This window comes from Papaver somniferum, chromosome 8, assembly GCF_003573695.1.
Source record: "Papaver somniferum cultivar HN1 chromosome 8, ASM357369v1, whole genome shotgun sequence".
NCBI lineage: Eukaryota > Viridiplantae > Streptophyta > Magnoliopsida > Ranunculales > Papaveraceae > Papaver > Papaver somniferum.
In genome coordinates, this window is record NC_039365.1 from 154,539,399 (window position 1) to 154,611,487 (window position 72,089).

At 35.7% G+C, this 72,089-nt stretch overlaps 3 protein-coding genes across 3 annotated transcripts; all 3 read right to left on the bottom strand.

Moving 5' to 3' along the window:
- Nucleotides 1-5,390: 5,390 nt before the first annotated feature.
- LOC113306609 (F-box/kelch-repeat protein At1g15670-like) lies at nucleotides 5,391-6,815 on the bottom strand. Its single transcript, XM_026555533.1, has one exon. The coding sequence runs from the start codon at nucleotides 6,541-6,543 to the stop codon at nucleotides 5,461-5,463; it is 1,083 nt and encodes a 360-aa protein (XP_026411318.1). The 5' UTR covers nucleotides 6,544-6,815; the 3' UTR covers nucleotides 5,391-5,460.
- A 13,106-nt stretch (nucleotides 6,816-19,921) lies between these two features.
- Nucleotides 19,922-20,994, bottom strand: LOC113306255 (LIM domain-containing protein E-like). Its single transcript, XM_026555213.1, has 3 exons — nucleotides 20,873-20,994; nucleotides 20,173-20,273; nucleotides 19,922-20,088 (listed from the first exon to the last, which is right to left on the bottom strand). The coding sequence occupies exons 1-3, from the start codon at nucleotides 20,992-20,994 to the stop codon at nucleotides 19,922-19,924; spliced, it is 390 nt and encodes a 129-aa protein (XP_026410998.1).
- A 33,679-nt stretch (nucleotides 20,995-54,673) lies between these two features.
- Nucleotides 54,674-56,122, bottom strand: LOC113306917 (F-box/kelch-repeat protein At1g15670-like). Its single transcript, XM_026555833.1, has one exon. The coding sequence runs from the start codon at nucleotides 55,875-55,877 to the stop codon at nucleotides 54,795-54,797; it is 1,083 nt and encodes a 360-aa protein (XP_026411618.1). The 5' UTR covers nucleotides 55,878-56,122; the 3' UTR covers nucleotides 54,674-54,794.
- Nucleotides 56,123-72,089: the final 15,967 nt, after the last annotated feature.

Here is a 72,089-nt window from a genome sequence, read left to right on the forward strand (position 1 = left end):
CTCCTCGAAGGCTCCAACCGTAGTCAACAAATGAAACTCGTCAAACTGATAATTAGCAAGGAGCTCGTAAGTGATATCATCGTCAGGAGCATAGAAGCGAACCTCAAAAGCTTGAAGTTCATGTTTTTCCTTGAACATCTCAAGATCAATATGCTTGAAAGTGACCTTCTTCTTACCAACTGAAATGTTGCGTATCACGGGGACAGTTTCTTCTTCGTCTGCGGAATCAGAAGAAGGACCCAATTCCGAAGCTTTCCTTTTAGAAGGAAGATTTGTAGACGGATCAGCTCTCGACATAGTACCCTTGGAGTACTTCCCTTTGAAAGAAACCGCGGGAGGAGGCGGCAAAGATTTCTGCGGAAGCACTGAAGGAGGAGCCATTGAACGAAGGGGCGGAGCATCCATTATTTCAGTACGAGGAGGAGGATCCCGCGTACTCCTAGATTCATCACGAGGAGGAGCCTGCGTACTCTTAGAATCTTCACGAGGACGAGAAGGGAAGCGGTTAACAGCATACCTAGATCCATAAGGACCCTTCGTCATATCCCCTTTCTTAGCATGCACAACCTTCGCACCGGAGGAAGATGAAACCCTATGACCCCGAGGATCCGATTGCGAAGACTTGTAAGGACCTTCCCCAAGTGGAGATCTGTCAGAATATCTACGCGGAGGGGATCTTGGCGAACTAGACAGCGGGGTTTGGTAAGGAGCCCGCGGACGATCAGACATATCTACAGGGAAACACAAAAACAGTTTAGAGAAGAATACGAGGAGATCACTAAAGATCAAAAAACCCATAATTGATGGTTCATCCGGATAAACATTAAAAACCCTAAGAACTAAAAAATACTCCATCCGACTCCAGGGTTAGTACTCAGATACAGACTCACAGACGTTGTAACAAAGAACAGGGGCAAGCATATATGCTTCGACATGTATGATCTTCATCGCAAAACCAAGAATACAACAACAGGAGACAAACGGGTAGATACATAGATAAATCAATGATGAAAAACTAATGAAGAACCCCATACCTGTGTAGAAGAGGACGAAAAGCACCAACCACAATCGAAGAAAGGAGGATCGGAGATATCAAAAGATACAGGGGCAGCAACAATCAAGAGCGAAAGAAACAGAAGAAAGAAACAGAAAATTGAATGTTGTTATCTTCCTCACGAGTGATAATAAATGACTAAAGAACAAGAATAGAAAACAAGAAGAGAATGAACACTGAAAAGAAGAGGATAAAAGTTTTTTTTTTCACATTCTCTTTCCTATTTATGAAGCTAGAGAAGACAATAACTGCTCCTCGTACCAAGGAGCAGTTACGGGGAAAGTTAATGCAAAGTGAGAAACGTGTAGGACTACCTTTCTTCTTCAAAATTTCAAAATACGCCCAAGTTAGAAGAAGAGGGGGAAAATTGTATGTACACCTTTCACCATCCACCACGTGTACAGAAAGAGACATGTGGAAGGCATGCAAAGCGAGACATCAAAACATGATAGCAAGCATCTCATCAGAAGATACCATCGGTCAGCAGATCTGACGGTCAGGGACAGAGGATCACAGAGGTATGATGGCTCAGAGGAGCACCAGATAATACCCCTTGTGTGTTAACACACCCAATCCCGAGGAAGATCCCAGATCAACGGCCGAGAGGAAGTTTGGCTGACACAGATGTGACCAGACAAAGAGACACTTGTCTGACACGAGTAGACATCCAACTACCCGCATTAAATACCAAAGAGATATACACGTGTCAATCAGCTCGTGGAAGAGGCGAGGATAACCCTTCGTATTCAAGCTCAGGCCGCGTCATATGCCGAATACCTCTGCGTAGTAGGCACAAATCACAAGAAGATAAGATTACAACGGCACCTCAGAAATTGGACCCACGTTCCAACCCTATAAATACCCCTCTCCACTAAGATAGAAGGGGTCGACCATTTTGGAGAGCAACTATAGGAGAATATAGGAGAGGAAAATAGGAAGAGTAAGTAATCCCCCTACTTCCGTAGACCTATGTATATTCTAAAGTCATTCGACTATCTTTGTAACCATTCAGTACATAGTGAAACACCAACCCCGTGGATGTAGGCCTTAGTGCCGAACCACGTAAATCTGTCTCATTTACATTTCAACACCTTACACTCAGCGTTAAACTTCATATGCTTTATATTTATACTTGATTCTTGGTTTATTCCTTTATACGAACATTATTTATGATAATATTCGACTAGACAATGACAAACCCGAAGGCTTCGAGTCGATGAATCGATATAATCATCCCCGTTACACATATGACGTACAATTCTAGAATTAGGATGTATGCGAATATTGTTTGTGAACACGTGAATGGCTTCGTGATTTATGTGTTCACAACTATAATATCTCGTAGGCATTATTTTCTTAATAAAACACAATAGGGTGTTGGTTCAAATAATGTCTATGAGATATCGGGCTTCTGCAAGTACAAAAAAAAAAGGGAGAAAATAAAAGGATTTGTGGCAAATTGTTTTGTTTCCTTTTATCTTCTTTAATTTCAAATCCATCATAAGTGGATCATGAAAATTATAAACAAAACCAGCAAAAGTCTACCATTAGGTGCACGTTAGTTAGCTAATTAATGTAGTGTTTGATAGACATTAAATTTTGTCAGGTAGGTAGTCACATATCCATGTTGGGTTGGATCTCATTTTACCAATAATTTGTAACCTTAGTGTAATTGTGTTGTGCAATGGAATTGTAGAAATATATCTTTTGCAAGTCAACAACTACGTTTTTTCCAGATATTCAAGCCGACATATATATAGATTTTTTGTTTGCATAAGACCGGTTTTTATGGGTGTGGTAAACTTGAGAGTTTGTCATTTTTGTACCCACTATGGAGCAGGCCATGTCAATTTTCTGCCAAGCGGTCGAGACTCGACCATCAGCGGCTCTTATAAAACCGGTCGGTCTAGTTTACACCGCCGAGTAGAATCTGATCCAACGGCCATAAATTTTCCCCTTATAAATACCACACTCCTCTACCATTTTAACTCACACCTTCTCTTCTCTACTCTTCACATTTGTTGATCTAAAACAAATTTCATCATCCAACTCTTTCATTCACTCGTATTGTATAATTTCTTTAATATTCCTCAATCTAATACTCAATCTAATAAAACTAAGAAGATTCGGGGTACAAAATTTACCGTAGCCGAAGATGAAAGCATTTGCAGAAATTATGTGTTCTATGCACAAGATAGTGTCGATGATGCCCATACTAGGTAAACCGTTCATCCGTCGTTCTCCACCTCTCTTCGGGTAGTATATTACATAGTTTCTACAAAGAAATAAATCTTCATCTTCAGTGAATCTAGGATCATCCATAAATTAACCCGAAAGTAGAGAACTTTTATAGAAAAGTGAGAAGCTTTTGTGGAGAAGTGAAGGTGTGGTTTTGAAACGGATGAAGCGAAGGTATATTTATAAGGAATGTGGGCGATTTAGTCTAGACCGTTACTTTAAATGACCGTTAAAACATTTAAACTTAAACAGCTTCAAAAAAAAAACTGTGGAATAACAAATGAAACTTAAACAATTAAACAATAATAATAAAAAAAAACTATAAAATAACAAATGAAACAACACTACTCAATTCGTCCTCCATCTCTTCAAAACTCAGGCCACATATTCGCTCTGAGATCTTCCCTTAACCTGTTATACAGAGTTTTGTTCTCAATATGACTGGTCATTTGCGCATAGTTCCTTGCAGGTAGTCCTCTTGCTGGTATAATCTCAGGACTTAAGTCTTCATCTTGATGGTTAGTCCAGTTCTTATTACGACGAGTTTCCTGGATAACCATGTTATGCATAATGATGCAAGTCTGCATAGTCTTATGCATCTTAGACCACGATAAGGCCCACAAATTATTGCGAACTTCTGCTTCAGAATTCCAAAAGCCCGTTCCACATCCTTTCTCATATTCATTTGTCTACCATTGAAATATGAGTATGAACGACCCATTTCATCGGCAGGTGGCTGACGGTAACATTGAACTAAAGTTGACCATTTTGGATAAATTCCATCTGCAAGATAATAACCATGAGTGTACTGATTCTCGTTGATACTAAAATTTACCCGATGAGAAATTCCATACTTTAAATCTTCAAACAAATGCGACTTGTATAAAAAAAATTATATCGTTTTGAGATACCGGGAGACCAAAAAAAGCGTGTCATATCCAACGATCATAAGAAGCAACATCCTCAAGGATAACCGTTGGTTTTGTGTAATGACTCTTATACTGACCGTCCCAATAGGTAGGGCATCCGGTTCATACCCAATGCATGCAGTCAAGCCTACCCAGCATTCCGGGAAATCCCCTTTCCTGATTTTGCTTTAATATTTTTTTAACATCTGCATCAGTTGGTTTTCGTAAATAGGTTGGACCAAAATGATTAATCATTGTTTCGCAATACAATGAAAGATACTTGTATGCGGTTTTTTTTCCAATGCGAAGGTACTCATCATTAGAATCTGGAGGTCTGTCATATCCTAGAATCCTTAAGGCCGAAGTAGCCTTTTGTTCGGGGCTATGACCCCTAATATTCAGTACATCATACTGATAATTAAATTGAGGTTCTACTTGAAAAAACTCACAAATAATTTTTAGCACCAAATGTCGGGGCATGCGGAATCATCCTTGGAAATTTTCATCAGAGAACACACAGTCGGGAAGAAAATAACCGTGCATTAGCTTCTCGTGTCATTCTTCCCGACCCCGGTACATATATCTTCTTGTGAACACTTCTTTTGGCTCTGGATCTCTAGGTATTTGCCCCGATGTATATAGCTGCAACAAGTTGTTGGTTAGATCTTTATCTCCATCTGACTCATCATCAATTTGTTTCAAAGCCTGAACGAATATTCGTTGTTGTTCTTCAAATCGATCCATATGAATGCGCACTTCTTCGTCAGAAGAATCTATTGAGTTGAAAATAAAAATTAAACAGATGATTAAAGGTACAAAAGATTAAGATGATAGAGTTAATGAGGAAATGAGATGTGATTAAATTGAATTGAATGAGGTGAATTTATAGGGAGACGTGGGGAGTAGGGGGAAATAATCGTTACTTCACCATTTCATAAGCGACGATTACTAGACCGACCGATTTTATGAAAACCGCCAACGGTCGAGTACGATTGTATTGTGATTGTTGTGAGTGTGGAAACCCATCGTTGTTGAAGACGCTCATAAGCATTTTCCGTGGGGGTTGGATTATCGATGTTATGTGAGTGTGTGTGCGCGCGTGGGGGGCGTGAAGCATTTTCCATTTCCTCTCTTTTTCTTTGATCTTTTACTATATTTTATATACACCAAACGTTACCAAAGCATTTGCGAAAATACAAACAACACCCACACTTCTTACAAATAAGCCGATTACAAAATCATGGTAGTGAAAATAAAGTCTTAAACTTCGAAACTATATCCGGACTGTAGAATCCTAGTACACTCTTTAGATAACTCTAATTTCGTCCACTTAAGCATTTTCTCATCAATTTCAAACTCTAATGCATAACAATTTTGTATCCCACCCTTAACATCAGAACCAATTGCCAACATCTTCTTCTGCCATGCCACAATATGAGTACCAATACAAACATCCGAAGGAAGCTTGATGAGTTGCCGCCATTTGGAACTATCTAAACTCATCAAATAAGGTGAGCAACATTTATACAGCGTCCCTTTGAAATCAAACATACATGTTCTTGGGGAGATGTTGCTCTCCATTTTGTCCTCTTCAACAAAATCCCACTTCGTCGTATCAACACTAAAAGTTTCTGATGATTTTTGAAATTTCCCTTGCATCTCTGTTTGGTACCCGCCGATAACATGGAACTTACCACCATGGAATAAACCTTTACATTCATCCCTCTGGCTTGCCATATCAGGGAGCGGGTTCCATGAATCATCTAAGACATCATAAGCCAGAGCGGATGTCAAGGCATTCTTATCATCATCATGTCCACCAGCAATATAAACCTGGCAATTCATATCAGATGCACAAGCAAAAAAAGATCTCTTGCCGCCGGGCATATCAACACCGCGTCGCCATGTTCCGGTAACAAGATCATAAATGTAGACAGAACTCATCACTTGCCATGTTTTGGTATCCCAGCCTCCAATGACCACTAATTTCCGACCAACTCCGGCAAACTCGCAAAACAGAGGTAATCCATCGGAGGAGGTACCGGGTATAGGCGGTAACTTAACCCATTCATTCTTCCCCGGTTCGTAAAAGCTAAGCCGGGGAACCGGTGTACATGGATTTAATGGGTTTTGCATTAAATCATCAATGATTGGATCACTTTCAATTAAAGCAATTAGATTCTGAGCGAACCCTCCGAGCTTTCTCTGTAGATGAAATTTATTTGATTGGATTTCTTGCTTCCATTTTTTGGAAACGGATAAAAGTGTCGAGAATTGAGTGTATGGAACTCGAATTAGACATTCTCTTCCAATCTCATTTGGTAAACCTGGAATAATCTCCATTCAATAGAAAGTACTTGGAAATACAAAATCAAAAACCAGTTGTTTTTGTTTTTCTTGGTTTGCAAATGAAATGAAACAACCTCCTTAAATAAGTTTTCTGAAATAAAAGAAAAACAAAAGAGAGGCTTGTGTCTGCGATCTTTGAGAACACTAGAGACGGAAGAGAATGGAATTGTAAAAAAAGTGGAATTGAGAAGAAGAAGAAGACTATGAAGTTTGAAGTTTGTAGAATTATTAGAGAATGTCTGGTTTTGTTTATGTGAAAGAGTGTGAGATGCTTGAGCCTTGAGGCATATATATATATATATATATTTATAGATAGAAGGGAACAACTGTAAACTAATCGGTGCCTCAAAGTGCATGATTTTTGTACATTCTCTTCACCTCATCGTCGTCATCATCAAGACAGTTAAAAAATCTGTATACATAAGGAAATTTATTTTCTATCAATCTATTTACACATGACATAAGAGAGACTGGACTTTGAGTTTGAGAACATCATAAAGATAAATACATGTACGTACACGTTGCAAGTTCTTCTTATGTAAATTTAACTTTCGAATGTTCCAATGGCTAGATTCAAGTTACCCTTTTAATATGTCACTTGCGTATTTGCTGGTTGTAAACCCTCTTTAAAGCAAGTTTCATGGTCGAATCCATTCATCTTCCGTTTTCAGAGCACTTGGAACTGTGGATGGAAGCGCAAGTGTAATGGTGGAATAGTAGAAACGCTATTCTTAATGGAACTAAAAAAATGCAATTAAGAATGGAGCTAAAAAAACGCAATTAAGAATGGAGCTTTTTTTTCAGCCGTTAGATTTCAACAACTCATTTTAAATTTACGGATAAAAAAAAAAGCAATTAAGAATTGCGTTTTTTTAGCTCCATTCTTAATTGCGTTTAACGCTATTTTTATTGGCGTTCAGATGGATTCCACGAGCCCTTCCACGAAACCGTGGAATCTTGCTTGGATTTTCTGTGAAAGACACCAACTTGGAATCCACTAGACTTGACATTCCATGGTTTTTTCACACTTGGAATAGTTTGGATTCCACCATAATACTTTTCTCCTACCATAACGTGACATGATCCAATTGTTAATTAAATTTGTTTGATAACCAATTTAACTATCTTACTCTCATCGTTTGGACTTTGGACTAATAGATGGTTGAAAACTTGAATTGGCATTTCCTCTTTAGTCCACTAAATCTGATCCATCTTAATCCCTAGTCCAGCGGGACAAACAATTTAATCGCTAGTCCAAAAAGGTTTGAAAACAGTAAAATTAATGTGCTAACCCTAATAACACGCGTGTCAGAGTCACAAGCAGATTAGGCAGAGAGAAAAAACACGTGTTATTCAGTTTCTCCTAGTTTTCATCGACCTTTTTTAGTTTTCATTCTTCTTCATCTACAGTTTTTCATTCTTCAGAGAATACAAAAATCAAAACTAGGTCAGTTCATCTTCTTTATTCAAAATCGAGATCTTCTTCTCCTAAATCGAAAAACGAAATCAAAAAACAAACCAGATCTGTTTCATCTTCGTCAAAACCAAATCCAGGCATCTTCTTCATGAGATTCAATTGAAAGTTTCCAATCGAAAAACAAAATCAAAACCAAAAATGGTTACCAATCGAAAAATTAAACAAATAATTACGGAAGTAATTGTGGAAGAAAGTGCTTCACGCTCAAAAAGTAGAAGAAAAATTGTTGATGATTCAAACAACAAAAAGAAAAGTCTGCTTCTAATTCACCAACAGTACATAATATATCCAACAACAGTTTATGTTTTTTTTTATGTATCACATGCTTTTATGCTTTCATGTATTACATAAGGTAAAAGATTTCATACATATTAGTATGTATTACATTGTTTTTTTTTATGTATTACATGCTTTCATTCAGTAAAAATATTGGTATGTAGTGCATGTTGTTTTCATGTTTTTTATGTACTAAATGGTTCCATGCTTTCCTAAATATTGGTATGTATTTGTTGATGTATTCTTGTTACTTTGTTTTCTTATAAAATACCCTTGTTGATTATGCATGTGATATGAGAGAAAAATCCATACGTACTGGTAAAAATTGCAGTACACATTTGGTTCTACTGTGAATAACCGGATAGTTTTTGATAGTGTCAACTGCCAGTACGTATTTGTTTTCGCTAACTCAACTGCAAATTAAATCATACGCATCCTACTGATCATATGTATTGTTGGGTACTAGATTACATATGTGATGTTGACAGTACATATTTATCAGTACATATCTTCATGTACTGATGGATACAAATTACACAGATACTAGGTGCATATCAACGTGTTATTGTTACTTTGGTTTCTGATAAAAAATGACTTCACATATCCAACTTCGAGTATTCATAAAAGAAGAAAAAATGACTTTACAAAGCCAGAATTTTCATGAAGGCAACTCTTTATCGTCATATGTTTTAACACAATGTTAGCATTTTATTCTTTCTGTATTACTTTTATAGCCTCGTCAAAATCATAATCAACACAAATGATATATGCATGCACCGTAGATGGAGGGGAATCTGCGGTATTCTGGGTAGTATTGGCTAGGTGAGGATGTTGATGAGGAGCTTAAGAAAATGAAATTAAAAGATAATGGGGCAAATAAAGTAGTAGGTTCTGCTACTGGGGTGCTACTCCATTGCTGACCCTGAAGCAAAATCTGAAATCTCCTACTCTAACTTAAAATGACATGGGTGCTGAGAATAACTAGTTGAGAAGAGCTCTATTATGATCTGAATGGATGCATTCATTGACAGTTGAAATCCTTTTTATATTCAGTGTTTTTCTTTCTTCTATATTTGTTTTTTGGAACTGAGATTTGCTGGTTGGTCTCAATTTGTTATTTACTGTTTTCTTGTATATATATCTGGAGACTGGAACTGAGAAACTATTGCTTACATTCATCTGTGAAACAGTGTTTATTACTTTGATATTCATTTTTCTGAAAGCTGTGTATTAGAATTTCTGGTTTCTAGTTTTATATAAATGATTAAAATGAAAATTACATATATTACAGGTCATGTCTGAATAAAGTGATGCAAGGTTGAGTGCGGGCTAATTTGGCCATTTCGAAAAAATATACACGTGCAGAAAGATCAAATCATTAAGATATTGGACCTCCGGATAATATTTTTAGTCCAAAATCATGAATTTGGACTAGCGGTTAAAATATTTTTATGGGTGGACTACACAGTAAACAGGTTCCCTAGAAATGGATTAACCAGTAACTCCTAGAAACTTGAATTCTCCCAAGTCGTAATTCACATTTAAAGACTGCTGCGTTTTAGTCCATCAGTGGTTAACTCTCTCATCTGTGCCATCTCGCTTATGTCATGATATAAAAAAAGTCATGTTCAAGACTCTTGCAACAAAATGTTTGATGTTGTGGAAAATTTTAAATGTGAATTTAGTTGTTATCCACACATGACATGTTATGAGAAAATGGCGATGCTTGAGCTTGCTAGTGACAAATATTTATGTTAATCTAGGCATCTAGCTTCACATATGACATTAATAAAATGGTCGACTTTGAGAATATCACCAAGACAATATAATTTACTACTTTCGTTTCAAAATAATAGATAGGTTTGTGTGTAAAATTTTGTTGAAAATTAATTAATTTATTTTTTTCATAAAAGAGGATAAACCTCATCTGATTACATTGATAAAACCGATTCAAGATCGGGAACTGTTACATGAATTTTCTGAATAATACAAGGTTTTTTTGTTAGACAAATAAAAACAGCAACACTGTCATATTTCCAATCCATCAGACTTTTCCATTCCATTAGACTATCCAGTTCTTCAATTCCAACCACACTCATACTATTTGCGATAAACCAAGGATGGGGTAACAGTATTTGTTCAAATGGCCCTGTTAGTTTTGATACGAACAAAACCAAACAAAGTAACATTCCTACACAAAGTATATTTGTTAGGATCTTCAAGAGATCCAACCATTTCTCAAGGTTTTGAATAGTAATAAAACTATCTAATTTAAAGTAACTCATTAAACTAAAATACCATCTGATTTGTGTAACAGTATGAAACGGTCGGAATCGGTCATCGGAATCTGAAAAGGTGTCTTTGTGTCTCTTGTTTCCATTGTTAATGTAGTGCTTGTTGATGTAGTAGCCATTGTTGTTGGAGTGGTTGTTGTTGTTAATGTTGCATCAGAGATTGAAGATGAAATTTTTTTGGAAAGACCCAGCCTCCCCCCCTTAAACACCATCACAGCACAACCCAAAGAACTAGAACACATCCATGAAAAATACCCAAACTGAAAGTGAGATTTAAAACTTAAAATACAGAAAATAAAATTCTTCAAACAAGCAACTTCAAACATCTAAACGAGTATTGGAGAAAGAGCAGGTAAAAGGAAGGATCAAAAGGTTGTTGATCAGGCTTATTTAGGGTTGAAAATTAACTTCACTTTGAAGGTTTGTCCAAATTCAAGTGGAAATGGTCGTTGACTTGTTGAGATTTTACTTCTATCACCGATTAATTCAAATTCACCATTCAACTTTTTTTCCATTTATTTCTTCACATTGCTATGATTGTGTACGAACTGTGGATGACGAACGTATATGTTGTGTCAAACCAAGGCACGCACGTTCTAGTGTAGAACGTGATTACAGTCTTTGCGTTTCCATGATTACTGGATTCGACATAAACCCTTAATTTAAGGATTTGATCCCAAGGCCGCCAACTTCCGATAAAGTCAAGTCCAGGGCCATTTGATGATCCTTTAACATATCGGCTTGTTGAAACGAAGAGTTCACAACCAATATGAGCATAAACAATATCGTAGGAATCTTCTCTTACCAAAGTCACAGTGAATGAAGTGGCATGTACAAGTTTTTCTTTATTGTTAATGTGTGTCTTGTGTCATTCTTGCACATCTATTTGCAATTTGCAACTTGTTTTAGCATTAATCCAAATATTTATCAAAGAAGTTTTCGTTGAATTTGACAGAGAGTCTTTTTTTTTTAAAAAAGGAACAAACTTATATTAAACATTCAAATATGTTTCATCACGATTTACATGAGAAACTAACATTTCAGGTGGATGAAACCACCATTCCCCACATAAATTATGTTCACGAGCTGCCTTAGCTGAAGCATCTGCAGCTTTATTACAGTCTCTATATACAAACACACAAAACCACATTGGATTAACATTACAAATATTCATACACTTTCTAAGTAAAGGCATACTTTGCCAAGGAGGAAGAACAGATTGTTGCTGTAAATAAGAACTTATAGTAAGATTATTTGTTTCATATATAACACGAGACCAACCATTAACTGTTGTTATTTCCATAGATTCCAACAAAGCCCAAGCTTCAGCCTGATGTATATTGATTGCTCTTTTTACTGTTGCCCTTCCCAGAAAATAGGCTCCTGCATGATTTCGAATTATAATTCCAATACCATCTAACAAGGAATTAGTATTATAAGAAACATCAATATTTATCTTCAAAAAATTCATAGGAGGGGGTTTCCAGCGAAGATTTAACTTAGAATTTGTTCTTAGAGAATGATTATGAATCACAACAGAAATGCCTAAATGATAATGTGCAATATAAGACTTTATATGATGAATGACTGTGCTGGGGTTGGGAGTAATACTGTCAAACACAATTCTACACGTATGCTTCCAAATGAAATGCATTATGCAAACAATAAGGTGGATAGAATCAACTGACTGGTGGATACTAATAGGAGAATCCTTGCACTGCCAATTCTGAATCCAGGCCTAGAAAAGAAGATTGCTGCAGTAAAGAAGTATACATCCGAGGAAAGAATTAATTCCATATTGCTTGAGCAAATGGACAATGCAGCAACATATGATCCAAGTCTTCAACCTAACTAGTATTGCAAAGCACACATTGTTGGTGACAAATATCCATATGTTTAAACAACCTTGTTTTGACAGGGAGAGCATTGGAAATACCTTTCCATAAAAAGAGTTGAAACTTATAAGGTATTTTCATCTTCCAAAATTTCAACCAAAATTGTGGAGTTAGTCCCATAGAAGCATCATAATACATATCTTTTTCACAAAGCAACTTATAAGTTGAAGCAGTGGTAAAAACCCCAGTAGCAGTAAACGGACAAACTATAGTATCTTGTTGATCTAATAGAATGGGAATGGTAAGGATTGCATTCACCTGATCTGGTTGAAATAGTTGTCGAAGAAGAAAAGTATTCCATTGTGCAGTATGAGAATCAATGAGTTGAAAAACCCATTGATAAGTATGAATATTCAGATCACCCCATTCTTTGGTAGAAGATTGCATATTAGGGATCCAATTAGACTTCCATATGTTGATACTAGTGCCATTCCCTACTTGCCATTTAGCATACTTCAAAACAATATTGAGACCAAGACAGATACTTTGCTAAATCCAGCTAGAATTAGTATTTGTTGGAGGTGCAAAAAACTGTAAATCACTAAAAAGAAAATATTTACCTTTCAAGATTTTATCCCAGAACTCCTCTTGATTGTGAATTAACTTCCAAGCTAACTTTGTAAGAAAAGCTATATTATAATTGCTCAATCTTTTAAGACCTAAACCACCAAGCCTTTTAGACAAATAAGCTATCTCCCAAGAAAACAGTTGTTGAGATTTGTGATTACCAAAGTTGTTTCTCCAATAAGATCTCTGAATTTTGTCCATTGCATGAATAGTAGTTTCCGGCAACTTAATGACCTGCATCTGATACATTCCCATAGTACTTAGAACAACATTTACTTGAGTAGTTCTGCCTAGAGGTGTAAATTGGGTTATGCCAGCACGAGCATAACCCAGCACAGCACGCTAAAACTTGAGCACAACCCAGTACAGCACGTAACTTAGCCCAGCATGTCACATCACATTAGTTAAATGGGACGTGCTAGGTTTGAACAATCGGCACAGTAGCCTAGCACAGCACGTGGCACGGATTAGCACGTGGCACGACACAACACAATACGTTAAGAAAGCACATCATAATGTGTATAAAATACTACAAAACATGACAATATACATCAAGTTTTGTGTATATTTCACCTATTCTAGCCAATTAATGACATTTTATTATCGTTATGTTGACTTATTTTTATAATAACACATATAATACCTAAGTATTTGGAAAAAACTTATGTTGGAAAATATAAAATAAATGTGCGCGACACAGCACAACACGGCACAACACGTTTATTTTTCTGGCACAGCCAAGCACAACACGCCTTCTAGCACGGCACAACACGACACGTCATAATTTCCGGCACAGCACAGCACGACACATAGCACGCTAAGCACGTGATTTCATGAGTTGTATTGTGCTGGGCCGACACGTTTAACACCTCTAGTTCTGCCTGCTTGATTGAAAATTTTACTGTGCCAGACTTGTAATCTATTATACATATTATCTTAAATACCTTGACAATTTTTATTCCTTGATCCATGGGAGAGAGTCTGATATGATTACGAATTTGGGATGTTATCCGATTCCAGTGAGTACAAGCAAAAAAGAAAAAAAAAAGTATTACATGCTTTTTCCTCTCTCAAGAAAAGCGATGGAGAAAAATACATATCTGACCCAACAACGATTATGTTATTGTAATATTCCTTGTTGTTTCCGTATCATGGGTCTTAATTCTTGTCATCTTCTTCTTCGTATTGCCTAGTATGGACAAATAATACGAGTCAGAGACTACCAAGTGAGTAAAAGCTTAGCTGCTTAAAGCGTGGTGTCAAGTTTTCATTACTTCGGAAAGACATCACTGCATGTGAGTCTTTTACTCTTATCTGGTCCACAACTGCATTTGATTATGTGAAAGATTCCACAACTTTAAGAACTAGTGTATCCATGTGAAACTGCGATTATGATAAATCATTTTAGCCGGGATTAACAAAGAAAAACAAAAGAGAGGCTTGTGTCTGCACCCTAGAGTTTTTTTGATTTTGATAAGCTAGTGGGTTCCTTATAGGGCGTTTGGATACAATTCTGCTTATGATTTCTGTTTCTCCAGAAGTAGAAGTCAGAAGCAGAAGTCAAAAATCTAGATATTTTGTTTCACAAAAAATCAAATTTTTTGTTTCTAGAAGTCGCTTGGAAATTTCACATCCAAACTGATTTTTTGCTTTTTGATTTCTATAAGTCAAAAAGCTACTTCTAAATGTGCATCCAAACGCGCTATTAAAATGCAACGATTCTAGCACATTCTCCTCATCACATCGTCAAAGTATAAATCGTTGAGAAAAAGAATCTTTGTTTACAAAGATAAAAAGTAAAATAATAACAATCCTGTTATAGGGGCGGCAAGTTCCATGGCGGCATGTGAATAGGACAGAAAGGGTCATTACATGGTAATTCCAAGTGCCCCTTATAAAACAAAAACTGAAGATGACTAATTGACCCTTACATAGTTTAGTGTTGATAAACTAGTTTAGTGTTGATAATCTAGTTTAGTTTTGATAATCAAATTTGACTTATATTTACTCTAAAACAAATCAAAATCAGATTTTTAGAGTAAAGAAAAAAAAGTTTAAAGCTGAAGAAAAAAAAAACTTTTGTGATATTTGTGAAACCCTAAATTTTGATTCACTCAACCACAATGAGTGATTCCAGTGGCAAATTTGAGATGGGTGAATCTCTATACGATAGAGAAAACAAATACTACATACCCCTTGATGGGGATCCTGATATGGAGTATTTGTTAGATGGTAGAGATGTTTTAACCCATACTGAAGGTCAATCTCAACCAATTGAAGAAATGAGCCAACAAAGTGAAGAACCAGCAACTGAAAATGACCAGGTATACTTCTAAATTAGTTCCCATTAGCTCTTTGTCGCTCAAAATTCTCTAAAGTACGTAAAAAAATTGAAACTTTTTAAAATTTCAGAAGAACTTACGGTTGGAATTAAGCTAGTTACTAACCGTAACTCATATTTAGGGTTCGAAAGGTGTCAAATACCAACCGTAACTGGTTCAATTTGAGGAAAAACCCAATCGTAATACCAGTTACGGTGTCTAGCAAAATTTCAACACGAACCGCAACGTAGTTACCAACCGTAACTCATCATGTGCATGTCAGTATTTACTGTACTATTTACGGTTGGTAATATATGAATCGATACCAACCGTAACTCATGTTACGGTTTATTATTTACTTTTTTTACCAACCGTAAATAGCTCTATAAGTTTTTAATTTTATTTTCATGTCTTTACGGTTGGTTATCAGCGGGCCATTACCAACCGTAGTTGTGTTATTGTTCATATATGTTTGTAGTTACAAACTGTAACTAGTTTACGATTTGTTTATCTCTGTCATTACCAACTGTACCTTTATATATATTTTCGTTTTGTTATCTCGTTTAGACTAACGTGGCTATATTTTTGTCTCGATCGGGGATTTACCTCCCATAATGGATGAACAACCTTTAGCAAATGGAGTTCTCACCAAAGATTTTAGCTTTCACTATTTAATCGAGGAGACATGGAAGGAGAAAGACGATGCAAAGAAGTGGGCTAGAGAACGAGGAAAGTTGATCATGTGTATCATAGTTTGTAATGGTACCACTAGTGATAGTGCCTTTCAAATGGTTTGCGAGTGTAGTGGAAAACATAGAAGTCACGCAAAAAAAGGTATCGTGCAAGTAGCAAAGACAAAGAGGAAGGATACTACTTTCACTAAGAAGACCCGATGCCCCTTCAAGCTTCAGTTTAAAAGGAATGCGGCAAAAAGGTGGTTTTTGGAGAAAGTTTTATGTGGTAGTCATAACCATACATTTTCACCAACAAGAATATCATTTGACGAAGATTTTTCAATAACAAAAACAGTTGTCATGGGGCACGTGGAAGGAAATCATTACATCGGCCTCCGATTGCATGAAGGCAGCCCATTACCTCCATTGTGGAGGGAATTTGTTTGTGACGGTGAACTCCCCAAGACTTGGTGCAATCGATTGAGAAAATGATTGAATTATGGAAGTCCATAATGTTGTCTATGCCGAAGCAATTCATAGTTATGACCGATGATGAAGAGGATGCTTAAATGTTTTCAAGTCTTGGTGAAATACATTTTATATTTTGTATTTTGGTATTTTGACTAAATGTGATATGATTAAAAGTGACAATATCATATCTATTTGATTCGATATCAATAGGAGGCAAGGTTTCAATTAATATATATCAAATCCAAGACTTTAAAATACATAAATCTTCTTCCAAAGTGAATTCAGGGTTTTTCGCCATAATCTAGTTTAAGGTAAGAGATGATTCATGTGGAGGTGTAACTTCTAGCAAGGAGGATAAGCATATATATATAACAAAAAAGAAAAATTCTTCAATAACGGGTCTATTTTTTGAAAATGAATTTGTTGAAGGTCTCAACGGCTATATTTTCAAATTGCACAAGGACATGTCAGTGCAAAAAAAAATGTGGGAAAAGTAGAGTTACAGATGGTAACTATAATCAACATACGAACCATAACTCTAAAGAATTTTGAATTCCAGAGTTACGGTTGATTACCCACAGAGGTTACAAACCGTAACTCTGCCAAAAATAAAAAATATATAATTACGGTTGGTAACATAAATATTTACGAACCGTAATTGGTGAGATCCCAAAACTATAAGTTACAGGGTTTTTTACGGTTGGTTAAGGTGAAAGAGTTACGAACCGTAACCAAAGTTAGTCAAAGAATTGGGTTCCAGTGTATTTTACGGTACGAAACAAGACTTTAGTGACGAACCGTAACTGAAAATACGGTTGGTCTCGATAATTGGTTACCAACCGTAATTGGCTCTGTAACTTAAAATTTTCAAACAAAAACTGTCACAAACAAACATATATCCATAACTTCAAATTCATAGATAATATCCATAAGCTAATATCTATAACTAACACACAACTATTAGTTTGTCATAATATCCATAAGTCGAAATTCATAACTAATCACACACAACTAAGATAAATCCATAACTAAGCATGGCGGCCACCACGACCCCTTTTGTTGGTGCTACCACTACCACGAGTTTTAGGACCATCACGACGACCACCACGACTACCGCGACCACGACCACCTCTAGTGCCCACACCGTGCACCTCCTATTCATCATTTGTCTCTTCGCTGCTAGGTGAAGGTTGAAGACGGCTACTAATCGCACCTCCAAGAGAGTTTCTACTCCTCTTTAAGAATCTTTATTCTGTGACCAACCCCTTATACAATTCTGCCATGTTTGGATTATGCATGTTCCTTATTTGCTCTTGCAAGATCTTTTGTTGATGAGCTTTAATCACACCATTACGACGGATGCATGAAGTCATGCTATTTGGAAAAGCTTGTCCTCTCTCTTTCTATTCACATATCAAAAAGATTGTTAAGAGATTATTTCATAATAATCATTAATCTTAAAATCCAAAGTCATGAGGATAAAAAAATTACGTACCGATATGAAATATAGCTTCTTCCAAGTCAAACCAAATAGACTTTTTTTCTCTATAGTCTCGTCGACCGCCTTCCTTTGATCAATAGAATCTTGAATATATGGATGGGCCTCCGGATCATTATTGATCACATATGGATGACCAAAATGATAATACCAAGCCATGTAATCAGCAGCGTCTTCTTTCGTGTTGTTACAAGGAATTGCCTCTCCCGCTGCGAGTTGGCATGTTTCTTGATGGCGGTTGTTCCAAACATCAACCGTTGGAGTTGGGCTATAGTTGAGTACAATGGTGGGGCATTTTATCTCGGATCCTTGCTTGGATAATTTGAAGTTTTCCTTGATAACCTATGTTTAATATGACCAATTTGGCGTAGAGTTCGACGAGAATTGGTCATAACGTAACCTGTGGGATGATACAATGGTCCGTTGTAGCCTGCGATCTCTGTGAACCTAGGAACATCAAATCCATTTTCAATCCTCAAATAAGGGTCAAAGATAACATTTTCATCAGTGAAAGCATCTATTTGCTCCCTCATGTTAATGAGATTCTCCTCTTTGTTCCTTAGTTGTCTGCCGGTGAACATGAACTTCTTTCTCGTAGGGCAATAATCATGCTCTTCCCATTTAGTAGGAGGTCTCGGGCTCGGAAAGTAGTCATAAACCCATGCCTAAAAAATAAATTAAGTATAAACAATTGGCACATTACTAAAAATATAACAAAGTAAGAAAAATGTAACCAAACTTACCATTAGAAGCGTAACATTCCCGATAATTTCAGTAGATCCAACCCTAGAAGCCTTTCTTAGGCTGTCAATTAAATATGCAAGGGTTGCAGTGGCCCACGAATACTTTTTGATGTTGTCCAAATTCTTCAACATTTGTAGGTAATGAACATTCACCCTATTTCCCGAGTTATTAGGAAAGAATACGGTCCCAAGAGAATACAACAAATATGTTGTGTCTGTACGCCTAACTCTTGTTTCATCCATCACCTCACCTTCCCTTTCCTTTGCTGTTGTTCCTTCAAACTTGGTCCTCAAATTCTTCAACAATAGCTTTTTGATGATTTTTGGTTTATGTGGTTCAACAGGGTCATAACCACCAGCCAACTGAAACTCCATCTCAGTTTCATCTTTCTCCCACCCAAGCGTTTCTTGAACAAGGATGTAAAGGCCAGTCCAAGACATGTTGTTGTCGAAACCTTCAAACACAGATTGTCCTTCAACTTCAGGTCAGTAATTTGCTTCACATTGTCCGGTGTTATTGCCATCTCTTCAAATGGAAGATGAAACGTATCGGTTTCAAAGCCAATATCGTTCCATGAAGGCAGAGACCACAACACTATCATACTCCGATTGGCAATGAAGAATTCGAGGCCCTAGTCCTGTACTAGCCACTAGATTGCGAATCGAAGCACATTCTTGACTTAATGACCAATGTTTAGCCCTTTGAGGCTTCAGCAATTTTATGCATCTTGCGTGGTCCTAAGAAAACAAATATACAAAAATATATAAGCATATTATGGTGAACTGAAATAAACAAACAAAATGTATCAAAATAATGAATGTTTTAAGAAAAGTAACAAAAAGCATACCCTTGTCTGACAGACTTTACGGACCAGGAACCGGTATAACCAAATAAGATTGGAGACTTATCTGGGGCCTCGCCCCAAGGTCTTTTATTCTTCTTCGATGACAACAACAATTCTTTGCCTTTAGGAATATGCATCCTTTTCGGTGCGGGCTCCTTTCTCGGCTTCTTTTCTTTATTTTGACTTGGAAGTGAAGCTACAACTACCTCTTTTTCCTTGATATTTTATCCCTCTTCATCATTTTCTTCCTCTTCCTTTTCTTCATCATTTTCTTCATCCTCCTCCTCTTCATCATTTGCTTCCTCTTCCTCCTATTCATCATTTGATTCCTCTTCCTCCTCTCCATCATCATCGGTTTCTTTAAATTCTTCTTCATCTTCATTATAATTAGTTTCTTCCTCTACAAAAATTTCATTTTCGTTTCCTTCACGGTTAGTTTCGACTCCGACCTCTTCTTGATCATTATGTTCCATTCCTTCTAACTCAACTCCAGATTCAGCCACAGGTTATTCTCTCAACTTAATTTCAAACTTATTCTTCTTCTTCTCATTCTCGTGGATACCTCTATTATCTACCCCTAAATGCTTGTCACCTCGAGAGGTGGGCGTATGATCAATCGGGGTTAAGTCATTTCCTCTCTTTTTCTTCACCCTATCAGGTTTCCTACACAAGCATTACAATTGATTGATTTACTAACCGTATAACAAATAACCAAAAAAAATTGTGAGTAGGTTTATTTACGGTTCGTAATATGACATAAATTACAAACCGTGACCCATTACAGTTGCTAAGTAATGAATCGAGACCAACCGTAACTAAACTACGGTTGGTAAGTCAACTATACTTTTGAACCGTACATCGCTACTCCAAAAATTCTTAACATACAGGATGATGTACGGTTGGTAACTTTAATTGAGTTACAAACCGCAACACAATTACAGTTCGTAAGTTGCAAATATAAACCATAAAAAAACTTTGAAACATACAAAAGGAATTACGGGTCCTAACTAAGGTTTCGATACCAACCGTAACTGAACCTAATTCTCAAAACTTAGAAATTACGGTTCGTATTTGGGTAGTTACCAACCGTAAGTTCATCAAAATATACAGTTACGGTTGGTGTCTGGGTTATTACCAACCGTATCTCACGTGCAACACACAAAGTTCAGTTTCAATTTCGATCCAAAAACCTATTTTTTATGCAAAACTAACTTAAATCAAACACAATAGACTAAACCCTAATTGGGTTTTTCGAAACATACCTCAAATAAGTCATTGTGCTTGATTTTGATGGTTGAGGAGTTTCAAATTGATGTTCTTGACCTAATGGAGGATTTGGTTCATGAGAACGGCTACAATATTCGTCAACCTTCTTCTTCGGCATCTCTAACATAGTTTTCAATCAACGGTTATCAATTTTTCAAATTGTCGATTAATCGAGGACGATGAAAATTTCAATTTTAATGGAGGAGGAGAAAGGGAAGAGAAGAGAAACTGTTTTGATTTTTCAGATTCAATTGGGTTATAAATGGGGAAGGACAATTTAGTCCTTTCAACCAAAAAAGCAAGGATAAATTAGTCCATTTAAGGTGAAAAGGGTAATCTAATCAATTTACATCCCTTATAAGACACCTCTAACCAATAAGAGGGACATTGCTACCACTCTTGCCGCGTCTCTAATGGAACTTACCGCCCATATAACAGGATTGTATAGTAAATCGTAAGAAAAAAAAAAAAAAAAAGCTGTGCATTTGTTTTGTACGACTTGTTTCTGAATCTGTGTGGCGAGCACTCCCCACCACGAGGTTTTTTCCGTAAAACTAGCGTCGTCATCATCATCGAGACAGTTAAAAGATATGTATATGACGCCTTGTCGAACGTTATGCTGATCTGTTTACACATGACAAGAGAGAAAGTGGACTTTGAATTCGAGAACATCATAAAGACAAGGACATACGTACAAGTTGCGAGTTTTTATTGTGCAACTTCGCAATGTTCCAATGGCTAGATTCAAGTTACCCTTTCGACATGTCACTTGCTTTAAGGAAAAAAAAAAAGTGATAATGACTCTCAACGTTTGGACTTTGAGGTGTGAACCGACTAATAAGATGGTTGAAAAATTGAATCCTCGTAATTAACCAATAGAGTTGCTTCATTTAGTCCATCCTATGTTCATCTATCATGCTTTCATCTTTGCCATCTGGCCTATGTATGTCACATTCGAAAAATCATGTTCAAGAAGCATATAAGAAAATGGTGACGCTATGACAAATTTTAAATGTGGGAATAGCTAGTCACACATGACATGTTATGAGAAAAATGTAAGGCTGCTGATGGGGTACCAATTTGTTTGGGGTGCACAAAGGCAAATGTTATTTTGTGTTATTTGTATTGTGGTACACCCCCAAGCAAACCTATCCCCTATTAGCAATCCTGAGAAAATGGTGATGCTTGAGCTAGTGACAAATATTTATGTTAATCTAGCTAATCACACATGGCATGAGTAAAACGGTTGACTGTGTGTATGAGTATGAGAAGCACACACAAGACCTTGAATTAACTCTTGTTTCATACAGCTGTAATAAAGTTTAGTAATTGGAATATTGGCCACGGTTGACATGCTAAGATTTCACTTCTATCAACTTTTATACAGGTTAATTCTTGTTATACTGGTATTTAGTTCTTCACCTAGATATGATATGCTATTAACTAATTGATTGCATGGGGATGCATGATATTGCCTCGTTAGTTCCAGGTCAGAAGGCCACTGAGTTTAAGGCTCGAAAATGCCAAAGCTGGGACAATTAATATGGACTGATTCCCTGGGCAATCAATTCGGACCTTTAACCATTTCTTTCTCCATCCCCTACCAATCCAATTCTAGAGCCATTCCCGTCCTACCATTCAGATTGTGTCACGTCTTGTCTTAAATTTGCACCCCAGCCATCGTTTTCCCAGCTGGAGCAAGGTCAGTTGAGGTTATTGAAGAATGTTGATTGGGATGTCAGTTAGCCGGCTTAGTAACAACATCTTTTCATTCTCATCAAACAATAAATTAACAAGATATAATCTAGTGGAAATTTGTACGGCTTCTGTCATCTAGGAGTATGTAATATGAATAGTCAAGTCAAGGTTATTTGACTTGACTTAGTTTGAGTTAGTTAAGTTGTCTGAATAGCTGAGTCAGATGTCTCAATCAGAAAACTCAATCATATTGTAATAAATATGTCTGAGAACTATTGTTTGTGTAACTTTGTTTTTCCTAAAAACTAAATACAATCTTTATCTTTCTTCATCTTTATTAATGTTCAATAATTCTTGATAATCATAAGTATAAGATTTCTCATGGTATCAGTTTAGGTTCGATTCTTAATCATCTTTCATCAAGCTCAACAATTTTTTACAACAATTTTTAGCTTTCCACTTTTGGGTAACATCAAGTCAAGAAAGTTCTTCCCCAAAGTTCAAATTTCTAGGGTTCTTCAAGAATTTTATGGTAACAACTCGAAGATCTACATATAATAACAACAATATTAACACCAACAACATCAATAGTCGCAGTCATATCAATCGAAATAGCAGCAACAATATTTCAGTTTCAGATCTGGAAACTTTTCAATCTCAACACATTTCAATTACAATGTCTTCCGTTGGTAATTCTAATACTATACCTTTTACAAATATTTCAAACTTCGTCTCCATGAAACTTGATTCAATAAATTTTCTACTTTGGCGAGACCAGTTTGAGGGTGTTCTATTTTCATGTGATCTTTATGGATATGTTAACGGTGACATAGTTGAACCACCACAACAAGTTATGGTATATGGAGCTCAAACAGTTAATCCAGAATGGGTTTCTTGGAGAATATTATATAGGTTTGTTTCAACCTGTCTTAGAGCAACTTTTACACCGACTTTTAGTGGTGATATTCTTGGTTTTTCTACAGCCAACGAAATTTGGGATTATCTTGAATTAAGCTTTAGGACACAATTTCTTGCTAGGAAAAGTATGCTAAGAACTCAATTAAATGGAATTAAGAAAGGCAATCTGTCTATTGTTCAATATCTTCAAAAGATTAAGACTATTGCAGATTCTTTAGCAGCAATTGGTGAAAAAGTAAGTGATGAGGATTTAATGATGTTTGTGCTGAATAGGTTAGGCAGTGATTATGATATTTTTGTTATCTCATCACAGAGTAGGGAGAAACCTTATTCTTTTGGTGAAGTTAAGGCTAAATTGCTATCTCATGAACAGTTCTTTGCTGAGAGATAACAACATAATGCAACGGTGTATGATGAGCAGAATTCGGTAGGTTTTTATGCTAGAAATGGTTCTAATTCTTATCATAACAATAATAGAAGTAATGGTGGTAATGGTAAACCTGGAAATGGTGGTGTTTATAATACTAGTCAGTATCAACATGGTTCTAGTTCAAATCAGCAAAATGGATCAGCTTCAACTGGAAATGGTGATAGGAGATCCTATATTGACTATTCAAAGGTTTTTTGTCAGATATGTAAGAAGAATGGTCATGTTGCTACAAGGTGTTTCTTTAGATATCATCCACCAACTACTGGGTCTTCTAATAGTCATACACAAGATAATTTTGTTAATGCTAATGTTCAAGCTCAGTATTCTACTCCCACAACACTTTCTACTCGTACTTCTCAACAGGATTTTACTGGTTTCAATGTGAATAATTCAACAATTAATGATGATCCTTCTTCTAGTATGTGTGGATATCAGACAGTGGAGCATCAACACATATGACTGGTGATAGTTCAATTCTTCAAAATACTTCTAGCTATAAGGGCAAGGAGAAAGTTATCATTGGCAATGGTAAGCCTCTGTCTATTTCTCTTACTGGTAATTCAACTATTCAAACACCAATATCTAGTTTTACTTTAGCTGAAGTATTACATGTGCCTGCTATGAAGCATAACCTATTGTCAGTGGCTAAATTTACTAAAGATAATGTTTTTTACATCACTTTTTATCCTTTTGGTTATGAGATTAGGGATTTACATAATCGTGTCTTATTGGATAAGGGTAGAATTATTCATAAATTGTATCCAATTTCTACACCTAGAATGCAATTTGCTTTCTCATCTCTTGCTGCTTCCTCTGATGTTTGGCAAAGTAGATTAAGACATCCATATTCTAAAATAGTTCAGCAACTTTATTCTAATAAGAATATATTTTTAGAATCTGCTACTTCAAACACTTTATGTCATCCTTGACAGATTGCCAAGAGCAAGAGACTTCCTTTTACTGCTTCTACTTCCTATACATCTGCTCCTCTTGCATCGATTCACTGTGATGAATGGGGTCCTTCTCCTGTTTCTTCATTATTAGGGAATAGATATTATATCTTATTTATTGATGAATATAGTAGATTTCATTGGATTTATCCAATGCAAGTTAGGTCTGAAGCTTTACAATGTTTTAAACATTTCAAAACAAAAAATTTAGCCTTTCAAACTGATGGTGCTAGTGAGTTGGTCAAAGGAATTTTTAAATCTTTTATAGAATCATGTGGTATTCAACTAAGAATTTATTGTCAAAAAACCCCAGAGCAAAATGGTCTTGCTGAATGTAAGCATCGACACATTACTGAAATGGGGAATACTCTTCTTTTTAATGCATCTTGTCCAAAAGAGTATTGGTATGATGCTTTTCTGGCTGTTACATTTCTTATTAACAGAACTCCAACTCCAGTTCTTCAAAATAAATCAGCTTTTCAAGTTTTGTACAATGATCATCCAGATTATTCCTTGTTACGTGTTTTTGGTTATATTTGTTGTCCTTTTTTGGGACATTCAAGGACTGATAAGTTGTCTCCCAAATCTGTAAAATGTGTGTTCATTGGATATAGTTCCTTACACAAAGGTTATAAATGTTATAATCCAATTTCAAAAAGAACTTACATTTCAATACATGCCATTTTCTCAGAATCAGAGTTTTATTTTTCATCTCCTTCTTCTTCTGATTTTCCAACTGTTGTTGAAGATCTTTCTGAAACATCTTCTGTTCCTTCCACTACAATTGTGACAAGATTTAAGTCCGGTATTTCAAAACCAAAAGTATTTTCTGAACATGTTTTGCATCACTCTGTTAAACATCCACTTCCATCTGCTTTTACTTCTTTATTATCAATTCCTACTGAACCAAAGTCTTTCAAAACTGCTATCAAACATCCTAAGTGGAAAGTTTCAATGGGAGATGAGAATAGTGTATTATTAGAAATTGAACATGGGAGTTGGTTGACCCTGAACCACATATGAACATTTTAGGATGTAAATGGGTCTACAGGGTAAAGTTAAAGTCAGATGGCACTGTGGACAAACTCAAGTCAAGGTTAGTGGCTCAAGGATATAATCAACAGGATGAGATTGATTATGGTGAAACTTTTAATACTGTGATAAAGGAAACCACAGTTAGAGTAGTGTTAACTATAGTTGTTACTCGAGAATTGTCAATCATATAATTGGATGTGTCAAATGCATTTTTGCATGGTGACTTAACAGAAGATGTTTATATGAAACAGCCACCTGTTTTTGAGAGTGTTGAATTTCCAATTAAAGTTTTTCATTTGAAGAAGAGTCTTTACGGTTTAAAACAAGCCCCAAGGGCTTGGTTTGAGAAATTTAGTACTTCTTTACTTTCTTATGGTTTTGTGAAGACAATTTCTGATTATTCAATGTTTGTTTATATTACTGGTGCTGACATGATGATTCTGTTACTCTATGTTGATGATATAATTATTACTGGGTCTTCTACAAGTTTGCTTTCTTATTTGATTACATACTTAGGTGCTACTTTTGCAGTGAAAGACTTGGGTGACTTACACTTTTTCTTGGGTATTGAGGCAACTAGAGATACTGATAGTATTATGCTTACACAAAAGAAATACACTATGGAATTGTTGGACAAAGAAAAGATGTTAGAATATAAACCTTGTAATACTCCAGTTGCTAAGGGTCCAAGAGTGTCAATAAATTATGGTGCTCTGTTATCCAATGCTTATGAATATAGAACTATTGTGGGAATGCTTCAGTATTTATGTTTAACAAGACCAGATATATTCTTTGGAGTGAATTATGTAAGTCAATATATGCATGCCCCTACAGATGTACATTTTTTGTTAGTCAAAAGAATATTACGTTATTTGAAGGGTTCAATTGGTCTTGGTATCACAATGAGAAAAGGAGATATTTCAACTCTAACTGCTTACACAGATTCTGATTGGGTAATTGTCCAGAGATGGCAAGGTCTATATGTGGATATGCAATTTTTGTGGGGTCTTCTTTAGTTTCTTGGTCTAGTAAAAAGAATCCTATTGTTTCTAGGTCTACAGCTGAGGCAGAGTATAAATGTTTGTCAGTAGCTACTGCTAAATTAGAATGGCTTTCTTCAATTTTCTCCGAGTTGCATATTTCCTTGGTTCAGCCAATTACTTTATATTGTGACAATACCAGTGCCATTTACTTGTCAACTAATCAAGTTTCTCATTCCAGGGCCAAACATATAAAGATCCATTATCATGTAGTAAGGGAACTGATTGCAAGTGGATTTCTAACAGTACAACATATAGCTTCAGAGAATCAGTTGGCTGATCTTTTCACTAAGGGTCTTTGTGCTCCAGTTTTTTATTCTTTGCTGCATCAACTATTGGGGACTTATACTTTACAACATACTTCTGATGATTCTACTTTGGCTACTACTGATGAACTTGCATTTGCTGCTCTTACTGCAACATCTTCTGTTTCTTTAGATTTGGTTCCTTATTATACTAGAAAAACATGTCTTTAGTTTGTTGTTTCTTATTGTTGAGCTTTAATTCTCTTGTTCTGTGTTCTGTAGCAAACTGATTTGAGATAGCTTCTATCAGTTTGAGGGCGGCTAATAGGAAAAGTCAAGTCAAGGTTATTTGACTTGACTTAGTTTGAGTTAGTTAAGTTGTCTGAATAGCTGAGTCAGTTGTCTCAATCAGACAACTCAATCATATTGTAATAAATATGTCTGAGAACTACTGTTTATGTAACTTTGTTTTTCATAAAAACTAAATATAATCTTTATGTTTCTTCATCTCTATCAATGTTCGATAATTCTTGATAATCACAAGTATAAGATTTCTCAGTATGTTTGTGTTGCCAACAACAAAGCTTCTTCTGATTTATGCGAAAGTTAGTTGCTGGTATTATTTTTAAAATAAATTCAAGTGGCTTTTTCTTTATTTGGTTGCCGACAAGAGAACAACATCCCACTTTAAAGTTTAAACAAAACCAGCAGAAGCCAATAATTAGGTGATGCATGTGCATGTTAGTTAGCTTGGGAATACACTACAATATCTCGTAAGCATTATTTTCTTAATCAGGTATTATAATCAAGTGCTAATAATAATAAAACACATAGAGGAGTTGGTTCAAATCATAGTTTTTAAAAGCGTATGCTTCACGCTTCGAAGCGCAACTATGAAGCGGAACACCCAAGAAGCGGATTTTTGACTTTTTCTTGAAGCGTTGACTAAGTCAACCACTTGAAAATCAAAAATTTAAACTAAGAAAAATATAAAGAGGATGCTAAGGATTGATCCCATGAGCTCCTGCTCCCCAAAGAATACCCTATACCACTGTACCATACTAGTTTTTGGTGTTAAAAGTGAACATAGTTTTTATTTGTAACAATAATCATACATTAAAAATGAATTCCTGGTACAGTTCAATGATATTTATAGGTGTATATTTTAAAATATAATGCTTCAGTAACAAATCATGATGCGTCGCTTCACGCTTGAACAACGATTCTCTTCTTAAAAATTAAAAACGCTTCACGCTCCGCTTCACGCTTTAAAAACCTTGGTTCAAATAATGTCTATGAGATATTGTAGTGCTACTAAATACCCCTAGCTTTTTCGGGCTTCTGCAAGTACAAAAAAGAAAAAGGAAACAAAAAATTATAGCAAATTGTTTTGTTTCCTTTATCTTCTTTAACCTGGCTAAATTGGGGCCTATTCTATTTAATTGGGGCTTGTTACTACAGGACAAAAAAGATTATTAAGAGATGAAAGTACCAATTTACCCTCTATCAAATACTAATACTACAAATGTATCCCTATTAAATCCTAATAACAAAACTAAAAACTAAAATCAAAAATCATATAACTAAAAACTAAAAACATAAATCAAAATCAAATTCAAATTCGAATTCATTTCCATCTCCATATCCACTTCAAACCAAATTCTTCTTCTCCCCTAAAATGGCACGAATCAAGTACTTTTCTAGCAAACCGATCCTCTAAATGAGGTTATAGCAACATGCAATCACTCAAAATACGTTTTTTTTTAAATAAAAATTTTCTAGGTTTACCAGAATCGGTTTACGTTAGTGTACTTGTGAACGATTGCATATAGAAACGGTTTATGTTCATTCCCACAAAGACCGATTATCTTGGATGTGTTTTCTGTTTTGAGAAAATTGAACCAGAAATCGGCCTACGTTAGTGCCCACAATGCCTGATTCTATTATGGAAGAGATAACCGTTTTTTCTGTATGTTTTTTTTTTTGTTAGAATCGGATTATATGTATGTCCATATAACCCGATTGTACAACCTTTGATTCCTTAACCGTTGTGCCCATAATCAGATTATTTAAGAGTCCACATAAACCGATTGTCATTGATGTTCTCCAAAATCGGTAGATATGGTACACCTATATAAACCGCTTCCAGGGTTGATGTGGTGAACATCAAGCACAATCGGTTTATGCTAATGCACACATCAACCGATTCATAAACTATGTTTGAATTTTTGCACAAATCTTGAAATTTTTAACTTTATATTATAGAGCATGAAAATATGAATTAAACGTAAAAAGAATGAGATCACTCCGACATCGGACGAAGAAGTTGTGAGCAAAACAGTTTCATGAAATGCCCAGATTTACAATCGGTTTATGTGGGCATTAACATAAACCGATGATGGCGGAAAAAAATCACAGAAAAACTTTTAAATTTTACAATCGGTTTATGTTCTAGGCCTTATAAACCGATTCTTAGAATCGGACTAAGAGGGCATGAACATAAACCGATTCTGGTTTGATTTTTTTCACAAAAAAAAAAATCAATTTTTTTTTCATGTTTTGATAATGAATCAAGATTAGTTTATTTCTAGTTTAATTTGACTAAATATAAATTAATCATCCGATTAACACTAATTAATCAAAGGTGAATTAGTCATTATGTAAAATAGTTGGATAAGAGGTCACCTTTTTTACTTTTTAGTGACCTTTTCGTCATGTAGTATCAGGGTCAAATTAAATGGGATAGGCCCCAATGTATCCAGGTTCTTTAATTTCAAATCCGTCATAAGCGGATCGTGAAAATTATAAACAAAACCAGCAAAAGTCTACAATTAGGTGAACTTTAGTTAGCTAATTAATCTAGTGTTTGATAAATATTAAATTTTGTCAGTTAGGTAGTCACATATCCAGGTTGGGTTGGATCTCATTTTACCAATAATTTGTTACCTTAATGTAATTGGGTTTTGCAGGATAAATATTTCCCTGGCACTCATATACTTCATGCTAATTTTAAGATAAACTATTCTTGGGCATGGAGAGGTTTTCAAAAGTAAATTACATTCATAAAACTTCATAGCAGATGGAGATTAGGAAATGGAAAGAAGATAAAGATCTGGATTGATGTTTGGATCACTGGATTAGACGGTCCTACGATACCACGACAAGGTATAACAGATAGCGAGCAATATATTTGGGTTCACGAATTATTCACTCCAAGCAGCAGACAATGGAATGTATCTTTATTATATCATTTGTTTGATCAAGATACAACTAATTTAATAATAAACATGAGAATACACAATGTGGTGGAAGATAAGCTCATTTGGAAACTTACAAGAAATGGGAATTTCACATTGAAGTCTGCATACAACAAACTCCATGAAGACAGTTTGGGTAATCTACAGATTTCTCAGAAAATTGGTAACTCAAACATTTGCTGGAAGCAGTTCTGGAGAATTGAAACTTGGACTAGAGTAAAACACTTTTGCTTATGCCCCCTCTGCAAGCAATTTGATGAAACTCTTCTGCATATCTTGTTCTTCTGCCCTTTCTCAAGAGCTGTCTAGATGCAGATACCTGGAGGTGCAGCAGTTTTAGCAACAATCCAGAATGATGTTGTAATGGCTTTCGAAAACTGGATGGGACAAGCTTCTCAATCCTCTGCTCATGGATTCAACTTGAACAAGATTATGATAGTCGCCTGGACTATATGGAACGAGAGATGTGAAGTAAATTTTCAAAATAATAAGGCAGATCCCATTGCAACAGCTAAAAAAACGCTAAGCTTTACCAGTTATATTAGTAATCTCAATAACAGGCATATAGTGAACCATAATAGCATATCCCAAACCACCAATGCCACAATTGCTTGGAAGCCACCAAATAGTCCTTTTTATACTATTAACCATGATGCTTCATTTGATCCTAATACAAGACTAACTGGAATTGCCCTTATTCTCCGTGATTCCACAGGAAAATGGTGTGGAGGAAAATCAAAATGCTATGCAGGGGTGAAAGACTCAGAGAGCGCAAAATGTCTTGCTTTTTTTGATGCAGTTACTTGGAGTAATGTTTTAGAGAAGACGCACGTTGTTTTTTAAACTGATCTCAAGAATAAAGATCTACATCAACAAAACAACTTCAGGAATTGCTTGGGAGAACGAAGACATATTGTTAGATGCTATTGATAAGTTAAAAAATATCCCTCAACGGGATTGTAATTTTGTTCCTAGATTGTGTAATAAACCTGCTGATAAGTTAGCCAAATACAACAGGAAAAATGGTGTGTATCAAACCTGGTTTGATCATCCACCTAGAGTCATTAAGCGTCAATTATTGTTAGACTTGGGAATTTCTACAGTTTAATCAAAATTTTCTTTGCAACAAAAAAAAAAACACTCCAACTATGTTTTTGCCAGATATTCAAGTCGACATATATATATATATATATTTTGTTTGCATAAAAACCAACTTGTATATTTGTACTTAATGACGGAACAACTTGTAATCTTACCATGTCAGTGTTAACCCTTGAGCAGGATGAAAAAGGTTAAATAGATCTGCCACTGTGTCACTATGTTTCGGTTCAGTGCCCACATTAAAATAATGATTACTTCCCCTGTTTGGATTCCTTGGTATCAAAAGATATATTCACTCCGTTCTTAGTGGGAGGTTTAGGTGTTTTTACGTGGATTAAGGTCGTGTTTGCTATCCTAGATATCCTATCCTAGGTTGGGTTATCCAGTAAAAAACGATTAAAATGTGTTTGTCTCACTGTAACTAATTCCAATCTTGGATAAGGATTACAAAACGTTTCTTGATCTTAGGAATCTAAAACAGAGAGGTTATGATATTCCTCCAAATACCTGGGATGTGTATATTCTCACCCGGGTTAGACGGTTATTTTCCTTTAAAGTAAGTAATTGTCTTATAAATAATTATTTATATTAACCTATTTCCGGAGTCAAACAAACACAATTTAACCTAGACCAAGATATGATAGAATTTTAGACAAACAACTTTAAAACCAACCATTAAGAAGGTTATCATGAATTAAATTAAGATAAACTATTCTAGAGTATGTTATCCCGTTTCCAAGCTCCCAAACAGAAATGGAAAGAGAATAATTTTTTTCAGCTTGATAAAGTTTGTAAAAATATTCTCCTACTTTCTTGTTTTTTGTTTCTAGTGGTTGATTTTAATGTAAAGATAAATCAGGAAAACATTGAAAAAAATATAAAACCCGTCATCTATTTTGGGACATAGAGAGTAATAATTTTGTAAATTTCAGTATGTACTGCGGGATTATCCTCGTAATAATCCCGCAAAAGAGAAATAGGACGTGGGCTCCAACCTATAATAGCCCCATGTTTTCTCCTGGTGGGGCTCATTAGTTTTCTCTATTACGTGATACACCTAGAGTTATTATTGAAAATTAGAAAACATCTGACAATACATTTTATCAAAAGTACACTAAATTTGGAATTAAGGCTCAAAGCTTGAGTTTTTGGGGCTTCATGCTATTAAACTATCCTAAATATGGATATAAGGTCCTAATCTAATTTACCCTTATATTAATATTTTTTACACTACTACTCTTCCCTCATAATAACTTAAATCTAATTCAAAGTCTAAAATCATTTCTTTTCTTTTTTTAAAAAACAGAACCTAAAACTAAACTGAAGTTAATTTTCTTCTTCACCGATTCTCCAAACAACTTATGTTGTTTCTGAAGATGACTATGAGATGACAAGATCAGGCCGACCGAACCCTGATCCTGAAACAGGCTAACTTATTGATGCAGTTAATGAAGATTTGGTGGATGAATCTATTAAACATTAGAATCCTCCACAAATGTCTTCTACTAGATAAGAATCGACAAACCCATCATTTATTTTAGATTTTGAGGAATTGATGAAGTTAGGATTTAAAATTTGGTTTTCTGAGACGATTATGGCTGGGAGTTTAATGGATGTAGACTTGCGAAACTTTTTTCGAAGTTGAAAGGAACCAATGGGATTGGTGGTCTGATTCGTATCGGAGATATATAGCATGACCAATCCCTATTGGGGGATCTATAGAAGGACCAATCCCTACCTATTTGGGATCTATAGCAGGACCGATTCCTATTGGGGATATCTAGCAGAACCGATCCCCATAACAAAGTTATATTTCTAGTTTCACGTATTATCCATGGTTTGTGTGATTTTCGGAATATAGGTTTGCTATTTATGAAAGTTCAAGATGTTGACATAGTGAGTAATTTGAAATCTGTAAATTCTTACTCTTTTGTTTTTCAAAGATATTCCTTGATACTCAAGGTGAGATCCCAAACCAAAATGTTTGAGAATCTTTTTGTTAAAATTTTCGAATTTATATGTTTTATTTTTCCAGAAAGTAAAATATATCTCTGGAAGATATATTGGTAAAGTATACTTGTACGTTGTCTAATATTGAGTGGTCATCCATGATAGTGTATTAGTTGGAATTAGACAAAATCGAAAAATCGGTGTTTATTGCATATCTTTAAAATATTTTCGATTATTTTGAAAATTCCTTGGTGCCCAATCTACCTTGGTATATAAATAGTGGAGTATGTTCTTCTTACAAATTTATCCTGAAACAGACACTTCATTTTGTATTCATTATGACATCCGACTAATAATATTACTTGTAATACTATCTTGGAGAGGAGACTAACCTAATTAGCCTAAATCTCTTACGTTGGCTAGTTTAAAGGATTTTGTGAGATGAAGAAGCGTCTAGATAGTACCGTCGATAGGAAACTAGAATTTGAATTGTTTTTAGTTTTTGATTACTGATTTGATCCACTTCCGGTTGTTAAACCTTGATTGTACCTAGTTTGATTATTCTTGGTAGCCTTCTCTTCTGACATAAGGTAACTCAAACTAGATCAAGGATTGACGGTAGTTCAGATCTGTCTTTAGATCTGAAGATAGATTTGTGATCATTTATTGTTAACAGATTCAGTTACGTGCCTGATCGATCATAAGTGGAATCAGGTTTATTTGTGCAGGTACATTGAAGATATTGAAGACAAGAAGATTTCTTATTGGTTTATGATCTTTGTGATTTAGTTCGTGCACGTACTTGATCAGTTGAGATCCGATTAAGCTTTGTTCATATTTTGATACACATATTATTATTAGTCGTATAAATCGAAAAGTTATCCTTTGATGGTCTTCTTCGGGATCTGAATCTGATAGTTTGTCAGCCTAGATTTGATTATCTTGATAATCTAGATCTTGGTTGATCTAACCAAACAAATGAGTTTAGATTAAATGTAAGAACCTTTGTTTGACTCAACTAAATTTCTGATTTACTTCTTGAGATTGGGATATTAGTTACCGAAAACAAGTTTGTCATTTACTGTTTCGGAATACGATCCAAAGAAGTTGAGTGCAAGAAATCTTCATGAACGGTGAAGAAACTTAAGATAGTTGACTCTATCTTAGGAATCATGTATGTTTTCCAGACTTGTTAGAGGCACATGGATACTAAGTAAACTAGGTAATTAGAGGTAGCTTACTTGGTTTCAACTATATAAAGTTGGCAGTAGTCTTTGTATAACAGCTTAATTCTGAGAGTATTCAAAACTAGATTAGCTCATGGGGTTTTTCTGCATTTGTGGTTTCCTCATTAACAAAATATTGTTGTGGGTTTTAACTTTACTTTTTGTAATATAATTATTTTTTTAGTGGTAGGTTAATCAAAACACTTGGGTTGATCCCTATATTAGGTTCGGTTTTGATACCTATTCTATATACTATGTGTATACCTTGTGGTTGCTATCTTCTTGACAGTGTCTGTCTATATTAGATCATGCAAGGTATCTGTCATATAGGTTGATATCGACAAGATTCTGTTGTACTTAGTAAAATCGTCATTTTAAAGAAAAACCACAGTAACTCCATACATCAAAGTATTCCACAACATCATGTGTCTTATTACAAAGGATGTTTTCATTGTGGAATCAAAGGTCATATTCTAAGAGAATGTAAAACAACTAACTAACATTTTTTTTTAGTTTTTCAAATTCTAAGAAATCATATCTGGTCAATGTTGTTATAATAGACCTTTGGTGAGTAAAATCACTCATCACTCTGATCCAGATAGATCTGATATCCCAAACTGGAGAAAATCCACTCTAGTAAGAAATCAAAGGGTTGTTTCTCATAAAAGACAAAAAAATCATCGAGAATCAAAGTCAAAAAAACGTTTGGAAGTGGGTATCGAAGAAATCAGTGGAATCGAACACAAGTGAGTCTTATCGAAATCCTAATTGCTCTCTACACAAGGTACTACCCTTATTCTCGATGACATTCTTTTCTATGATAAGTTTGATATTTCATACAAAAGAAATTTGTATATAGTTCCAAAGAGTATGAACAAGAATCAACGTGCTGCAACTATCAGTGAGACAAACTTATCTCATCTAAATATACCTTAGTTGCTAAGAATAAACTATCTCACTTTGTTCTTAATAATATTTTTGGTGGGATTAGCGTATACATCACAACAAGTAAATTTTGCGAGATAAAAGGAAGATATTCTTAAGAATGCCTAAATATTCACTATTTGGGTTCAGTTTTATTAAGGGTTCATAACTTGATTTTGACCACAGAATATATTCTTCTTCCAAATCATTGACCAAATTTTCCGAAACTATGTTGTCTTGTTTGAAAATTCTTTTTAAGAGTTTCTCCGATCTCCTAGGAATCTTGTTTCCTTCTGAGCAAAGATATGAATAATCCGGATTATCATGCGAGATTTTCTGCAAGAATTTGTGAAACATATACAGAAAATATGTCATTTACCTCCTCTTTATAATTTGATTTTATTAACCTAGTTCAATGGAAACAGAGTTTCGTATTTTAATAATTTTGGCCATCCCTATTATATGGTTATATATGAAAAGGAGTTTCAAAAGATGGCTCCCACAGAAACAAAATTGGAAGTCATGGTATTGACAAATTCTCTCAAGAAATCTCTTCTAGTCCAAGAACACCTTGTCAAACAACAAGAAATTCTTCTGAAAAGATTAAATGAAGGAATACCAAACGTGCTCAAAGTTGAGGAACTATACTTTGATCAAGGATCTATTTGGGGAATTCGTAGAATTGTTCCTATCAAAAGAAGAATATCCCAACACTATGTAAACTGGTGCTTAGACTTCATATCTTTGATAACCTCTTTCCTGACAAGTAACTAGATCGATTCCGATCTTAGTTTGACTTGTCGAAGTGAGGTAATAGTTATTTTTGGTTAATCATTTTTATAATAAAAGACTAATTATTTAACCTAGTTCTACTTATCGAAATAAGGTACTATTATTTCATAATGGGTTCTTGATAAGCAAAACTAAGTCAATAATGATCTTAGTTTAGACTTATCGAAATAAGGTATGATTATTCAAGTCTAATCGGTCCCTGATAAGAAAACTAATTATCTAACCTAGTTTAGACTTATCAAATTTAGGTACATTTATATTTGTATAATTAGATTTCTGGTAAGTAACTAAGTTAATTCTGATCTTAGTTTGACTTATCAAAATAAAGAAAAATTACTTCGAGTAGTTGTTCCTTGCTAAGAGCTAAAATAAAAAAATTAGGTACTTTCAGTTTTAGTGTTTCTTATCAAAAGTGGTATGTTAGACCTTTTTTCTTAATTCTTATAGGTTGTACCGAGTTCTTATGAATTTGAGGATCCTTTCGAAATGCTTGTTGTATTTCTTTATTTCTTTGTCACTTTTGTGATAGAAAGGGGGGGGGAATATATGGAGTATATGTATGGTGACTCATAATCACTGAGAAAGGATATATGCGCTGAAAAATATATATCTAAACGGAAAAGAGTAAAACAATGATTAAGGGGGAGAAACATATCATGTCATGTAGTATTACATACTACAAAAGTGAATAATAAATATGTACGAATTGAATATATACCTATCTTTCCTCTAGGGGGAGTAAATCTTTTTGTTATTCAAATGCTTCAGTGACAACATTTATTTTTGAATATCTACAGGTTATTGTGTTGTTGAAACTTCGAATTGATAGACTTTCATAAATTGTTTTGTACATCGACGATCTATCATTTGATGGTTCTCTTCAGGATCTGAATCTGATAGGCCATGAACTAAGATTTCTTTATCTCGATACTCTTGATCTTAGTTGATCTGATCTGGTAGGAAGGAATTATATTAATTAAACGGAATAGCCTTTGTATGACTCAACAATATCTCTGATTTAATTCTTGAGATTGGTAGAGCATTTACCGAATACATATTAGTCATTTACTGTTTCAGAATACGATCCACATGAGTTGATTGTTAGAAGTCTTCACGTCGGGTGAAACAACTTAAGATAATGGACTATATCTTAGGATTCACGTGACTAGACCAGATTGGTAGTAGGCACAGGGATACTGAAGTAACTGAGTAACTTGGAGTTAGTTTACTTGGTCTCAACTATACTAAGTTGGTAGTAGTCTTTGTATACCGGCTTAATTCAAAACTGAACTAGGTGTTGGGATTTTTATGCATTTGCAGTTTCCTCGTTAACAAATTTTGTGTCGTGTTATTTACTTTACTTCCGCATTATTTACCTTGTCTTTATATTTAAATTAGATACACTAATATGTTAATTAACACTTGGTTTAATCCCATACTTGGTTCGGTTCCAGAATTTGTCTACATAAAAAGTGCACATCTGTGGTTGCTATTTTCTTAACAATCTCTGTCTATATTAGATCACGCAAGATGTGTCTTGAATAGGTTGATATCGAAAATATTGTGGTGTACTTGGTACCCTTGTCATTACAAAAACATTCATATAAAATGTTTTGTATCCTTTTCATAGGGTTGTGATTCTTCTAAGTATCACCGTGTTAATAAGTTTTTCTTGATATACAATTATTTATTATTATTCACAATAGAAATTATGTACCATAGGTTATAATTTTTTGGATTAAGAAATTTATTTTACTTGGCATGTTTTATGGTAATTACACTACATAAAGTTTCATTAAAACCTTATTGAGATTCTTAGAGTCAAATTATTGTGATAAAGATTTAACTGAATAAGTTATTCGAGAAACCTCGTGATAAAGATCAACTGCTTACATAAATTTATGCAGAAATCCCGAACGTCTTAAAAAATGTGATATAGTAATGACTCACAAGTTATCTTTATATCATATTTTTGTGTCTCAGGAAATCCCTCAAATACTGGCTTGTAAGGGTAAGGTTGTTTAAGGCTTATTAATTTCACAAACAAATATAGGGGATCTTGGTGATGTTAGAGTATTTCTAACACCCTTTCTCAAACTCGAGATTGGTTTATTACAAGGATAGGGTTTCTTAAGGTTTATTAACTTCACATACAAATACAGAGGATTTTGGTGATGTGAGACTATTTCTAACACCCTCCTTAAACTCGAGATTGGTCGACTATATATGACTTACTAAGATGTAATATTAACGTTGGACATTGCACGCAGATTGTAGATCATAATACATAGTCCACACACCAACCAAAATGAATTATAACACACGAATTATGGCCCATACACATGGAAATAAACACTGAAACACGGAGTTCGCACACCAACCAAAATTAAAAACCTTAGCTTTCGTACCACCTTAGAAACTCATGGTCCTAACTATTCCCGTAAACTGTCGTGCAAAGATAAGGTTGTCTAAGACTTATTAACTTCATAAACACAAAGGATCTAGATGATGTGAGACTATTTCTAACAGTGTGCAATTCGGGATTGGGAATTGTTCCAACAATGCTTTCATATTTGGATTATATTTATTGTATAAAACTTGTGGATGACGAATATATCTGATGTATGCACGATGTACTCGATCAAGGAACGCATGTTAAAATATAGAACATAAATCCAACACTGACTAGCAACCAATTTTTGTGTGATCATGATTATTAGATTCAACATAGACGCTCATTTTAAGGATTTGATCCCAAGGTCGCCAACTCCATATGAAGTCAAATCTAGTGTCGTTTAACGATTGTTCAGTATGTTGTCTTGTTAAAACGAAGAATAACAACCAATATAAACATTAACTATACCGTGAAAATCTTCTATTACAGAAATCACAGTGAACCTAATATTTATACACAACCCATACATATTTTTATTAAATATTTGGCTTGTGTCATTTTTGCACGTCTAATACAGTTTACAACTTGTTTTAGCGTTATCCAAAAACTAATGGTGTGACGAATGGATGTTTGAGAAATTTGGGATAATTAATCTAAACCTAGATCTAAAAGCGGACGCATAAAATTCATTGACCCGTCTTGTAACTCAGCCTGCAACCTATCCAAATGCTAGAGTCAGGCCCTTCTCAATCAATTACGTTGTGCCACATCATGTCAAATATTTATTCCACCTCTAGTAAGGTCGATCCAAAAATTTATCAAAAAAACTTAGGATGTTATCCGATTCTACTGAATAGAGGCACAAAAGAAAGTGTTACATGCTTTTTCCTTTTCCAAGAAATGTGTTGGAGACTTTATCTTTTAAAGAACACATACATACTAGATTTGTGCATGTGTTACGCACCAAGCATTTTTTTTCTTCTTTATTCATATTTTTGATTTGGTGTGCGCGGGACTTCTCCACGTCCCGTGGCGATGCATTTTTGATTTAGTGTTGCCCTATCACGTCTCAATGCACTTAATAGGTGGAGAAAAGATAAGAAATATATTGGGAATTTATTTATTTTTTAATTTTACTTTTATCTTTATTTTCGCAGAAAATATGTGTGAAATATGTGAGGTTTTTTTCTTCTTCTTCCCTTTCATGTTTTAATTTGGAAAGAAAAGAGTTTTAGTATGGTAGGTACTCGACTTCCGAATTGAATTTGTCCTTCTATAAAATTCCAAACACGGTAAGCTAACATGGGGTTAGTCGTGAAAGAGTTTGAGTGATTTTAATGTATTTAAATCCCTGGGTATTTGGAGCAAGTGTATGAGAGTCTAGACAATTTGGGGGAGTTTAACCCTAGCTCCCCATAAATCTCTTGTTTTTTGAAAGATTTTGTTCTAGCACAAAAACATCATCATAAAACTCCCCCAAAATCCCCAAAATTGTAAACTCCGCATACTTCTAGTGTTTTATGACTAACAAGGAGTTTAGGAGATTCTAATCAAAATCTCTCACCACCAATAGGGATTTTGAGGTATTTTTAGAAACTCTCTAGAAATCTCTCACCACTAACATACATTTTAAAATATTTTGATAAATTCCCCCACGACTAACAGGGGATTTGCCAACTCCCTTGAAATACATCAAAATATCCCACGAATAACCCCCTGTAAGTTTTCTTTTTGAGTTTGTAATTTTTAAACCAATCACACGTTGCCAGGTATCTTCACCAAAACTCTTGTTTCACAAACGCCACAAAAGGCTTATTTCGTCCAATAGGAAGCGAAGGTTTCCTCACCGTTCAACATGAGAACTTTATTTGTCTAGGCCTTTAAGTCTTTAGACATGCCTAACAATAATTAAGTTGTAGTGCTGTTCATGTCGTTTCTATATCATGGGAATGAATTCTCTTCTCCGTTGTTGTATTACCTGATAGGTGTTGTAAACACCTACTTTTATATCTAGTATTTATGCTTTCTTTGCGAGTTTTCTTGTAAATTATGTATCTTATGATTGTTTTTGAGTTTATTAGTTGCAATGGAGTCTTTGAGAACAAAAGAAGGTGAAACCATCCATTTGGAGCGTAAAGCGCAAAAAGATCAAACCAGATGCGAGTTATAGCAGGCTATGTGGAGTGCAAGGAGTGAAGAATGAACTGTCAGTTCTCTGGAACCGAAAAGCCTTATATGAAGAGGTTAACCCTTATCCAGAAGTGCAGGGTACCAATATCGGTTCCAGGGTATTAGACCTCATTCAGGTCGACTCATATTCATAGCAGCACAATTTTGTTTCTGCTCTTACAACACAGACGGCAACGAGAGGTTCACGCCGACAGGTTCGACGGAACTAAGGCTCATGAGAGATTCCAAATTCAGACTAATCAATAACTCAATTGAAGAACACAATAGGATTCGAGAGGTTTTTAAAGGGTTTGGCTATGAATTGAAGTCAAGAAAGAAACACAGATGGGGTTTGAAATTGGAATTTGCAGCTAGTGGTTATTTCGACATCAATAGGAAAGAACAGATGGTTGACGATGAATCTGAGAAGATGGGTTGGAGTTCAATTGATTATTAATTCAAGAATGGAGCTGGAATATAAGGTCAGAGGAGATTCAAGGGTTTCTGAAGATGCAATTAGGGTATGTGGTGAATGTTTTCTGCTGATTTCAGTTGAAATTGAGGAGGAGAAAATTGAAGTGCTGATATTGATTGTGTTCATTGAGAGATGGGTTTGATCTGTAAGAATGAATCCGACAGTGGCAGTGTAATGAAGCTGTTTATGTTAACGAATTTGAGATTGAATCTGAGATAGATGATGAGTATATTTACTGGATTGGATCGAGAAGAATCATAAGTTGTTGCTACTAATGAATCTGAGATGGAAATGGGTTTGAGGTTGAAGTTGCAGAAGTTGATTCAAGAGTTTAGGTGGAGCTGGCTTTTGGTTAGGGATTGCACTGAAACAAGAGAGAATGATCTGCTTCTGGTGATTAATTGCAGTTTAGTATAGGGAATGGTTGGCCTTGAGTCATGCTGGTAGATTGTGAACAAGAATGTTTCCATGAGCTGCAGGCTGAGTAACTGGTGCAGAAAGAAGAAGAAGATGAGATTGGTGATAAGGCAATGGCTAAGCAATGCTACTGAGATACAGTAATTTGGAGGATGAGGTTGTTGCGGAATTGAGAAAATGTAAGGAACTTGAGCTGAAAGTTATGAACTACAATATAATGATGTTGATGTGTGTGTGGAGATGAAATGGGAGAATACCTGAAGGATAAGAAGAACTGGTGGTGTTGGCTTTTGTCTGAGTATTGCATAAGAAGAATAAGGAGATGAGTTGATTGCAGTCAAGCCGAGCTGAAATAGGACCAAGAATGAAAGTCAGTAGGAAACTGTTGTGGATAATGAGCTGAAATGCCATGGGTCATGCTGGTTAGTACAGGGAAGATGAGAGTTTGGTGCTGCTGCTGAAGCTGGATTTGGTGATGTTGGTTTGAGAGACTGGAGTTTTGAAGACTTGCAACTTTGTGAAACTGTTAGAATTGGAGTTGATGGAGTTACATGAAGTTGCAATGTGGTGATAACTTGGTGTTGTAGCTGAGAGAGATCAAGGAAAAATAATGAACTGAGCAAGGAATTGCAGTTCTGGTGATATTGCTATACAGAGTTAAGCTGGTATAAGCAATTGAAATAAGAGAAGGAGATGTGGAATTACAAGATGGTGGTTGGAAAGAAGAGTGCAGGTCAAGGGAAGTGGAATGAACTTCCAAGAGGTAGCAGATAGAATTATGTTGCTGTCGTGTTCGGCTGAGTTGCAGAATATAGTGATAATGGCTTGAGGCGGTTGCAGGTGATGCAGGGTTACAGGGCAATGCTCTGAAGGGTGAAGGTGAATCAATATGGTTTGTTTTTCACAGAACTTCAATGAGAAGGGATGTTGGAAGCTGCAGCATTGGTGGTACTGGATTGTGAATAGTCTGGCCTGAAGTAGAGATTGTGATTGGCTGAGGAAGGAATGGGAAGTTTAGATGTATGTTAGGATGAAACTGCTGGGAAGAAGGATTGTAATGTCCTGGAATCGGCCAGATTTAATCAACTACAGATATAACTCGTCCGGAGTAGGAGCCTGGCGAGTTAACTCAGTGATTTCCGATTCGACTCAGATGGACCTAGACCTAAATGGATATTCGACTCAGATGGACCTAGACCAGGCTTTTAATGAACACAATCAATATCAGTTAATGGTTCCATCCATTTAGATGGTTCCATCCATTAACTACAAAAGACAGAATTATTCAAGTGTTATAAATAATATGAAAGTTATTACCATATCTCGGAATATCGCCATATCACTTTCTGTTTTTATTTTTGCAAACTTTATGTTATATCTATGTGATTTGGTGGGTCACTAACATCGAATTGTTATTGCTGCTAGGATGAAATAGTGTGATTGAGTTACTAAAAAAAAAAAATTCCAATCATGTTGTCTATTTGAAAAAAAAATTAAAAAAAGAAAAGAAAAAGAAAGAAAAAAAGTATTATTATTGTTCAATAAAATCGACACCTGGTTCCCTTGTATATGCCAGTTGAGTTGATCTAGAATTAAGATTGTCGACTGCTGGTTCCCTTGTATATGCCAGTGTGTTGATATTAGAATTCAGACCAGTATCTCAATCCAATAGGATTCATAGGTTCATCCTGGCGGTGATCTTCAGACAGATATGGGAAACACCATTCACTTAGTCAACATTCGCAAACATCTATTTCTATATCATGTGTGATTGTGGTTAGTCAGATTCTGAGTATTGTGATTTGTTCAACTTTCTGAGTAGAGCTTAATTTACATATATTTTAATTTGGATTCACATCAGGGTACCTCCTCCAATAGCCATCTTGGATTCGTTCATAGATTTGTCACATGTAGCTGGAGTTGGAAATATAGATTTTTTAGGTAGACCTCTTGTAAGCCTTCACGAGACTATAACTCGTCCACTAGGGACACCTAGGGGTTTAAAGGCCTGTTATTCATGCTAAGAGTAACCGTATCCTCGGCGACACGGAGTTGTATGTATCCATTAGAATAAGTTTTGTTTGATTTGCTCGAGGACTAGCAAAGTCTAAGTGTGGGGGAATTTGATAGGTGTTGTAAACACCTACTTTTATATCTAGTATTTATGCTTTCTTTGCGAGTTTTCTTGTAAATTATGTATCTTATGATTTTTTTTGAGTTTATTAGGTGCAATGGAGTCTTTGGGAACAAAAGAAGGTGAAACCATCCATTTGGAGCGTAAAGCGCAAAAAGATCAAATCAGATGCGTGTTACAGCAGGCTATGTGGAGCGCAAGGAGTGAAGAATGAACTGTCAGTTCTCTGGAACCGACAAGCCTTATATGAAGAGGTTAACCCTTATCCAGAAGTGCAGGGTACCAATATCGGTTCCAAGGTATTAGATCTCATTCAGGTCGACTCAGATTCAGAGCAGAACAATTTTGTTTCTGCTCTTACAACACAGACGGCAATGAGAGGTTCACGCCGACAGGTTTGACGGAACCAAGGCTCAGAGGAGATTTCAAATTCAGACTAATCAATAACTCAGTTGAAGAACGCAATAGGATTCGAGAGATTTTTAAAGGGTTTTGCTATGAATTGAAGTCAAGAAAGAAACACAGATGGGGTTTGAAATTGGAATTTGCAGCTAGTGGTTATTTCGACATCAACAGGGAAGAACAGATGGTTGACGATGAATCTGAGAAGATGGGTTGGAGTTCAATTGATTATTAATTCAAGAATGGAGCTGGAATATAAGGTCAGAGGAGATTCAAGGGTTTCTTAAGATGCAGTTAGGGTTTGTGGTGAATGTTTTCTGCTGATTTCGGTTGAAATTGAGGAGGAGAAAATTGAAGTGCTGATATTGATTGTGTTCATTGAGAGATGTGTTTGATCTGTAAGAATGAATCCGACAGTTGCTGGCAGTGTAATGAAGCTGTTTCTGTTAACGAATTTGAGATTGAATCTGAGATAGATGATGACTATATTTACTGGATTGGATCGAGAAGAATCAGAAGCTGCTGCTGCTAATGAATCTGAGATGGAAATGGGTTTGAGGTAGAAGTTGCAGGAGTTGATTCAAGAGTTTAGGTGGAGCTGGCTTTTGGTTAGGGATTGAACTGAAACAAGAGAGAATGAGCTGCTGCTTGTGATTAATTGCAGTTTAGTACAGGGAATGGTTGGCCTTGAGGTGTGCTGGTAGATTGTGAACAAGAATGTTGCCATGAGCTGCAGGCTGAGTAACTGGTGCAGAAAGAAGAAGAAGCTGAGATTGGTGATAAGGCAATGGCTAAGCAATGCTACTGAGATACAGTAAGTTGGAGGATGGGGTTGTTGCGGAATTGAGAAAATGTAAGGAACTGGAGCTGAAAGTTATGAACTACAAGATAATGATGCTGATGTGTGTGTGGAGATGAAATGGGAGAATACCTGAAGGATAAGAAGAACTGGTGGTGTTGGCTTTTGTCTGAGTATTGCATAAGAAGAATAAGGAGATGAGTTGATTGCAGTCAAGCCTAGCTGAAATAGGACCAAGAATGGAAGTCAGTAGGAAACTGCTGTGGATAATGAGATGAAATGCCATGGGTCATGCTGGTTAGTACAGGGAAGATGAGAGTTTGGTGCTGCTACTGAAGCTGGATTTGGTGCTGTTGGTTTGAGAGACTGGAGTTTTGTGGACTTGCAGCTTTGTGCAACTGTTAGAACTGGAGTTGATGGAGTTACATGAAGTTGCAATGTGGTGATAACTTGGTGTTGTAGCTGAGAGAGATCAAGGAAAAATGATGAACTGAGCAAGGAATTGCAGTTCTGGTGATACTGCAATACATATTTGAGCTGGTAGAAGCAATTGAAATAAGAGAAGGAGATGTGGAATTACAAGATGGTGTTGGAAAGAAGAGTGCAGGTCAAGGGAAGTGGAATGAACTGCCAAGAGGTAGCAGATAGAATTATGTTGCTGTCGTGTTCGGCTGAGTTGCAGAATACAGTGATAATGGCTTGAGGCGGTTGCAGGTGATGCAGGGTTACAGGGCAATGCTGTGAAGGGTGAAGGTGAATCAATATGGTTTGTTTTGCACAGAACTTCAATGAGAAGGGATGTTGGAAGCTGCAGCATTGGTGGTACTGGATTGTGAATAGTCTGGCCTGAAGTAGAGATTGTAATTGGCTGAGGAAGGAATGGGAAGTTTAGATGTATGTTAGGATGAAACTGCTGGGAAGAAGGATTGTAATGGCCTGGAATCAGCCAGATTTGATCAACTACAGATATAACTCGTCCGGAGTAGGAGCCTGGCGAGTTAACTCAGTGATTTCCGATTCGACTCAGATGACTTTTCTATTCCTTGTTGTTATGAACTGCATGAACATGAGTAGTTAATCTAATTTTTGGTTATGGATTAGTTGGATTTTACAAAGCATGTTTCTTTTTCAATAAATTAGTTTTGTCTCAATTTTATCGATTATGATTCACTAGAAATATCGCCATGTATGATTGATTGTTAGTTTTGTCAAGTTGCAAATTGGTAGTACTCGTAATCATATCTATTGCTAGTTTATGGTTTATTATACGTAAACGTGATACACCTTGAATACAAGTAGCATAATTGTGATTATTGCTTGTAGTGATACATCCTACTAGTCACAAGTGAGTCATAACCTTTGTTAAATCGGATTAGTGCTTTTACACGTTCGATTGCTTTGATTGGCCTGATTTCATGGAACTTAATGCATCTAGGGAATTAAACTGGATTAGTGCTTTTACACGTTAGGTTGTTCTCTAAGGTAGAATTCATACTCGCATCTTTTAATGTGTTTGTTGATGAAAATAGGAGATTTGCGGGATATACTTGCGATCAAGGTATCCTAGGACTTTTGATAAAAGAGAGATTAAATATCAACTCTAATTATTGTTAGAAAGCATATTAGTGAAAGAAAACGAAATCCTTAACGAATATCTTTATATCCTTGATTTACGTGTTTATTTCTTTGTTTTGTTTTTATTTTATTTTAGTATATAAAAATCAAAAAACCCCTCCATTGGTATTTATAGGAAACCGAAACAATTTGACAACCTTAGTCCTCTCTGTGGCAATGATCCTTTCTTGCCCTTGCTATATTTATATTTTCTGTAGTAAGAAAGTGTAATTTATTTTTGACGCATACGACAGCGATCATTACCTAGTATCGACAAATATAATAATAAGAGTCCTAGACTACCAAGTGATTATAAGCTTAGCTGCTTGTACTTTTTTTTTTTGATCGGCCAATATGAAAAAGATTAATTGAAAAAGAGGTACTTAAGGGGTATCTCAACCCAATAAATACAACCGACAAAAAAATAGACCGAGTTTGGAATCGATCACCCAAAGAAGAGAACAAAGAACAAAGATCCAAGAGAAATTAATAAAAAGATATACAAAAATGTCTCATATCCAAATCAAAGAAGCCGATAGAAATACGAGTCCTTTAAATCTATCATCATGTTAGCCGTTAATCCCAACATTTTAGTGTTTGACTTCGCCAAAAAATAAGCTTAACCTTTAATACCTGAAATTATATTTTCCAAATTTCTGTTTTTGTGATTAAACATTCTACAGTTCCTTTTTTTCCACATACACCATCATATTGCAACCGGTAAGTTGCTCGACATCTAATCAAAACTTTATCTAGTTAACACCTACTTTGATTACCCGATAGGTGGTAGTCCAGCAGTACCGTCATAATGACTGGGGACTACAGGTGTATGGTATCATTGCAGCAAATGTACTTTCACCACTACCAAATCAGTTTGTTCTCGACAATGTTTCACAAATCAGTAATATGATGTTAGAGTATTTCTAACACCTCTTCTCAAACTCGAGATTGGTTTATTGCAGGGGTAGGGTTTTTTAAGGTTTATTAACTTCACAGAAAAATACAGAGGATTTTGGTGATGTGAGACTATTTCTAAAACCCTCCTGAAACTCGAGATTGGTCGACTATATATGACATACCAAGATGTAACATTAATGTTGGACATTGCACGTAGATTGTAGTTCACAATACATAGTTCACACACCAACCAAAATGAGTCATAACACACGAATTATGTCCGATACACATGGAAATAAACACCGAAACACGGAGTTCGCACACCAACCTAAATTAAAAACCTTAGCTTTGGTACCACCTTAGAAACTCATGGCCCTAACTATTATCGTAAACTGGCTTGCAAAGATAGGGTTGTCTAAGACTTATTAACTCCATAAACACAAAGGATCTAGATGATGTGGGACTATTTCTAACAGTGTGCAGGTCGGGATTGGGAATTGTTCCAACAATGCTTTCATATTTGGATTATATTTATCGTATACAACTTGTGGATGACGAATATATATGATGTATCCACGATGTATTCGATCAAGGAACGCATGTTCAAATGTAGAACATAAATCCAACACTGACTAGCAACCAATTTTTGCGTGGTCATGATTATTAGATTCAACATAGACGCTCATTTTAATGATTTGATCCCAAGGTCGCCAACTCCAGATGAAGTCAAATCTAGGGTCGTTTAACGATCGTTCAGTATGTTGTCTTGTTAAAACGAAGAATAACAACTAATATAAGCATTAACTACACCGTGAAAATCTTCTCTTGCAGAAGTCACAGTGAACCTAATATTTATACACGGCCCATACATATTTTTATTATTCTAATGTTTGGCTTGTGTCATTTTTGCATGTTTAATACAATTTACAACTTGTTCTAGCGTTATCCAAAAGCTATTGGCGGGACGAATGGATGGTTGAGAAATTTGGGATAACTAATCTAAACCTAGATCTAAAAGCGGACGCGTAAAGTTCATTGACACGTCTTATAACTTAGGCCGCAACCTATCCAAATGCTAGAGTCAGGCCCTTATCCATCAATTACGTTGTGCCGAATCATGTCAAATATTTATCCCACCTCTAGTAAGGTCGATCCAAAAATTTATCGAAAAAACTTAGGATGTTATCCGATTCTACTGAATAGAGGCACACAAGAAAGTGTTACATGCTTTTTCCTCTTCCAAGAAATGCTTTGGAGACTTTATCTTTTAAAGAATACATACATACTAGATTTGTGCATGCGCTACGCACCAAGCATTTTTTTTTCTTCTTTTCTTCATGTTTTTGATTTGGTGTGCGCGGGGCTTCTTCCCGTCCCGTGGCGATGCATTTTTGATTTAGGGTCACCCTGTCACGTCTCAATGCACTAAATAGGTGGAGAAAAGATAAGAAATATATTTGGATTTTATTTATTTTTTACTTTTATTTTCGTAGAAAATATGTGCGAAATATGTAAGGTTTTTTTCTTCTTCTTCCCTTTTATGTTTTAATTTGGAAAGAAAAGAGTCCTACTATGGTAGGTACTCGACTTCCGAATTAAATTTGGCCTTCTATAAAATTCCAAATACGGTAAGCTAACAGGGGGTTAGTCGTGAGAGAGTTTGAGAGATTTTAATGTATTTAAATCCCTAGGTATTTGGAGCGAGTGTATGAGAGTCTAGTCAATTTGGGGGAGTTTAACCGTAACTCCCCAGAAATCTCTTTTTTTTTGAAAGATTTTATTCTAGCACAAAAATATCATGAAACCCCCCAAAATCCCCCAAATTGTAAACTCCCCATAATTCTAGTGTTTTATGACTAACAAGGAGTTTAGGAGAGTCTAATCAAAATCTCTCACCACCAATAGGGATTTTGAGGTATTTTTAGAAACTCTCTAGAAATCTCTCACCACTAACATACATTTTAAAAGATTTTGACAAACTCCTCCACGACTAACATGGGATTTTCCAACTCCTTTTAAATACATCAAAATCTCCCACGACTAACCCCTGTAAGTTTTCTTTTTTAGTTTGTAATTTTAAACCAATCACACGTTTCCAAGTATCTTCACCAAAACTCTTGTTTTACAAAAGCCACAAAAGGCTTATTTCGTCCAATAGGAAGCGAAGGTTTCCTCACCGTTCAACATGAGAGCTTTATTTGTCTATGCCTTTAAGTCTTTAGATATGCCTAACAATGATTAAGTTATTGTGTTGTTCCTGTCGTTTTTATATCATGGACATGAATTCTCTTCTCCATTGTTGTATTACCTAGTATCGACAAATATAATAATAAGAGTCCTAGACTACCAAGTGACTATAAGCTTAGATGCTTGTACTCTTTTTTTTTTGATCGACCAATATGAAAAAGATTAATTGAAAAAAAGGTAGTTAAGGGGTATCTCAACCCAATAAATATGACCGACAAAAAAAAGGAGACCGAATTTGGAATCGATCACCCAAAGAAGAGAACAAAGAGCCAAGAGAGATTAATAAAAAGATATACAAAAACGTCTCATATCCAAATCAAAGTGGCCGATAGAAATACGAGTCCTTTAAATCTATCATCATGTTAGCCGTTAAACCCAATATTTTAGTGTTTGACTTCGCCTAAAAATAAGCTTTACTTTTAATACCTGAAATTATATTTTCCAAGTTTCTCTTTTTGTGATTAAACAATCTACAGTTCCTTTCTTTCCAAATACAAGAATGAAGTTTATGTTAGACTTTTAAAGCGACCTTCGACGCAAGAATGGAGGCTATTTCTTCTTCATATAGATAGATATAGGATCTATAGGGCAATTACTTGGAAGTATATTTTGTGCCCCAGGACCGCAGGAGAAAACAAGGGGGGGCATTATCGATCTTATGTGAGTGTGAGGGAAGGTTGGGGGAGGGCTTGTGGGGGCGTGAAGCATTTTCCGTTTGTTCTATACTTCCTCTTTTTTCTTTGCTTTTTTATTGTATTTTATATACACCAAACATTACCAAAGCAAAGAAAAAAAATCTATATTATAAGGGACAATGGTGTTTTTCCATATGGACGGTTATCTACATTTCGACATATAAAGGATGGTTCAGATCGAGTCATATGTTTTACATTTTTAGCATATAAAGAAGGGTTGAGATTGAGACACTGATTTTAAGATTTTCAATCTACATTTCCAAGGGTCCAGATCGAGCCACATTTCAATCTCCACTTCACCTTCCCAGTGTCATTTATTTGGAGTTATTCTTCACATTCAATGTGAAACCGTTTCTTTTATTATAAATTAAATTCCCTCTTAATTCATGCTTCAAAAAAAAATGATTATGTTGTTTCATCTTCTTCATCGTATTTTTTTTCATCCAAAAAAATTATATTAAAAGATCTTCTTATGCCCGTAATATTTCAATTTCTCCAATGTGTAATATATTTCTACCAAAGAAGATCTCTTTATCATCCACTGCATATTGAAAAGACGGTTAGTTATTATATTTGTTCTCTTATAGTTTGTGTTTTTATAGTTTATTAATTTTCATCAAAATTTCTTTTCATCCAATTGGTGATTTTAAATCTGTGTTATTGAGAAATGTTTCATATTTTTGATTTTTATTTTGTGATTTTAGGGTTAATTTGTGTAAAGATCAGATTAGCGCTCATTAGATTCATCAAATGGTATTAAAGCGCAGTAGCTGCAGCTTTTCAACTTAATGTTTGTATTTCTCCCTGTTCTTTGAATTAGAATTTCATTTTTAAATTTGTATGGTGAATATTTTTATTTTTCCCCAATTAATTTTAATTTAGATTATTAAGTTTTTTTTGAATTTGATTTTGTGCATCCCACTTCCTCTTCACAAGAATTATAAAGGTTGATTATTTTTCAAGTTCTATATGTTATTCTTAATCCTGTAAATTTACTTTTTGGTATGATTTCCAAGTCTCACTTGAAGTGTTAATACGTGAGCACTACCAGTTGAATTAGCTTTTAGTTCACCGTACTTCTTTTTGGGTTTATAGAAATCTTGTCGGCTTTAGCTAACCTAAAATTTTTCACCTTCTGTAGACCTCGAATATGGGCAAACAGAAGTTGATTCTACGAACCAAATACCGAAAAATAGACATTTTCTGTATTCAACTGCACACATTATTTTAAGGTATTATATTGTAATGTGAATAATTATAGAGGAGATCCAATCATCGATTAGGTTCTTTGATTTTCTTAATTTGATTTAACAAAAATGAAGTTTCAAACATTTATAAATTAGTCTTACTTTGTTGTCCTTCGTTTACTTTGGCACTCTTGGTTTTACAATCTTTGGTCCATTTTTGTTGTATTGATAAGTTGGAGTTTTTTGGATGTTTTTCTTTTATTGTATTTGTTGTTCTGGTGTGTATGTGATGATTTTAGTGTTTTTCTTACTTGAGTTAGATCTGTTAGCAGTCTAATTAATTTCTGAATTTTAAGTTAGTTTATAAAATATTTTAAAATCTTGCCTTTGCATTTAGCTGTATTATCATTTCGATTTTTTAAATTTGCAGGTTCATCGAAACTTTTTCGGAAATGAAATACCACTTAAAGCAAGGGAGAAGAGACACCGGTTGGTTTTCTCTGTCGAGGTAAATACCAGTATTTGATTCGTACATTGAGGTTTGGTAAAAATCTTTTCGTTATGTATTCCGGATGAATTTAGCACTGCTAGAGTCCATTGTAGAAATGTCCATGAAGTATAATATAGGATATCGTTATTATTAACATGTTATTTAGGGGGTTTTCCCAAGGTTAGATTCGTTTTCCCGATATATATAAGGTCGAGTGAAAGGTTTATTCGCGTTTCTGTACTGTTGGTATCACTGCAAGCTACTTTTAGACCCTTAATACCAATTGAGCTCGGATAAAGTATAAAAGTTCGGTATTTTTCCGAGGGACCTACTATATGTTCAGTTCGTACAATTCTCAATAAGTTTTAAGATCAGTTTTGTATAACACCAAAAATGATATACACCCCATGCTCCCTTCCCCCACTTCTTTTCCCCGCCTATGTGTCAAGCATCTATTGGTTAAATTCAATAATAATGAGACCCCCTGTTAATCTCAATCCATGGATCAAGGGGTAAGAACCATGACACCTAATGAGGGAAGGGAGTGGGGGAAGTGAGTGAGGGAAGTGAGTGGGGGAAGTGTAGCAGATTCGGTACAACACCACACAGGTAGGAGCAAATGTAAATTATCAATTATGTGAATGTTTTTAGCCCTTCGAAATAAGATATTATCAATTATCAACAGTCTCTATATTTCAGTATTTACAGGATAACTGAAAGTCAGAGTTTGTGTTGTTAGTGTGTTACCTTATAATTATACCGATATCGGTCTGTGAAATCTGTTTGTTGGGAATTCGCTGAACAAGGAAAAGCTAGAAAATATTTTATGAAAAATATGTTGGTTGTGTCCAATAGCAACATAGATTATGAATTGGGATTGTCGTGCATGCCGAACGTCGGTTGGTTCAATAAAAATTCGATTTTTCAGGGAATAAAATCATTAATCAGTTGCTTGATGATTTATGTTCACGGTAAAATGATGGTGGCATGTATCGTGTTATTTAATGAGACTAAAACTAAATATTACACCTCTTTCCAACGTACTTAGTTCCCTACCATTTTCTTATTCACAAGTGCCTATGATTCAATCGGGATAAGATCATGTTGAGTTAGTGTGTCACTTTCGTATAGATTAGTCGTTTGAGATCAATCATGTTGAGTAATTTATTTTAATATTGTAACAAATTAGAAAGCCTGTACGATAGTTATGAAGAATTTCCTTAGCCACAATATTTTCTTATAAAAGTTAATTAGTAACACTATCTCATAATGAATATAGATATGCAACTGGAGAAAGTTTGGAACACCAACAACACTACTATCTTATATTAAAAAATTACTTTCTCTTGCATTTGGTCGTTGCAGCAGTCTCACTTCAAACTACTCTTTTAAATAAGTTATTAAATTTCATGTCTTTTTAATATAATGTGGAACCGATATTTTTCTCAAATTATACAGGTGAACTATTGGAACTCATGCTTTTGTAAATAATTTTTTCCGTTTGATCGTTGGCATGTTAATCTCGATGAAAGATTTTCCTAACAACAATCCACTTATACAGATATCGGCAATCATTCTCGGTATGGAATGGGTTATCTTAAATAGTTGGTTAGACATAGGTTAAATTTGGCCTCCTGTAGTCATCAAGCGTTAATGTTCCTTTCAAGGTTATGTACAAAATGGTGTGCATAAATGTATTCTCTTTGATTTCTGAAGTAAGTTGGATGTTAATCCTATATTTTTGTACGCATAGGAAAAATTGAAAAAGTGTGTATGGAACCACGATATGTTGGATTTTGGGAACATAAACACCAGCATATGCATCATATCTTATATTCTTTTTCTCTCTGGATACAATTTTTAGAACTTATATTCCAAATTTTCAAAGAACTTTGTAAAGGTATTGGAATAGTATGGGGTAGCAATCATGTAAAAGTTATTGTCGTTCAATTTTGATGTTTCCATATTTTACAAATATTTAAGTAAAATTCCACAATTTCGCTATTTATTAGTTTTATATGTTTTTGGTTAATTATTAGTTTCAAAGTATGCATTCAAAACAAATTTAAGTATGCTTCAACCAACTAAAAAAGGATCAAATTTAAGTCAAAATAGGTGATTGTTTATTAGAGATCATCATTAAAACAACGTCTTGAACAGCGTGTCTACCTTACGTATGTAAAAAAGTAAATTCTAACAACACTAGAAAAAAATGACACAATGTAATGACGTTGGAGTTAGTTTTAACATGACATATGTCGAAATACGATAAGAAACAATCTTTCGGCAACACCGAAAATAAATTAAATCCCGTGCCGTCTAGTATATATATATACACCAAACGTTACCAAAGCATTTGCGAAAATACAAACAACACCCACACTTCTTACAAATAAGCCGATTACAAAATCATGGTAGTGAAAATAAAGTCTTAAACTTCGAAATTATATCCGGACTGTAGAATCCTAGTACACTCTTTAGATAACTCTAATTTCGTCCACTTAAGCATTTTCTCATCAATTTCAAACTCTAATGCATAACAATTTTGTATCCCACCCTTAACATCAGAACCAATTGCCAACATCTTCTTCTGCCATGCCACAATATGAGTACCAATACAAACATCCGAAGGAAGCTTGATGAGTTGCCGCCATTTGGAACCATCTAAACTCATCAAATAAGGTGAGCAACATTTATACAGCGTCCCTTTGAAATCAAACATACATGTTCTTGGGGAGATGTTGCTCTCCATTTTGTCCTCTTCAACAAAATCCCACTTCGTCGTATCAACACTAAAAGTTTCTGATGATTTTTGAAATTTCCCTTGCATCTCTGTTTGGTACCCGCCGATAACATGGAACTTACCACCATGGAACAAACCTTTACATTCATCCCTCTGGCTTGCCATATCAGGGAGCGGGTTCCATGAATCATCTAAGACATCATAAGCCAGAGCGGATGTCAAGGCATTCTTATCATCATCATGTCCACCAGCAATATAAACCTGGCGATTCATATCAGATGCACAAGCAAAAAAAGATCTCTTGCCGCCGGGCATATCAACACCGCGTCGCCATGTTCCGGTAACAAGATCATAAATGTAGACAGAACTCATCACTTGCCATGTTTTGGTATCCCAGCCTCCAATGACCACTAATTTCCGACCAACTCCGGCAAACTCGCAAAACAGAGGTAATCCATCGGAGGAGGTACCGGGTATAGGCGGTAACTTAACCCATTCATTCTTCCCCGGTTCGTAAAAGCTAAGCCGGGGAACCGGTGTACATGGATTTAATGGGTTTTGCATTAAATCATCAATGATTGGATCACTTTCAATTAAAGCAATTAGATTCTGAGCGAACCCTCTGAGCTTTCTCTGTAGATGAAATTTATTTGATTGGATTTCTTGCTTCCATTTTTTGGAAACGGATAAAAGTGTCGAGAATTGAGTGTATGGAACTCGAATTAGACATTCTCTTCCAATCTCATTTGGTAAACCTGGAATAATCTCCATTCAATAAAAAGTACTTGGAAATCAGAATAAAAAACCAGTTGTTTTTGTTTTTCTTGGTTTGCAAATGAAATGAAACAATCTCCTTAAATAAGTTCTGAAATAAAAGAACAACAAAAGAGAGGCTTGTGTCTGCGCTCTAGAGTTTGTTGATTTTTGAGAACACTAGAGAGGGAAGAAAACGGGATTGTAAAAAGTGGAACTGAGAAGAAGAAGACTTTGAAGTTTGAAGTTTTGATTTTTTCTTGAGTCTTGATAAATTGAGGTCTGGAACCGATTTTTTTCAGTTACAGTGAGTAGGTCGTTACTCTGTATTTTCTTAAACCCTAACGATTCTTCATATGAAAAATCGTTAAGCTATATGATGTTTAAGTTAACGACCCTAATTCTGCTAGTACAATTTTTTGCCCATAGATTTGGGTCGTTACCTCTGTAATCGAATCTATTGACGGCCCTAATTCTGCTAAGAACAATCTCTCTGTCTTAAAAATGGAAGTGTCGTCAATATATATATTCGAGTCGTCATTGAACTCTTATAGTTTGGATTAGAGTCGTTACTCTTAGTTGACGACCCTAGTTGCAAAACAGAAATACTCACTGTCCAAATAATTGATAGGGTCGTTACATTATGTGTTAGCGTCTTCATGTTTTCTATTAGAGTCGTTTATGTTTTAAAGAATAAGGTGACGATCCTTGTTCTGATAGCATGAAATAGTCAACTGATTTGTTCCTTTTTTGTGTATGTTGCCGTTGTAGTAAAAAGAAAGACAAGAAACACATGCCCACTCCTCCTTCCAAACGTCCCTGACACACCAGATACTTGAATGCCAGTCCATTCCGAGGAAAAAAGCCGAATGAGGTACCCTACCCCGATAATGATTCGTCGGATTCGTCATTGGGGAAGGCGTATGCGCGACATGAGGTGCATCGTGGGAAAAAGTTTGAGTTCGGCCATTGCTACTTTATCTTGGAAGGCACTATGTATAATTACGCCATTTATGGATAAATGTATAAGTGTACCGTTATTATCTATTGTATTTAATTTCCTTCAACGCAACGCTATGCAAGATGTATGTCTTTTACGATTCAATAAAATGATTCTATGAAATCAAAAATTATGAAAATCCAGTGGAAGAGTCGTTACACCATATTACTACGGCGCCTAATGACCCTTCATAACATTTGCGATGGCTAGATAGGATCGTCATTTCGTATGACTAAAAATATGACGACCCTAAGTGTTACATTTTACAGAGAGTTTTGGTTTTAGAGTCGTTCCTTTGTTAACCAAAAAACATAACGACTCTGGGTGACCTAGCTAAAAAAGGTCGTCAATCTGTATTACACTAGCCAACCGATTTTTCATAACCTGGAAAAGTTGCAGGTTTGAGTCATTATTAATAGTGTCAATATATTGGCGATCTCACCGAGTCGTTTGGGTATACACCCCCCGACTCTGACGACCCTTACACTGAGTTATTCCATAGTGGGGATGATTTGACCTCTTGGAGCAACAAACACACAAATCAAAGGGTATAAGATGTTTACCTGATTATTTTGAGCTTGGGGTTCCTCATTTTGAGGGTTGGTTCCTTCATTTTGAGTAATGAGATCTTCATTTGCACCAATTTTCATGGCTTCCTCTATTAACATCTCTTCATCAAACGTCCAATCCATAGGATTAGTTGAAACATTCTCACCTTCAACACAATCATGTTTGTTATTTGATCCTTCACCAACATCATTTCCTCCATTACAATCACTCGTTTCTAAAAACCCTAACTTTTCCCACAAAAACTCCTCTTCTTCTTCTCAACACACAAAAACACTACTCCCCCCACCAAATTTTAACTCTTAAATCTGATTTTAACTTAAACAAACTAATTAACTTAACTTAACTAATCATTTAGGAGTAGTTTAGCCATTTCAAAAAATGGGATAAGGGATAACCCATATTTGTTATTTCATGACCCTTTTTTTATCGCGCAGGGTCCCTAATTATTTTTAGGGCCCCAATTAAACGAGGTTATTTAAGTTTGTTCTGGATAGGATTGCTACTTTCTTTTTAAATAGTAAAAAAATGTGCAACGATTTGTTTGTTTTGTTTCTTTCTGAATCTGTGTTACGAGCATTTTAGCCCCTACCACGAGGTTTTTCCTAGGGCTGCACAACGGGTAGGGTGGGTAGGATATGGCCTATACCCGCCACCCTACCCGTTTACTGGCGGTTAAGAAAATTTTTACCCGTCATCCTACCCGCCAAATAATGGATAGGGTAGGATACGGTTAAAAAATTGGCGGGTAGGGTAGGATTGGCGGGTATGAGTAGGGTATGTGCATCCCTAGGTAGGGTGGGTAGGATATAACCTACACCCGCCACCCTACCCGTTTACTGGCGGTTAAGAAAATCTTTACCCGCCACCCTACCCGCCAAATAGTGGATAGGGTAGGATACGGTTAAAAAACTGGCGGGTAGGGTAGGATTGGCGGGTATGGGTAGGATATGTGCATCCCTAGTTTTTCCTTTAAAACTAACGTGTCGTCATCATAATCGAGACAGTTAACAAATCTGTATATGACGCTTTCTTGAACGAAATTTATGTTTACACTTTAATCTTCACACATGACGCATAAGACCAGAGAAAGTGGACTTCGAGTTTGAGAACATCATAAAGACGAGGACATAGACGTACAAGTTGCCTAGTTCCTTTTTTGGTGCAAATTCGGAACGTTCCAATGGCTAGATTCAAGTTCCCCGCTGAATCTGTCACTTGCGTATTAGCTAGTTGTAAACCGCCTTTACCGCGAAGTGAGTTGAGATGATCTAAGAATTGTTAATTGCATTTATCAACTATCTGACGCTCGTCCTTTGGACTTTGAACTAATAGATGGCTGAAAAATTGAATCCTCGCCTCGCAAATTATTCCCTCCGTTTCTAAAAAATAAGTTTGTTTGGTTTTCATAAAAATTAAGAAAACTAATCATTGAAGCCAATTTTTCATGTTTTTTCCTAATTTATTTTTTGGTCCTCACTCATTTGTTATTAGAAAAAGAGGAGAGAGAAATGGTCCCCTTTTTGTTAGGAGAAAAAATAGAGAGAAAAATAGTCACTCAATGGGTATGATAGTAAAATCATAAATTTGACTTTCCACATATGGAAACAAGCTTATTTTGTTGACATATCCAAAAAAAAAAAAAAAAACTGCTTATTTTTTGGAAATTGAGGGAGTAACTGATAAGGCAGCAGCTGTATTTAGTCCACCATGTTTAACTTAAATTTTCTCATCCTTGCAATCTAGCCAATGTCACGTTAAAAAAAATCATGTTCAAGACCCATACAAGAGAATGGTGATGCCATCAAATATCAAATTATGAGAAGATGACAAAGGCAATAACTTACGCGCACGTTGGATTAATCGTTTTTTGATACAGTATATAAATTTTGTCGGAAAAATAGATTCAGTTTAAAGTTTGTCCAGCATTTTAAGTTTAGTAGGAGTATTCGGAATTTGCCATTGTTGACTTGTTGAGAGACTTGACTTGTATCAACTTTCGTCACAGATCTTAATTCATCTTTACTGTTTAATTCTTCACCTGTGACATGCTATTAACTAACTGACTGGGATGTATGTTATTGTCTCGCATGTTCCCGGTCAGAATGCCAGTGAATCTCTGATGCTGATTGGGGAATGTCAATTGGCCGGCTTAGCAGCATATTTTCATTCCAGTCAATCAATGAGATAACAAGTACGTTTTTGTGTTACTGTTGCGAGAACAAAGCTTCGTCGGACTTCTCTAAAAGTTAGTTGCTGGTAGTATTTTTAAAAATAAATTCAAGTGGCTTTTTCTTTACTTGGGTGCCAACAGCAGAAGCCAACAGTTAGGTGATGCATGTGCATGTTAGGTAGCTAGGTAATACACTACAATTTCTCGTAGACATGGTTTTCTTAATGAGGTATTTTAATCGCTTGCTTGGCTCGAGTTTGAAAAGCATTGGCTTCTACTAGAGGACCACTTAAAAGATGTTTTTAGATTTGTTTCTCTGGGAGAATCCATATTTCCCGGCCATAGCTTTTTCGGGCTTCTGCAAAAAAAAAAAAAAAAAAAAAAAAAAAAAGAAGAACAAAACATAAACAATGGAAAAGTTCGTGGCGAACTGTAATATGACTATTTTATATTTCTTATTTTAAATTAAGACCTTATTAAATTGCTGCCATCAATGCAGGGAGAATGCAAATTATAAACAAAACCAGCAAAAGTATATGATTAGGTGCCCGTTTGTTAAGTAATCAATGTAGTGTTCCATAGACGTTAAATTTTATCAGTTTGGTGGCAACACTTATCCATGTTGGTTGGGCTCTCCTTTTAGAAATAATTGAAACCTTAATTTTAGACTTACTTGTGCTGCTGCAGCAGAATCATAGAACATATCTCTGTTTCTCTTATGAAAGCTTAAGTTCGACTGTGTCATGTTGGAAAGTGATGCTGGACTGGAGAGGACATTAACAAGAGCCAAGAAAATCGACCTCTACGGAATCAAAGAACTGACGCTGTCTACGCTCTAGTTTCTCGAAAACAGTTGAAGCCTCTGTCTTCTGCAAGTCAACACCAACTAGGCTTTTGCCGGATATTCAAGTATGATATAGACCCTGGTTAGTAAGTTCGCGAATGATTCGCGAATCATTCGCGAATTTTTCTGTATCACGAATTTTATCGTCTTATTCGCGTACGTTTGCAACTCCAAATCCAAGTCGCGTATTATGTGGCATTCCCGGATTATTCGCGAATCGTTCACGAATTTTACGTATCCCGAATGATACGTCCGTTTAATTCTCCATAAATTCTTTAGATTTTACTTTTCAAAGACCCCACTTTTTGGGCTTTACTGCCTCCCGAGCATACACGACCGAATATTAGACGTGTTGTAATTTTTATGAAACAAAAACGACTGAAGAGATTTGAAGGTGAAGGTGAGAGAGATCTCAAACTCACTAACCAAGCATCTAAACCATCATACGACGTCCTCTTGGATAACTAATGTTGTATATATTATTAATATCATCATATTAAGTTTACTTTTTCTTTAAATAACTCACACATATGCATAAAAATTGGTCTATGACCTTATAAATACAAATTATTTGTTATATATAGATACCGAATTTTCAGAGCCGAACTCACATTTATAAATCGAATTATACACGTACGTATGCCGTTCCGAATTACTAACGAATCACGTCCCGTTGACCGAATTTTGGACCAAATCTGGATTTTACAAAACCGTATAATACTCGTACGTTTGTCGTTCCGTACATTTGCCGAATCCCGAATTGCTAACTGGATATAGACCAGCAACTGGGTTTGCATAAAACCCCCAACTTGGTGACCGAACAACTTGTAAACTTAGTCGTCGGCATTAACCATTCAACAAGATGAATAGGTTAAATACGTCGGCCACAGTCCAGCTGTGTTTGGGCCGGTCACGTCTATACAATTTGTATGTATTATTACACAAAGGGAATAATACCCCTCATCGAAAACTGTAAACTTTCTAATTTCTAACTTGAATGATAGTCAGGACTCAGGCTACACTTACGTGGTCGATATTACCACATGATAATTGCATACAAAATTCTGGATACTAAATATAAGCAATGTATCCGTGAGCCTAGTTAGTAAGTTCGCGAATGATTCGCGAATCATTCGCGAATTTTTCCGTATCACGAATTTTACCGTCTTATTCGCGTACGTTTGCAATTCCGAACCCAAGTCGCGTATTATGTGGCATTCCCGAATTATTCGCGAATCGTTCACGAATTTTACGTATCCCGAATGATACGTCCGCTTAATTCGCCATAAATTCTTTAGCTTTTACTTTTCAAAGACTCCATTTTTTGGGCTTTACTGCCTCCCGAACATACACGACCAAATATTAGACGTGTTGTAATTTTTATGAAACAAAAACGACTGAAGAGATTTGAAGGTGAAGATGAGAGAGATCTCAAACTCACTAACCAAGCATCTAAACCACCATACGACGTCCTTTTGGATAACTAATGTTGTATATATTATTAATATCATCATATTGAGTTTATTTTTTCCTTAAATAACTCACACATAGCATAAAAATTGGTCTATGACCTTATAAATACAAATTATTTGTTATATATAGATACCGAATTTTCAGAAACGAACTCACATTTATAAATCGAATTATACACGTACGTATGCCGTTCCGAATTAATGACGAATCACGTCCCGTTGACCGAATTTTGGACCGAATCTGGATTTTACAAAACCGTATAATACTCGTACGTTTACCGTTCCGTACGTTTGCCGAATCACGAATTGCTAACTAGGTCCGTGAGAGGCCCGTTTAATATTCATGTGTAGAGCATAAAACCGTCATTAGCTTGAAGCCAGTTTTTCTTGTACCCGTACGACAGTTTTTGCGTGTCCATGATGGTTAGTAGCAGACTATTTTTATGAATCCAGGGGGGAAGGGTCGCTGGTTCCAGATAGAAGTCCACGGCAATTTGATGATCCCTTGGTATATGCGCTTCTGAAAGCAAAGAGTTGACACAATGACACTTGACAACCGATATCAGCTGGCATAAACAATACTGCACTGCGGGGATCTTTTCTCGTAGAAGTGACTTTAATCTTGTTTATGCAAATAAATTAGCAGTTTCCCCGTACTATATTATTAATGTTTGGCTGTGTTTATACTTTTTCCACATCTGATGCAACTTGTGTTGGCATTATCCAAAAGTTGTCGAAGAAGTTTTCAGCAATAGTTTGATATGACTGGGATGTTATTCGGTATTAATGACTCCCAGCTATAGAGGCAAGAAACGCGTTGGAGACTTTCTTATAAATGAAAGAAAGGAAAAGAAAAGGAAAAAAAAAAAAAAATTAAAAATGAGGGAGACTTTCTCCTTCAACTGTCCAACGTAAATAACAAAGTATTTTTTTTTTTTCGAATGAGTTCGCAAAAATAGGTTAATTTGAAAAACTGAAAAAGTCTTTTTTCTGGAAACAGAGAGAATATATGAGTGATAGCGTATACATAACTCAAATCGGCCAACTTTTAGCACGACTGCATCTATAGGTGATATTGCGATCACTGTAATGCTTTACTAATAACATGAAATGGTATTTATTTAATGCCCAGTGTAAACAAGTTTATGTGCGAAAATGTAATGTTATCTCTAAATTGTCTTTAAGAGATGATGGATGACCAAGCTTGATGCAGGGCATACTACAATTCCAGAAGATTCCGCTTAGAGGTTTGGCTTTCATGGTTTCCTAGTTTCAGTCTTTCTTATTTTTAGGATTCTTTTAGATTTCCTTTTAGTTTTCTGTTTCCTAGTTTAGTTATTCTTCAAGCCTATATAAAGGCTAGATTAAGTTTTGTAAGAGCTATCTATTACTCAATCAAATTATTAAACACAAAACTTATCTTTCTCTTCTTGCTTGAATTCTCTTCTCTTCTTGCTTATAGCAATCTAGTATTGCTTTCTTTTACCTTGTTCCACATTAGTTGGTATCAACCGCTTAGTTTTAGGTTTTCATCCTATAACTTGATCCTTTACATCGCTTCCGCAACAGCTTTCAGCCCTTTTTTAGTTCCTTTTCGTATACAAAAAAATAAAAAATAAAAAATAAAAAAAATATGACTGCTCAACCAGTTACACTAGCAGCAATCGAAGCTCTCATCAAATCTCATACCGAGATTTTGTCAAAAAACATTACTGAAGCTCTTGAGAAGTCCATGGAGGACAAATTAGGGTTAAGAGATACCAAGCTTGAAACCATGGAGAATCAACTTTTGAAGGTTGTAAAACATATAAATCTAGATTTGGATATGCCTGAGATTGTAGACTTAGAAGGAAAAACTAAAGAAGATATACTTCAGTTTTTACAGAATGATGAAGTACCTGAAGATGTATTGCGTACTTTAAACATTAAGAAACCGTATGAAGGTTTCATAGGTCATTCAAAGAAGAAGATGGTTTCTCCTGCACTTGACAGTGATGATGAAGATGAACGTGAGAACGATCTAGAGAAGAATTGGATTGAAGAACGACGTCTAAAAACTGGTCACAACCCTTACAGTTCTTTACCAGAATATAAACTAAAAGCTGATATTCCCAACTTCTCTGGAAATTTTCGTATTGAAGAACTAACTGATTGGTTCTTTGAGGTAGAAGCTTTTTTCGAATTCATGGAAGTCCCAGAAGATGCTAAGGTTAAACTTGTGACATACAAACTCAAAGGAGGAGCTGCAGCTTGGTGGGATAAGATCTGTGATGATCGTAGAAACGCTAACAAACCGAAAATACGTACTTGGAAACGTATGAAAACTTTGATCAGGGATAAGTTCTTACCTAGAGACTTTATGCAGCAACTTTTCATCAAATTACAAAACATTCAGCAGGGGGCACGAACTGTTGAAGAATATGTGTCAGATTTTTATAATTTGGTCGCACGAAATCAACTCAAAGAATCTGAAGAACAGTTAGTTGCAAGATTCATTGAGGGACTGATTAGATTAATACAAAATGGTATGACTCATTCAGTTTTTACTATGGTCGAAGCTGTGCAGCAAGCTATTAAGATAGAAAATCGTCTTATTCGTTCTTCTAGGATTTATCCATCCAGACAAGGGCGTTATCAAAATACTTACAGGGGTACCAATTCATCTCAAAACTTTTCTCCAGATACTGTTTTGAATATTCCCAGGCCTCCTTATGATGATGTTAGCCATTCACATCGACAACCTAGCCATATTGTGCCTTATACTCCACCTCTGGCTACACATATCTTAGCCAATCCAGTTGATCTTCAGCCGGGTCAGCAGTCTCACTCTTTGCAACCAACTCCTCCTACTACAGGGAATCGGTTTCATAACAGGAAACAACAATTTCCACCGCAACAGCGAGCTAATAATGCTTATACAAAATTTCGTGGAGATAAGTGCAATAAATGTCAGCAATCGGGGCACACTTCTAGTGATTGTCGGAAATTCAATGCTTTGATTGGTGAACCTCAGTTCATTAATGAAGTCACTGGTGCGCTTAATGAGTTCGAAGATGAAGACTCACCTGGTGATGACGACGAGTTTGTTGGGATGATTCGTCCATTATTTCTTACTCAACAATGCAAGTCTCAGAGACACAGTATTTTTAAATCAAGATGTTATATTGGGGGTAAAATCTGCAAGATGATAATTGATAGTGGCAGTGTGGATAATTATATTGCTGATCACGTAGTTAAGAAGCTTGAACTACCAGTAACTTCTCATCCAGAACCTTACACTGTAGGATGGGTTAATGCCTCTAGCACACAGAAGATTACTCTTCAGTGTTATGTGTCATTCTCTTTTGAGGGTTATGAAGACACAGTTCTATGTGATGTCATTAATATGACGGCAACCCATCTTCTTTGGCAGACCTTGGCAATACGATCTTCACGCGGTTCACAATGGATTCGAGAATACTTACACTTTTGTTCATAATGGGAAAACCAAGGTTCTTAGTCCATCCAATTCCACTTCAAACTCTTGTGCGCAGACTGATGCTGTCGTAGCCACTGTTATTCGTTCTTTGCACCCACAACATTCTTTACATTCCCATGAAGATTCTAAGCCTATGATTGAGTTGCCTGCAAAGGTGAAGCCCTTATTATTTCAATATAATGTTTTATTTCCAGATGAACTACCAACTGCATTACCTCCTTTACGGAATATTCAACACTGCATCGATTTTATTCCTGGAGCCTCTTTACCAAACCAAGCACACTATCGCTTGAGTCCTGCTGAGCATGAGATATTACAGGGACAGGTAAATGATTTGCTTACAAAGGGTTTGATACGACCTAGCAACAGTCCTTGTGCCAGTCCTGCCTTCTTGGTTAGTAAAAAAGACAATGGATGGAGGATGTGTATCGATTGCAGAGCATTAAATCGCATCACCATTCCTTATAGATTTCCGATCCCGCGTATTGATGATATGATTGATTTACTGTCGGGCTCTATTATTTTTACTAAGTTGGATTTACGCAGTGGTTACCACCAAATACGCATTCGAGGTGGAGATGAGTGGAAAACAGCATTCAAGACACGTGAAGGTTTATATGAATGGCTGGTCATGCCATTTGGGTTATCTAATGCACCTAGTACTTTTATGCGACTTATGAATCAGGTTCTCCAACCCTTTCTCAGTAAATTTGTTATTGTCTATTTTGATGACATACTAATTTTTAGTCGCAGTGAGCCAGAACACCTCCAACATCTTTCACAAGTGTTTCAAGTTCTTGCTGACAACTCTTTATATGTTAATTTGAAGAAGTGTACCTTCATGGCTTCTTCAGTAACATTTTTGGGATATGTGATTTCTACTGATGGTATTCATGTCGATCCTTCTAAAGTTCAAGCAATTGAAGATTGGCCAGTTCCTACTTCTATTCGTGATGTTCGTAGTTTTCATGGTTTGGCTTCTTTCTATCGAAGATTTGTGAAGAACTTTAGCTCTATTTCTGCACCTTTGACTGACTGTCTCAAGAAGGAGAAGTTTGAGTGGACGGAAGCAATGGATAAAGCTTTATTCTTCTTAAAAAAAGCTTTGTACGGCACCAATTCTTGCACTTCCGAATTTCAACAAGCCTTTTGAAATAGATTGTGATGCATCTGTTGTTGGTATTGGTGCAGTATTATCACAGGAGGGTCATCCAATTGCATATTACAGTGAGAAGAATTCAGATGCACAAAAGAAATGGTCTACATATGAATTAGAGTTATTGGCTCTTGTTCAATCTCTTAAGCAGTGGCATACTTATCTTATACATAGGGAATTTGTTGTCAACACTGACAACCATGCTTTGAAGTTTTTGAATACTTCTGCTAAAGTTAACAGAATGCATGATCGATGGCTTTCCACACTCAACAAATACACTTTCTCCGTGAGACATAAAAGTGGCAAATTGAATCAAATTGCTGATGCCTTAAGTAGAAGAAGTCATCTATTAACTACAATTCGTAATGAGAGTTATGCATTTGACTATATCAAAGACATTTATCCAGAAGATGAAGATTTTGGCAAACTATGGGATCAATGCAGTTCTCAAACTCATGGGGTTGATGATTTTCTTATACAAGAAGGTTTTCTTTTTAAAGGGAATCGATTATGTATTCCTCAAGGGTCTTTACGTTTACATCTTATGCGAGAATTACATGGCAGTGGTCTTGGTGGTCATTTTGGGAGAGATAAAACCATTGCCCTGATTGAAGAAAGATATTTCTGGCCATCTTTGAAACGCGATGTACAAAAGTTCGTACAAAAATGCATGCTCTGTCAGAGAGCAAAGGGTACAATTCAAAATACCGGGTTGTATACTCCTTTACCAGTTCTTGATGCACCTTGGGTTGATATAAGTATGGATTTTATACGTGGTTTACCTCGTACTGCTAGAGGTAATGATTCTGTTATGGTCGTAGTTGATCGTTACTCTAAAATGACTCACTTCGTGGCTTGTAAGAAATCAACTGACGCTTTTAATGTTGCTTCTTTGTTCTTTAAAGAAGTAGTAAGATTGCATGGGGTTCCAAAGTCTATCACTTCTGACAGAGATACCAAATTTTTGAGTTATTTATGGAAAAGTTTATGGATGCGCTTAGGCACAGTTCTACAATTCAGCACAACTTCACATCCGCAAACTGATGGACAGACTGAGGTTGTTAATAGATCACTTGGGAATTTGATTAGAGCTAAGTGCCTAGATAATAGTAAGCAGTGGGATGTGTTATTGCCACATATGGAATTCGCTTTCAATACTTCCGTGAATCGTTCTACTGGGAAAACTCCATTTGAGATTGTGTACTCTAAAGTACCTAATCATACTCTTGATTTGGTAGCCTTACCCACCACACAGAGTACAAACACTTCAGCCGACTCTTTTGTAGACAAATCAACTGAATTACATAATGAAGTAAAATCTAAACTGGAGAAGTCCAATTCTAAATATAAAGAGGATGCTGATAAACACAAGAGGTTTAAAACCTTCAAGGAAGGGGAGCTCGTGATGATACATCTAAGAAAAGAGAGATTTCCAGTGGGTACTTATAACAAAACCAAGATGAAGAAATATGGTCCTTTCAAGGTTTTAAAGAAGATCAATGATAATGCTTATGTTATTGATCTACCAAATGATTGGAATATCTCCAACACATTTAATGTTCAAGAGATTTTTACGTTTCATGGTGACAATGAACTTCTGGTTTGTTTGGACAACTCGAGGACGAGCTTTACTCTAGAAGGGGGGACTGATGCAGGGCATACTACAATTCCAGAAGATTCCGCTTAGAGGTTTGGCTTCCATGGTTTCCTAGTTTCAGTCTTTCTTATTTTTAGGATTCTTTTAGATTTCCTTTTAGTTTTCTGTTTCCTAGTTTAGTTATTCTTCAAGCCTATATAAAGGCTAGATTAAGTCTTGTAAGAGCTATCTATTACTCAATCAAATTATTAAAGACAAAACTTATCTTTCTCTTCTTGCTTGAATTCTCTTCTCTTCTTGCTTATAACAATCTAGTATTGATTTCTTTTACCTTGTTCCACATTAAAGCTATCCTGATATGCTGTCACAATTTCTTGTATTAATTATTTTGTTATTCCAATTGATTTGGTCTATCGGCTTCATGAGGTCACGGTCTATCATGGTATTAGTGTTTTAACCTAATGAAGAAGCTTATTATACTTTCCATCCACATCTTGGATAGGCAAGCCCGTTGACAGTTTGACATGCCCGGTAACTATGATCTCGTTGGCAATTTAAATGAATGATGATAACAAAATAACAATAATATAATTCCGTTGGAAAATAAAACTATTAACAATGGCAAATACTCCCTCCGTTGACAATAATATAATTCCGGTAAATAAAACTATTAACAATGCCCGGTAACTATTAACAATAATATAATTCCGTTGACAATTTCTAAAAAATAGGCAGATTTTTTTTTTGGGTATGTCAAAAAAATAGCCTTGTTTCTATATATGGAAAGTCAAATGTTATGATTTTACTACTATACCCATTGAGGGGCCACTTCTCTCTTTTCATTTTCTCTCCTAATACAAAAAGGGACCACTTCTCTCTCCTCTTTCTCTAATAACAAATGAGTGGGATCAAAGGATAGATTAGGAAAAAACATGGAAAAGTAGCTCCAATGATTAGTTTTCTTAATTTTTGTGAAAACCAAACAAGCCTATTTTTTAGAAACGGAGGGAGTAAAAAACTTCGAAAATGGCATGAAATATGGCCATACGCTTATATTTCATAATATTAAATGATCATAACGGTAATACTAGCTCTTCGAACAATCCATGAGACGTCCAACGTATAACATAATTGGTTCTCTTTTGTTTGATTGTTTATTTTGAGCGGAATGAAAAATCTTCCGCATTTGGAGCTTTAGCACTGGAGAACATAAGTCCGAATAGTATGGCCAAATTTGACCTGCATCTGTTCATGTAAGCAAAGACTCTTTTATAGTTAAAAACATGGGACGGATCAAGTTGGACTAGGCGTCTTTGTCTAGGCATTCCCTGATAAGCTTGACGCCTAGGACGTTGTCTGGGCCAAGAGCCATAGTGAGTTGTTGTTTCCATTTGTTTTGTTTTTGACGGGGATTATAGGTGGGACTAGTCCACAAATGAAAGATCCAAAATAAATTTACTCTAGTGGACCAAAGGGCTATCCAAGCTAAAATCCAGGTTAGCCCTCTCATAAGTCCTTCTCTGATCAAAAACAACTTGATTCCACATTGTAATAAAAAAATTCTATTGTTAAATCAAGGAAGTTGATATTATTGAACAACTAAAAAGCCGACGTGTCCCAGATGAGGGATATAATTGAGATTTGAGAAATGGACGTTTTGTTGGATACCTTCTGAGTTTTTTCCGACCAAATATCCTAGGTGAAATCGATATGTGGTGTTAGTGCATTGCCCGGTCGAATTCGCATGCGTTGCTATCTCAAGCATGTTTGCCAATGTTAGTGATCAAAACTATAAGTCTTGATTTCTAGCATATTTATAGATGTCTCGGACTAGGATATAGATAGTGTAGTTGAGCTTAAATATCTCGGCGTTCATCTCTTGAAGACGAAGAACTACTAAGGGGAGCTTGTGGAACTTCTTCGACAAAAAGGTATGTGGAGACTTGAACTCATCTATCGATCACTTGGAAAGTCTATTTCTACTATCTCCTATATTGAGACATAAGTCGTGTTACGGTATAGTTTTCTCTATACACATTTGAGATTTCGAGTAGAGTATATATCTCGCTTACATATTTCTCGAAATATGTGTTGGTAAGCTTTCGCTTCGACCAAGTTCATCTTATATCATGATAAAATTTCTGAGTAACATCTTACATGGTTTGTGTGATACAATCATTTGATGTAGGCTTGGAATGTTTCGATAATGATTATTTCAATATCTTGAAAATTGCTTTGTTGCTAATAGCGTGTGAAAACGACTATTGTCATTATAGAAGAATGTTTCAATGATTGAAATAGAGAGTTGATGATGTAACCATCTTTGGATATAAGCATATATAGTGTGTTTGCACATTAGTGTATAAATCCATAAACCGGGAACCAAGAATATGCATATGTGTGTATATGAAATTGGTGAAGGAGACAAGATAAGTATGCGTACCCATACAATACTGGCGGAAGTTTTCGAACCGAAAATATCTGTTGAGTTTGGGAATTACAAACTCCTAAACTAGTCACCTTAAGTATGCGTACCCGTACGCATACTGGCGGATGTTTTCGAACCGAAAATTTCTGCTGAGTTTGGAAACTTAACAAACTCAAAATCTAGTTGCTTAACTACGCATACTTAAGCTGGTTACTTTGTCAAATCGGTCAGTTCATGGACTTAAATATTTAAATCATAAGGAATGCAATCTTTGCAAACCGTGGTTATAATGTTCATGATTGATTCAGGGGAATCAAACCGATTTTGTTTTGATTGTGTTTTCTATACAATTGAACAACTGTTTAACTAGTTTCATTTGAGTCATTTGAACTAGTTATGGTTAAGATGAATAAGGTTGATATGAGAGTAATCATATGGCTAACCTCGGTTAACTATTTGTGAACCAACCTGGTGTACACGTTTAGGTACGGTTACATAAACCTAAATGAGGGTACATTTCATTTGTGTGTAACAAGCTAAGTTCGATCTAACGATTGAAAGATATTAGCATGGTTGAATCAGGTTTTTCATCTGACGGTGAATATTGAATGCTTTGTTACCAAGGTAACTTGGATTGAAAATCCTGATTTGAAAACTATATAAAGAAGAACTCTAACAACTGGTAAACCTAATCCCCACACCTCCTGTGTGTTACTAGTTGCATAACTAGAGTCGATTCTTCTTTAACCTTAGGTTTCTTCTCGAGACCCTGTAGGTTAACGACTTGAAGACTTCATTGGATTGGTGAAGCCAGACCCAACTACTATCTCTGTAGTTGCGTGATATGATCTTTCTGTTTCTATCGTGTTGAGTGCAATTGAAATAATTGGCTCAAGATTTTATATCTCCGATAGGCAAGATAGATAAGTAATCACAAACACTTTGTCTCATCGTTTGTGATTCCACAATAACTTTTTTCGCTAGTCCATTAAGTTTATTATGAGGTGATTGATAATTCTAGGTTTTTCTTCGGGAATATAAGTCTGGGTTATCAATTGGTTCCTGTTCACCTTGATTTATCAAAAGACGGAACAAAAACTCTTAGGTATTTCTGTGGGAGACAGATTATTTCAATCCTATAGACTTTTCTGTGTGAGACTGATTTGTATATCAAGTCTTCGACTTTGGGTTGTATCAACTCTTGGTTGTGAGTGAGATCAACTAAGGGAATCAAGTGCGTAGTATCCTGCTGGGATCAGAGATGTAAGGAGCGCAACTGTACCTTGAATCAGTGTGAGATTGATTAGGGTTCAACTACAGTCTAATCCGAAGTTAATTGGTAGTAGGCTAGTGTCTGTAGCGGCTAAATACAGTGTGGTGTTCAATCTGGACTAGGTCCAGGGGTTTTTCTGCATTTGCGGTTTCCTCGTTAACAAAATTCTGTTGTCTGTGTTATTTCTTTTCCGCATTATATTTTGTTATATAATTGAAATATCACAGGTTGTGCGTTAAGAT

What these genes read in the sequence shown, in the direction of transcription:
- LOC113306609 (XM_026555533.1), bottom strand. Translation starts at nt 6,543, where the DNA reads ATGGAGATTATTCCAGGTTTACCAAATGAGATTGGAAGAGAATGTCTA.
- LOC113306255 (XM_026555213.1), bottom strand. Translation starts at nt 20,994, where the DNA reads ATGCCGAAGAAGAAGGTTGACGAATATTGTAGCCGTTCTCATGAACCA. An exon ending in AGCACAATGACTTATTTGAG is followed by an intron (nt 20,274 to 20,872) that starts GTATGTTTCGAA and finishes ATGCTTGTGTAG; the next exon opens with GAAACCTGATAGGGTGAAGA. An exon ending in TTTAGGGGTAGATAATAGAG is followed by an intron (nt 20,089 to 20,172) that starts GTATCCACGAGA and finishes GAGTTGAGTTAG; the next exon opens with AAGGAATGGAACATAATGAT.
- LOC113306917 (XM_026555833.1), bottom strand. Translation starts at nt 55,877, where the DNA reads ATGGAGATTATTCCAGGTTTACCAAATGAGATTGGAAGAGAATGTCTA.